Source organism: Amblyomma maculatum, chromosome 9, assembly GCF_055883805.1.
Source record: "Amblyomma maculatum isolate TAMU_Amacu chromosome 9, ASM5588380v1, whole genome shotgun sequence".
Classification (NCBI taxonomy): Eukaryota; Metazoa; Arthropoda; class Arachnida; order Ixodida; family Ixodidae; genus Amblyomma; species Amblyomma maculatum.
This window is the reverse complement of record NC_139352.1, coordinates 126,354,881-126,426,969: the sequence shown is the minus strand read 5'-3', so window position 1 is coordinate 126,426,969 and position 72,089 is coordinate 126,354,881. Positions and strand designations below refer to the sequence as shown.

Genomic DNA, 72,089 nt, shown 5'->3' with positions numbered 1-72,089 from the left:
AACAACTGTCGAGAGCCAACTGGGGCAAATTCTGCGACTCTCTGCAGGGGACGCTCAGCACTTCCAAGACATGGCGAATTCTAAAAGCCATCATGGACCCCACCAAGACCAAGCGAGAGGGGCAGAAGTCGCTGGAGCGGTTGCTACACACATTCACAGGCATGAAGGAAGATGTGATTAAGGCCGTCCACGACAAATGCTACGGAGTAGAGTTAGAGGATCCATATCCATACGCAGAAGATTACAAAGGAGACCCAAATCCGAAAATGGACGAGCCGATCACAGAGGAAGAAGTCCGGACGGCAATAACAAGTGCCACTCGAAACACAGCGGCTGGTGACGACAAGATCACTAATGGCATAATTCGAAACATGAGCAACAGCGATATCAAGGCACTGGCGCATTTCATGAACAAGCATTGGGAAGCAGGAACGGTGCCAGCGCAGTGGAAACACTCGGTGGTCATTATGATCCAGAAACAGGGAAAAAAAATGGCAATAGAGAATTTGCGGCCCATTTCTTCAACTTCGTGCCTGGGAAAGATTTTCGAGAGGGTTGTCAATAATAGACTGAAAAATTACTTAGAGGATAGCGCTCAGATGACGGACACCAGGTTTGGCTTCAGAGAAAAGCTATCAGCCCAGGACGTTCTCCTGCAGATTAAAGAAGAGGTCTTGACCAGTATCCCACGCTCGGCAGAACACGTAGTTTTGGCAGTGGACATTAAAGGTGCATTTGATAATGTTAGTCACAAGGCGATCTTAGATGGTCTGGCAGACACGAATTGTGGAACCAGAGTCTACGAGTACGTTAGGAGCTTTCTAAGTAACCGGACGGCCGAAATCAAGATTGGCAATATAGAAACAGAGACCTTCTCCCCGCCCAACAAAGGGACACCTCAAGGAGCAGTCATTACACCCACGCTGTTCAATGTGGCAATAATTGGCCTGGCCAGGCGCCTCGAGAAGGTGGAGGGCATACAGCACGCTATGTATGCTGATGACGTCACCATCTGGACGACCACAGGATCACTCGGGGAGAAGGAAGCGAAATTGCAAGAAGCAGCATCCGTCATCGAAGAATATCTAAAACAGAGGGGCTTGGAGTGCTCATCAAGAAAATCAGAACTGATCAGATTCTGGCGAGGGAAGGGCAACCGCTCTGCTCCCACAGATCAAGGCCACAAGCTCGAGATCCGGCTGCAAGGGGAGACAGTACCCGAAAAGACAACCGTGAGGATCCTGGGGATGTGGCTCCAATCGAATCAAAGGTGTCAACACACACTTAATCTGCTCGAGACCTCGACCCAGCAGGTCGCCCGAATGATAGCACGGGTGACCAGCAAAAAGATAGGGATGAAAGAGCCCGACACACTCAAACTTGTCCGGAGCCTCGTTATTAGCAGAGTAGCGTATGCTCTACCCTACTTCAATATGACCAAAAGAGAGGAAGACAGAGCGGATGCCATCATCAAAATGGCTGTCAAGACCGCACTCAAGCTCCCCAAGAACACACCGAACCACAAGCTAGCAGCTCTGAGTCTGCACAATACAATACAAGAATTAGCAGAAGCCCAAATCAAGTCACAGCTAAACAGACTTCTACAAACGAGGACGGGAAGACGGGTGTTGGAAAGACTGGGATATAGCACACACCTGCAGGCTTATAACAAGGCAAGAGAGGTATCGCGGGAAGTCATTAATTGGTACCGAGTTCGGCCCATACCAAGAAACATGGACCCCCGCCTACACCCGGGAAGGTGGCAGGCAAGGGCAGAGTATTATGAAAAAAATTTCGGTCAACAAGACACGTCAAGGTTCACCGACGCAGCCTTATACGAAACCAACGCAAAGAGGGCGATAACCACGGTCACAGACTGCGAAGGCCGGGAGGTAGTTAGCGCCTCGATCCAAAACTGTACAGTCACGGAGGCAGAGGAAGTGGCTATCGCACTGGCCATTAGGCAAGGAAGAGAAACGGGAGAGAGTCTGACGATACTGTCAGACTCTCAATCCGCGTGCAGAAATTTTCCGCGGGGTAAATTATCTAAGGTAGTGCACCAAATCCTTTCTTCCACAAGCGAGCCAACAGAACAATACACTCAAACACTAGTGTGGATTCCGGGGCATGCAGGGATCACGGGGAATTCGTACGCAGACAGGGTAGCACGAGGACATGCAACCTACCGTGCGCCCAACAATCTCGCGACAGAGGACCTGATTCCGCTTGACCCTGACTACACCACAATACTACAACACTACAGAAGCTTGCGGAAAGTATATCCGGAGCCGCATAAAAAGCTCAGCAACGAGGAGGCCACAGATTTAAGGCGGCTACAGACTGGCACCTTCATTAATTTACACATATTACACATGATGCATCCCACGACATTCAGAGATGAGTGCCCGTGGTGCGGGAAGACCCCTGCCCTGTACCACATAACATGGAAATGCAGCTCACATCAACTATAAAAAATTGAAAACCCAAATGAAAGACAGTGGGAGGCTTTGCTGGCCAGCTCTGATCCGGAGGCTCAGCTCTACCTGGTCACAAGAGCTCGCAAACTGGCGAAAGCCAGTGGTGCCCTGGACTGGGGGCGCCAACCGCTCGTCAGCCTCGGTTGAAGAGGTGAAGAAAAAGATCCCAGAGCTGTTAATAAAGTTCACTCACTCACTCTGTGGTGTGCGTCTAAGAGTGAACTAGCGTTTACCGCTGTGTTCTTTCCTTAACATTTGGTGGAGGATGGCTGGAAGTACGTATGTCGCCAAACCTGGATCTCCGTAGTTGCTGCCAGACTGGTACAATCACTATGCAATCCGACGCGACACCTTCTTCAGCGGCACCATCAGCTCCCACCGTCGTCATGACGCAGCCTCGCGATCCAGGCACCTTTTGCGGCACCGACCACATCGACGTAGAAGATTGGCTCGCCATGTACGAGCGGGTCAGCAAGCACAACCGTTGGGACGCGACCCTCATGCTCGCCAACGTAATCTTCTATCTTGCAGGTACGGCGCGCGTCTGGTTCGAGACGCATGATGACGATATCACATCGTGGGAGATGTGCAAGGAGAAGCTTCGAGACCTATTTGGCAAGCCGATCGGACGCAAGCTTGGCGCACAAAAAGACCTCGCATCCCGTGCCCAGTCTTCGACGGAATCGTACTTGTCTTATATCCAAGACATTCTAGCACTATGCCGAAAGGTGGACAGCGCCATGTCCGAAATAGACAAGGTGGGCCACATATTAAAGGGAATTGCAGACGATGTTTATAATCTGCTGCTTTGCAAAGATTGTCCAACGGTCGACTCAGTTATCCAAGTTTGCCGCCAGTTTGAACAAGCAAAACACCGCCGTATTACTCACCGCTTCGAACGCTTGCCAAACAAAGCTACCACGTCCTCGTGCGAAGATGGTCCAACCTTACAGCAGCCATCTCATCCCTCCAACTTGACCGGGATTGTTCGTCGAGAGATAGAGGCTATGACACCCGTTGCGTTCGCTCCTCAACCAGCGGATGCTACTATAGCCTTAATCCAATCTGTCGTTCGCCAGGAGTTCGCACATGTGGGCCTCAACGCGAACGTGGGCTTCAACTCCGGCCAACCGTCCGCACAGCCCTTGCTCCAACCTAATGTTCCTGTCGTAGCTGCTGCGGCTCCTACGACTCCCTTTCAGACGCGGTACCGCTACCGCTACCGCAACCCGGACGAATGGCAAACCTCGGATGACCGACCAATCTGCTTCAACTGCTCACGTGTCGGCCACATTTCCCGCCATTGCCGCAGACGTTGGGTTCCGCCACCTCGACCTCGCTACTATTCTGATCGCAGCGCCGAATATGTTCCACACCTAACCTATGTCCGTGATACGCGCACTCGTGACTAACTCGCCAGCCCCGCGCATGCCCAGCCGCTCGCCGTCTCCTCAGACCCGGAGGTCCCGCTCGCCCAATTCTCATCGTTCCACATCTCCCCACTTCTCCGGCTCTCATCCGGAAAACTAACCAATGCAGCTCCCGGAGGTGACGCTGCATTGACGACCCGGCCCAAAAATCCTCTGCTGACCCTCGCTCATCGCTGCAACCTCCTAGACATCTATGTGGATGGTGCCCCTGTTACTGCCCTCATTGACACTGGTGCCCAAATTTCAGTCCTCAGCTCATCCTTTCGCCGCCGTCTCAAAAAGGTTGTCACACCCGCCGCTTCATCCGCCGTTCGTGTTGCCGATGGAAGCGTCGCTGCCGTCGTGGGACTGTGCACTGCGCGCGTGAGTATTTCCGGTCGCACTACCCCTGTCCTCTTCACTGTTATCGACCGCTGCCCTCACGACGTGATCCTCGGCATCGACTTTTTAATGGCCCATTCTGCCCTGATCGATTGTTCAACTGGTCTTCTTCGCTTAGACCTGCCCTACTGCTCCGAAAACACCGATGTCAAGCCCCGCCCCCGATCAGCCGAATTTGTTAGCCTACCACCCGAAGCTGCTATTTATGTCCCGCTGGCCCCGATCCCCGCAGTTCCTGACGGCACATACGTCACTTGCCCAATTACCGATGTTGTTCTCCGTCACAACGTCATACTTCCCCATACCGTCGTGACTGTCACTGCTAACCGCACCTATCTTCCCGTACTGAACTTCAGCCGTTCGACTCAAGTTTTACCCCATGGTATCGCACTCGCTGACCTGTTTCCTTTGGCGGACTGCGAAGTTGCGGCTCTAACCCCTCAGTATCTGTCGGAGCAGCATATATCGCCTTCTTCTCATTCGAACCTCTTTTCAGGCATGATAGCCGCGGATCTGCCAGATGACCAAGCCAAAGCTCTCTCCGACCTTTTGCTGTCGTACAGCGATATATTTGATTTCGGTGACCGACCATTGGGCCAAACATCCGCTGTGACCCATCGAATCAATACGGGTGACGCCAACCCCACCCACAGACGGCCTTATCGTGTTTGCCTTACTCAGCGGCATGTTATACAGAAAGAAGTGGACAAGATGCTGGCGCAAAATATTATTGAGCCTTCCTGCAGTCCCTGGGCGTCTCCTGTCGTATTGGTTAAAAAGAAAGACCAAAGTTCGAGATTTTGTGTGGACTATCGCCACCTTAATCAAATAACAAAGAAGGATGTTTACCCTCTTCCGCGAATTGATGACGCGCTTGACTGCTTGCATGGTGCCAGCTATTTTTCTTCTATCGACATGCGTTCAGGCTACTGGCAAATTGCTGTTGACAAACGTGATCGCGAGAAAACCGCATTTGTCACCCCCGACGGACTCTATCAATTCAAGGTGATGCCATTTGGACTCTGTAACGCTCCTGCGACATTCGAGCGCATGATGGACTCACTCCTCCGTGGCTTTAAATGGACAACATGTTTATGCTACCTGGATGACGTCGTCGTTTTCTCTTCCACGTTCGCAACCCACCTTGATCGCCTTTCTACGGTCCTGGACGTTTTCCGCCGCGCCGGTCTTCAATTGAACGCCAAAAAATGCAGCTTCGGCCGGCGCCAAATCAAAGTCTTGGGTCATTTGGATGACGCAAATGGTGTGCAGCCCGACCCTGACAAAGTCCGAGCCGTGCGCGACTTCCCTACCCCACGTAGCTCAAGTGACGTGCGAAGCTTCCTTGGCCTTTGTTCTTACTTCCGCCGCTTCATTCGGAACTTCGCAGACATCGCTCGCCCACTTACCTCTCTTCTGCAAAAAAACGTACCTTTCACATGGGGTTCTGACCAAGCCTATACCTTCACGACACTTATTTCCGCCCTCACCACCCCACCTGTTCTGGCGCACTTCGATCCTTCTGCACCTACCGAACTGCGCACCGACGCTAGCGGACATGGTATTGGTGCTATCTTTGCCCAGTCCCAGCATGGTTCCTCCCGCGTCATTGCTTATGCTAGCCGCCTGCTTTCGTCCTTTGAGCGCAATTATTTAACCACAGAGCGGGAATGCCTTGCATTTTTTTGGGCGCTGACCAAATTCCGCCCTTATTTGTTTGGGCGGTCCTTCTGTGTAGTGACTGATCATCATGCTTTGTGTTGGCTGTCCACACTTAAGGACCCCACTGGCCGCTTAGGTCGCTGGGCCTTACGAATACAAGAGTATGAATTTACTGTGGTGTACAAGTCCGGCCACTTACACCAAGACTGACTGCTTGTCCCGCCATCCCGTAGATCCTCCCGATTTGTCCGACCATACTGCTGACGACTATGTTTTGTCCATCTCGGACTTTATCAATATCGGCTCCGAACAGCGTCGTGATCCTGCCCTGCAACCAATTATTGACCAGCTGCGCAACATCCCCGACTCTTCCGCCAGCATGTTTCTACTCCATAACGAGATATTATACAGACGCAATATGCGTCCAGATGGCGCGGACCTTTTACTGGTCGTCCCGGCTCATCTGCACTCTAGTGTCCTCGCCCAACTTCACGACGTTCCTACAGCAGGACACTTGGGAGTCACACGCACTTATGACAATGTGCGACGCAGATTTCTCTGGCCTGGTCTCTACCGTTCAGTCCGTCGCTACGTCGCCGCTTGTGAGCTGTGTCAGCGCCGTAAGATACCCTCGCTTCAACCTAGTGGGCCCTTGCAACCAATTCCAGTGCCGACAGAGCCGTTTTCTCGTGTGGGCCTCGATCTTCTTGGGCCTTTTCCGACATCGACTTTTGGAAACAAGTGGATTGCTGCGGCGACTGATCATACCACCCGATATGCTGTAACCAGGGCTATCCCTACCAACTGCGCCTCCGACGTTGCTGACTTTCTTCTGCATGATGTCATCTTGATTCATGGCGCTCCACGCCAACTGCTCACAGATCGGGGCCGCTGTTTCCTCTCTCAAGTGGTTCATGACCTTCTCCGCTCATGCGCTACTCGTCACCAGTTCACTACGGCCTACCATCCGCAAACGAATGGTCTTACTGAGCGCCTCAATCGCACTCTGACCAACATGCTGTCTATGTATGTGTCCGATCACCATCGTGACTGGGATGTCTCCTTACCTTTCGTCACGTTCGCCTATAACTCCTCACGCCATGACACCGCCGGATATTCTCCCTTTTACCTACTCTTCGGCCGTGACCCTTTACTCCCATTCGACACCTTGCTGCCTCTTGACGACTCTTCCTGCAGCTACGCTTCGGATGCCATCGCCCGCGCTGATGCTGCCCGCCACATAGCTCGAGAGCGTCTTGGAGCGTCTCAGCGCTCTCAAAAACGTCGTTACGACCTTCATCACCGAGACGTTCACTACCCTCCTGGTTCCCTCGTACTTCTTTGGCACCCGGCTCGCCGTGTCGGTATGTGTGAAAAACTTTTGCCTCGTTACGTGGGCCCCTACTCCGTCTTGCGGCAAGTCACCGATGTGACCTATGAGATCGCCCCTTTACAGCCCAAGAATCCTTCCACAGCCCCTCATCCAGAACTCGTGCATGTCACCCTTCTAAAACCATATCATTCGAGTTCTCCTGTCTAGGACGCACCGGGACGGTGCTTCTTCGGCGCGGGGAAAACTGTTACGGAGCACAGTATATCGAGACGACGACGACGTGCTGATGTGAAGTAGTGAAGAAGACGACGCTCAAGCCTAGCTAACTTCATTCTGTGGTGTGCGGTGTGTGGTGTGCGTCTAAGAGTGAACTAGCGTTTACCGCTGTGTTCTTTCCTTAACAATATATATATATATATATATATATATATATATATATATATATATATATATATATATATATATATATATATTGTTAAGGAAAGAACACAGCGGTAAACGCTAGTTCACTCTTAGACCTCTTAGTTCACTCTTAGATATATATATATATATATATATATATATATATATATATATATATATGGATCATACTTTTCACTGCGACAGAAAAATAAAAAAAAATCAAAAAACGCCATATAACAGAACATTTCTGCCAATTAAAAGAAAATTATATCAGTTGTAAACAGAGAAAACTAAAATAACAAAAAAAGTAGACACAAAAAACATAGCTGAACAGAACATTTCTGGCAGGACAGCTGCCAGAAAAGGTCTGTATTTTTCAAAACTTTTCGCAGTGTAGGCTAAACCGGCAGATGCTTTATGAAAGAGCAAGAGAGCACGAGTGGAACGTAGACAAAAATGAAAGATGATTCTTGTGCTGACTGCAATAAAGAGAACAAACGGGGATGCGTACCTTCTCAAGTAGCACAAAGTGGGCTATGAAGGGTGAGCCCCGGTGGGCCCGATGTAGGCAATGCAGGATAGCCCCGGTGGGCTCAATGGGGGTGTTGCAAGAGGGGCCGACGTAGGCCCGAAGCGGGCTGTCGACAAAGCCCCAATGGGCCCCACTAGGGGCCGCTGCCGGCAGCCCTTGCGGGGCTGCCCACATTTTTCCGGCATTGTTAAAAGGGCACATCCCGCCAACTCCCCGCGATGGTCCTACTTTGGACCGATTTCGGCAGCCGCTTTGGAGGAACATTTTTTGTTTATTTCAGTTAGCCCCTCAGATAATGACATAGGACCAATGCGGGTTCTATAGCACTAGCCGCACTTGGACTTGCCCACATTATTCTCATAGGGGTCCGACGCAGGAAATTGATGGAAAGCCCTAGTCCAAGTTTTCCCAATCAATATTTATGCACATAATTGGGTAATTATTTTATACATGTCTGCACTTTCTAAACAGCCACAATATTAAATTTTACAATAATTCATAACAATCATCCAGCCAAAATGACTTCATGTATATCTTGTTCAGGCTATGGAGATGTGTGTTCTGAACAGCAATATTGTGCTGGGAGTTGCAGGCTGTCCAAAGCAACCACATAAGAGGCAACAGTTAGCAATCAGTTTGTTTTAGTATTTGTAGCGCAATTTGCATGAGCGCGAGAACTAAAGCTATGTAAATTTCTAATCGACTAAACATGGCAACAACTGTTATACATATCATCTATAATAGTAATTTAGGGTAACATCTAATGCAAATAAAGGTTGGAAACAATGATTACGCAATTGCACGCACGCCTTCTAGCCCCATTACGGCCGATGTGGGACCTACAGCGGTTTTGTGTGGGCAGCCCTAATTGGGCTGGGTGTTGGTTTTGAACCTAAAGCCCACTTGCTGTTGCATGTGCCTTCAAATTCCCCACAAGTGACCAACTTCGGTATCATGCGGGCCCTCCCGCCTTCCTGCCCAATTACGGCCCATGTGGGATATAAAGCAGTTTTATGTGGGCAGCCCCAATTGGGCTGGACGTTGTTTTTGAACCTAGAGCCCACCTGCTGTTGCACGCCCAAGTAGCACACATTACATGGCCCACCGGGGGCCCGTATGGGCACGTTGGGCTTGGGCAATCAAAATAACACCCATGAGGGCCCGCTTTAGGGATCAAGCGGGCAAGCCCAAATTGGGCTTGCCCCTGCTTTTTCCATTTGGGCATTATATAGGCGTGGAAAGGGCTAACTGAGTACATATTCCCACATCTGACCCTCAAGGGTCCCGCTTGTGAAAATTTAGGGCCGATGCAAATGAAATTTGGGCTTTGTGTAGGAAGCGCCTGGGATGATCTAATTGGGGCTGCCCATTCAAAAGCCGAATAGGTCCCGCATGGGCCGCAGGTGGGCTAAATACGGGTATGCCCGCACATTGCCTACATGGGACCCTTGAGGGGTACTTGAGGGAAGGTCAGGCGAAAATGTGGAATTCATGCAGGAAATTCCTGGGCTGCCCCAAATAGGGTTGGCCACCAAAAACCTAGATAATTTCCGCGTGGGCGGTAGCGGGGCAGGCAGTTGCTCCTTCCCATTTGTGCCCGCATCGGTCTCTTGCGGGACAATTTAGGGCAGATGCGATGCAAATGTGGGCCTAAAAAAAATAGAAGACGGGCAAGTACGATTGGGGCTGCCCACGCAAAAATCGAATAGGTCCCGCATGGTTTGCGGCAGGGCTGAAAAGCGACCGCACCGCCACGCTGCCATACGGGTATTTCTTGGAGCACTTGCGGGAAAATGCAACATATATTCGTAGTCCATGCGGTAAAATCAAGATTAGCCCAATTGGGGCGGTCATGAAATGCCGCAGTGGGCCCCAAATTGGCCGTAGGCGGGCTTACCGCTCTGAAACGTCTCCACCCTATCTTTAAGGCACCATTTTATTTATGTAAATCATGTTATACCGGCTAATTGTTTCTTCTGGAGGTTTCACATAATTGTCCTAAGCATATCTCTGCTATGAATAAAGACTATTTATTTTTACTCTAACAACTACGTTAATTATTCAGTGTCGACAGAAAATATGCAACAGTAACTGTTCCGCTTTATGAGTATGCACTGAATGACCTCTAAATGATTTCTGCGGCATTACTATTCTACACGCACCACCAAAATAAATATTCAGACCAACATGTTGGGGTTGATGTGGGCTAGCCCACATTATTGTAGTGTTGGGAATAAATTTCTCTCATGTTGCTGAGTGTCGCATACAAGCAAAAACATAGCGCCTAATGTTTCGCAATTGATGATTATTGGAATTTGGGCAGCCCCGAAAATGCCAGATTCAACCCATCAGGGCAGCACGTGGGTCAGGCCGAAACGGACTGGCCTTCGCAAATCCCGCGCCTATATAATTCAGGTATTGGAGGGATTAATCGACTTAAAAATTAAAACCTTGATCAATGGGATGGCATTGCCTTCACAAATGTGGGACCCAATAATGATTCTGATGTGCTGCCCACATTCATCTACCTGGGCTGAATGCGGGCAGCCCTATTTGGGCTGCCCACACGGATACAGATTGGGACCGATAGCGGCAGAATTGGGCAGCTCACGCGGGGCCCCTCTGGGTACGTGTTGCAAATCCCGCATGGGGCCCGTATGGGCTGCCCTCACGGGACCAACGCGGGCCCCCCCGTCATAGCCCACTTTGTGCTACTTGGGGATCCCCACAAAGGACCGATTTTGGTACCATGCGAACATGCCCGCCTTCCAGCCCCATTACAGCCTATGTGGGACCTCAAGCAGTTTAGCTAAGGCTGCCTCATTTGGGCTTCACGAGGGCTTGCCCAAATTCAGCCCTTATTCATATTTCACCTGCCCTCAAGTAACTTACAAGGGACCGATTGGGGCAGCATGTGGGTATGTCCGTTTTCTTGCCCCACTACGGCCGATGTTGGTCCCACAAAGATTTAATGGGGGCGGCCTCATTTCGGATCTATGAGGGCTTCCCCATAAAAAGCCCACATTTAGGTTGCATTGCCCTCAAATATCCGGCAATGGACCCTTGTGGTCTGGATGCAGGAATGTGCTCTGCATTAGCCCAAGAACCGCCGCTATGGGACCCATGCAGGAGGAGCAGGGGCAAGCCCAAATGGGGCTTGCCCACCTTTGCCCCATCGGGGGCCGATGCAGGTTTCATGATAGTTGCCCCAGCCCCATTTGCCTACATCGAACCTACTGGGGCCCCACATTCTGTGCTAACTAGGTTAATTTGAGAAGACGCAGTTTCTAGCAAGGTCGAAAGACAAATGGGAGCCCCTCGTCGCTGAAACCTTCTACATCGGCTCTAGAAGATTTTGCTTTAGCAAGCATTATATTTCGTTTTGTCGGATGAAGAATTTTAGTTTTTGGAAGGCCATGTATAGTGTTTCCTTTCGCCTTATTTCAGAATGTATCTGCGTTCTTTTTTTTGGTGTTCCTTGAATGTGTCATTTTTGTTTTGTGGGACCCACGCCAGCCACAATTGAAGGGAGCACCGTTCCCGCGGTTACCGATGCGCCGCCCCTTAACCACTGCCCTCTCCTTCTCGTACCAGGATGACCGGTCCTGGCACGGGGGTTCTAAAGGGGGCGCTAGCCGGCGCCTCGCTCTCTCTTCCTCGACAGATCGCCTTCAGTGCTGGTGCACTTGCTGCTGAATCCCGATCACGACACCCTTGATCTCCGGTCATACGAGGAATAAACCCCTGTGTTTACACGACCCGCCTCGAGTCAGTTCCTGTGCCCCTCAGTCAGAGGAATCACCCACAAATGGCACCCAACTGGGGCTTCATTAACACCCAGGCGGACAATTTCTCTGCCGACAAGGGAACGCACGCCCAGGCTAAGGGTGGTCGTCCTGTGTTAGATAGCCGCGAAACAATTTTCAGTTTAGGCTTAACAGCCGGAGTGCAGTGTAATAGTGCCTACAGCGCTTTTTTTATTTTGTTTGGGGTTGTGCTCAGTCCTTTTTTGTTTTGAGAGTTATGTTTTGTTTGTATATTTTTAGACCGAGGTGTAAGTCTGTATTTTTTCTAGTTACATAAACATGCGTGTAATGTTAGTTTTAAAGTGCACGCCGCGATCAGCCTTTGTGATTAGCTTCCTGACGGGGGCTAGGTGGTAGTCGTGTGCGAACAGTTGTTCTGCCTCTTCCGGCCGACTGTAGTTGAGTGGGAATGCCGCCGAGAAGGGATGTGCCAGATAGGGCCACTGCTTACGACACCAGTGCGTCCGGAAGTAAGCTAAGGGACATGGTAGAGCCTGCGCAGGTTACCGATGCGGCCGCCCTGATGAGGCAAGTGACCGAAATGTTTTTGGTGTTAACCAGTCAGCTCGTTTCGGTGGCTGGAGTCAAACAGGTCGTAGCTGCGGCGACAGTCTCGCGCCGCGGATAAATGTAGAGATATCCTTTTTTTCCGGCTACGCGGACGTGAAGTCAGTCCACGAGTTCTCTCAAGAACTCGAGCATTATTCAACGGCACTGGGTACCCCAGACGACGTGATGCTAGGGCAGGTGCTGCACGTAGCACGTGCCGAGAGCGCGGCACGATGGATACGCTGAAAACCGGCTTTCCAGTCGATAACAGACTTTAAAGATTGCTTCCGCGCCCAGTTCTTGCCGCCCGATTACGAACGCCAGATGCCTGAGGAGATTGCCTTGCGCACGCAGTACCCAGAAAAGAGCCACAAAGAGCCTGACCTTTACTGGCACTGTCGACAGGATGGTTCGGCAACTGCAGCACTCCGCAAGCCCAGTCAGTTACTCGAGCCGTCGCTAATTTATTGGCGCTCTCTGAAGTCTGCCGGTCGTACAAGGTGAAAGAGTGGCGCCGTGTGCAAGGCCCCAGGGACCCAAGAGGTGACTGTTAGAGGCAGCGGCGAGAGGAAGTGCCAAGTCCCACCAGTGAGGAGCGACACGGCAAAGAAGAAGCGACCGTTGCTGAGGTGTTGAAATCTCCCGGTCGTTCGGGGCAGGAATTCATCGATGCGTGCAAGGCCCCAGGGACCCCTAGCGGTGACGGTCAGAGGCAGCGACGATTGGAAGTGCCCCACAGCGAGGAGCGACGCGGCGAGGAAGGCGCAACCGTTGCTCAGGTGAGGCGGCATTTCTTGCGTCCCTTGGTGTACGCGGCCCAAGCATTTGGAGCGGGAGGTGCGCGGTGTCGACGAGTAGTTCGAACATGAATCCTAGAAAGTCAGTGTTTCCCGGATGGACCAGCCTGTCCGTAAGAGTTCCCGCAGCAGCACTGAAACGGTAGGATTACGTAGCAAAGAAGTAAAGACCTAGCAAAGCGTCGAGGGAAAGAGGCGCAAAGAGAGACTCAATTAGAAATCAGAACAATGGAAATAGCAGCTCAGTTTAAAAAAAAAAAGCAAAAGATCAAGGCAGAATTGACAAAGCACGAACTGGATACTCAAAAAGCGATAGCTGAGGCAGAAGTCCGAAAGGCTCAAGCTGAAATTAGATTATTAAAAATTAGACAACAGCCCCGCGGACATCAAATCGAAAGAGGTATTCAAGCAGAAGAAACTAAAAAGAACGCTTCGAAAGAGCGGCCCCGAACAGTACTTGTAGGGAGCGTGTCAGGTGACGTGGCGCTGCAGAGAGCATTACGCCATCGGAGATCACCTTCGCCGAAGAGAGCGATTCGGTACGCGTGCGCAGCTCGGCGGCGGCCAAGGAAGTAAACAACGCCAAAACAACTGCGGAAGCTGTAGCCATAGAAGTGCCCGCGTGCGCTCAAATTACCGAGTGTACACTGCCCTAGAAGGGGCAGTGCAGCGACCGCCACTCCCCGCGCGACCCTCGCAGCGTCGCCCGTAGCGGCGGCGCTGCTGTCGACCAATCTTCCAAGCGGGCGCAGCGGGTAAGCGAAGCGCTCGCGTTTCTCGAAGGCGCTCGGATGGTTTTGTCTAGCGCAAATGCTTTGAAATTTATTCCAGAACAAAAAGATGCTGCGAGGAGGACAGGAAAAAGCTGTGTGAACAGCTTGAAAAGCCCTGACCCCCTAGCGCACAGGGTAGGACAGAAGCGTGCGGCAAGAGAACACAGTCGGAATGACAACATTGTTAAAAAAAAATAAGTATAAAACAGGCAAGAAGAACAAGAAAATCATATGACAACATTATACAAAGAATAAACGCAGCTCTTTTGGTGATATATCTGATATGTCAATGTCAGCATCCTTTATCATATAATTCAGAAGTGTAGGCAATTTAATTTTTTCTTTAACATTTTATTTCCATAATTGGTTCTACAATTTGGAACATACCACACCTCAGGATGGCGCACATTATAAAAAGAGATGTTTTTCTCTAGCCGTACAAAACTACCTGCTTTCCTTCAAACTAACTTCCTTCAAACTTCAAAACTACCGTTTGTAACCGTTTCAGTCATAGTTATATCGAATGAATAAATATTGAGGGCTTAAATCAGGTACAAAGCACCCACTGAAACAAACTTGGTGCCCCTCTCTCCGCCTATTAAACGCACTGAAAAGAAACATGAATTCAGAAGTAGCGCTGCGGTTTTGTTTTTATCGAATTAAGTAGTTACACTGCAAGCTTACTGAAGTTTGGTACATCTTTCAAAAGCATACTGGAGAAATAAAAAATCGTGCAAATTATCAACATCAGACAGAACTCGTTGATGGTAGCTCAAAAGCTAATTACGCACATTACATAGAAAATTCTCGCAATAATTGAAGGGAATAGCCATAGCATCCATCCACGGAGTAAACAAGTCTGAGTCTCGCATGCGTGCACACAAGCAATTTATTCACAGGAGCTTAACGACACATTCAACTGCACAAATTGACCAAAACAAACAATGAAGCAGAGGGCAAACAGGGAAATTAAATGGCGAAACCGTTATATCAATTTAAGCGACCATGCTTAGGAAGGGCTTTTAGAAGATTATGTAACAAAAAAAAAATAAAGCACAAGCATGCAGTTCGTGCTTTACAGAGCACAGAACAAAATATACATCAAAGTTTACCACATAACACATTAGCTGCACTAGAAGGGCTTATTGGGTATACAATTACAACATGGATGTTGGGCTGTATGCTTCGACAGGACAGCTGAATAAGGCAACACAATATGTATGTCACGCACCGAGCACATGCATAAAATAGTAGACCAAGACAACGAAAAATGATAGTGTGTGATGCAAAGTTACACTGCACTTAGTTCAACCTGCTGAGTTTGATGTGTTTAGCAGAGTTACGCTTTTTCAGCAGATTTGATTTGATTTGTGTAGTCCTTTCACAAAAAATGTAGCCTCATGTTGATATAAAAGCCAACAATCTTTGGAGTTAGGCTTTTTACGTGCTCTTCGCATGCAACCTGTAGTGGAGCAGCTTTATGAATCATCTGCAGAACATCCATAATGCTTTCACGGTGCAGTTTCCGTGCCCTAAAGCAGTTTGTAAAGATATCTTCTAAGCATGTGATGAACCTGAACATTTCAAGCGAAGGATATAGCAAGCCACCCCGGTCGTTGTGCAGTATATATTCTGCTGCAGCTAAGCGGCACCCTTCCTGTGCTGGAAGCAGAAGACGGTCAGTGCAAGAAGAACAGTTGCTTGGCAATACACACTTCCTTGCTACGTAACCGGCAATGTGGCATATCAGCCTCGAGTCACTCCTCTTCACATGGTATGGATGCTCCATAGCTTCTCCTGAAGCAGATGAGGGTACCGGCTTGTCAGTGTAGGATTTTGCAATGTCCATCAGTTTCTGTTTTGCATTTTCCTCTTTGTCTTCAACGCCGAGCAGAGAACTAATGGTATCTCCCCCGACAATGCCACCTGTAACACTGCGGGCGAGGTTGTAAAATGATAAGCAGTTAACTGTGAGCAGAAGCGGCTGTGGCGTTGCAGCCCGATGACATTCGAACTAGGCCGAAAAAATTCTCAAGCTTGTCCTGGCTGAGCCGGGATGTCAGCACATAACTAAAGCCAACCATTTTATTTAGGTAGGCAAGCAGCTCAAGGGAACTAGTAAGGGTCACCCTTAGCCCCTCTGCAGTAGATGCACTTAGAAAACTGCTGCTTATTGGCATGAGCCTCCCCTCTATTCAGGAAATCAAGCATTTCTTTTATGACCTCGACGTTTGCAGAGTCTGGCCGCAGGGCTTCTGCGGCATATCTGCCAGTCATAACAGATATCAAAGACTTCATTCTCATAAAGAATTTCTCCGTAGCTTGAATGTTGCCGCATCGCCTATCAAGCTGCGTACGGCACAAAAAAATGCGTGCAGTGGACCGTGCCCGAATAGCTGAAAGGCACAGCTCGCTTGCATTTTTTCAAAGTTGTTGGGACCTAAGTGAACAGTGGTGATACCTGGCATTGCCTTCAAAGTTACTGAATCACTGTCCAGTTTGAAGGCTTCTTTCACAAAATCCAATGAAACTTGTCCCTCGGGAGTATTAAACGAGGTTGTCAGAAGTCGGTTGCGGGCGTTTTTCACGAGGTGAGGAAAATCTGAAAAGAAGTAAAGAAAGCGGCTGCTGTCAACAGGGTGCACAGTTTTGCAAACCACTTCTTCGACGAAGCATGTATGTTGAATTTGCGCCACATCGCTCTGTTGCATCCGGCTGCATCACAGGTCAAGTAGTCGACAAATAGACCTGCCTTCTCTGCCAAAACTGTTGCCTCCAGCACGAGTTTGGCTAAGAGGTCACCCTAACGTTCTCATGGCTCGCGAATGTTCCAAGCACCTGTGTCCAGCTGTCCACAAGTGGCACAAACAAGACAAGCCCATGAATGCAGGGCAGTGATTCTTGGTCCTGAGGCGTGTACTGTGCCAGATCTACAAAGCCTTCAACCTTGCTTCGGTATTTACAGTCAGGTGCTCAGAGAGCTTCATTTCGTCACTGACGGTACCTCCATGGCGATGCATGTTGTCAAGTTGAGCTGTTTTTGATTTCAATGTGCTCAGCATCTTTTCATTGAAGCCATATCCAGTCCTGTAGCGAGCTGTGTATTTGCGTATCGTTGTTTCGCTTGGAAGTGCGAGGATGATCTGCTTCTTCATGTACCGGTACAACTTCGGGCTTCTTATTTTAAGCAAAATACACTCGAGCATCCATTCATTGTCATATCGCATTCCACGTGAATTCTTCCGTTTTGCTGCTTCGAAGCACTGCCTGACGGCAAGCTGCTGTTTTGGAGGTAGAGAGTATCTTTGCTGCTAATGCCTCTTCAGTACTTGCACCTGATTCATTTTTCAGTTTTTTAATATCTTTTTGAAGGCTTCCTAGCCTCAACAAGAGCCTCTTGTTTTTGCGCGCGCATACTTTCAGCTTTCGCCCGATACTTCCACGGCTGTTTGGGGATGCTCCCTTACGCTTCTTCAGCCGCGACTGCCGTGTGACAAGGGCCTTTCTTAAATACTTGAAGCTGATACAAGGCGTTCCCTCCTTCTGGGTGCTTCCTAGGCACTTAATGCTGAAGACAGACCCGCACTTCAGCTGCATTTGGCCTTGCAGGTTGGTAGTAAGGTTGCTAAGCAAAGAATCAGAATGAGCAGCTGCGCCTTTGCACAAGTGCAGGGCACTAGTTTGATCCAGTACAGTTTCTGCATCACGCATCGTAACCACAGCCGTCTCTGCTACGAGCTTTCCTAGCACAAACGTTCTCGAGTAGAAAACACCATCGCTGTTTACAGCAAAAAACACCGCCTTTTCTACACTCACGTTACCTGTGCCGGCGTTCATTGTGCAAGATGTAAAACACACGCCCGCAGCATTACGCAGCTCATGATACGACCAGTACATATCGGGCAGCCTTGTTTCTCTCAAAAGAGGCAATTGTCACAACCGCGCTGTCGCTGATCACGGGCTCATCCAAGACGTCGGGCGCATCCGCACTCAGTCGTGGCTTTTTCCTTAGCATGATATCTTCTGCAGGTTTGCTCTTCCTTACATTTCTTTTAGGAGGCAAGCGCTTGCTTAAATATGAAGCAACGTTGGGTAGAATTGTTGGAACAGCACAAGGTGTGAGCGTCGGGGTTCCGCGTGGAATTCGCACCTCCTTGCCGTCAATGTTATGAACATAGTCCCTGGCAATGAAATGCTGCTCAAAATGCAACTCACAAACAGCGCAATCCGGTGTGAGTCTCCTGTCGCCTCTGCGAAAGTTACCTTCCCACACGCTTCTTCTCTCCGGGTCAGCTGGCGCTTTGAATAACGAGAGTTTGGCCGCCAGCTTGATTCAGGAGTACCCTGTGCTGCACCCAGGTGCGAAGCAGTGGTTCAGGCGTTGCTTCTGAGCCATTCGAGCTTTGTAGCGACCAACATTCACACAAAAAATGGCTTAGGCTTAGCTTGGTTAAGCCTGGTCAGATGCGAAGCATATTGATTGCTAAACTCGGTTTTCCATGGTTAAACACTACGCGAATATGCACGCAAAGCAAAAGCTCTTAGAACACCGACGGGCTATAGGAATGAACGATTTTGATTTCTTCGGCAACAACACGGTCGTATGAGAAAGCCTCCCCGTAAACTACCCGTGTCCAGCCGGCTTGACGTGCACCAACGCTCGTTACGTCTTCACCAAGCATGGCTGTGAGGTCACCTCATGTATACCCTTCGAGCCATATCACCGCCATGGTGGTCCTTCAATTACACCGCCGAAGCCGATAAAGCGGTCCCTACGGAAACTGCGCAGCCGACGGCGCGAGCCGGTCCCCCGTCTCTCCTCTGTCGTGACGTCAGCGTATCACGTGGTGTGACGTCACCATACCACGTGGTCCGCACGGCGTGCAACCGCAGCCGACGGCGCGAGCTGGACCCCGTCTCTCCTCTGTCGTGACGTCAGCGTATCACGTGGTGTGACGTAGCATTCCACATTCATTGCACGGGAAAGACGCCCGATCCTCTGAATCGAGCGGACGAGCCTTTCATGGGCTCCGCCAATTTCGGTTACTTTGGGCAATTCATCGGCTTGGCGTTTTTGAATTTTGTGTCGAATCGACGGAACGCATCAAGAGGACCACAGGAATACCAGTTTTTCCGAGGTGGGACTTTCCGATTTTTTCGGACTTTGTTCGGTGGACTGCGTGCTGAAGCTAGGCCTAACGTGGCCTAGCGTCTCGCGGCGCCCTGGGATCGCGGCGGCCCGTCGGGGACCCACCCCTAGCCTCGTGAAGCTGACTAAAGCTTAAAAAATGGAAATTGTCGAAGGAACGCCGGTAGATCCGGAGGAATTTCAAGTGCCTGGCCAACGGTATACCACCAAGAAGAAGAAATATGTGCCGCTCGAGAAGACCGGGCAACAAGTTGAGACGCAGCGAGCTGCTGAGAAGCATGCTGGAAGAAAAATGGCTGCGAAATCAGTGGAAGAGCAGCATGCTCGCCTACCCGATGGCGTCGAGAAAACCATTTTCAGGCCACGTGGCGGCCTCGTGCGTCTGCTCAAGTTTGGCAACGCAATCTTGGCTGACGCAATAATCGTGGCAGTTGGTATCCACCCAGGCGAGGCCGGGGAGGACGTCATCTCGACGAATATTAAGCAGCACTCGATCCTCGTGGCAACTACAAGCGCCGAAAGGAAGAGACGCTACGCGAGCCTAACCCACCTCGTGTTCGAGGGGGAGAAGATCGAATTGACTGCCTACGTGGCGACGCCGGAAGATTGCGGCAAGGGCGTGGTACATGACGTGCCACTTGTTTATACCAACGAGATCATCATGGAGAGGCTGAGAATCCACCGCAACCCGCCAGGTTTGGGTGTGCGGAGACTCGGCAAAAGTTCTAGAACTGTACTAATTCTCTTTGAAGAGAGAGAAGTACCACGATGGGTTCGCCTGACTCCGATGGCGCAGCGGTGTCAACTTTACCGCAAACAATATGAGGTATGCAATGCCTGCGGAAGACTTGGTCACAGGGAGAACGTCTGTCCGGACCCGAGCAACCTCAAGTGCAGAAGCTGCGGAATGGAGAGGCCACCGCAAGGTCACCAGTGCGAGGCAAAATGCCAACTATGCGGCAAGGGCCACCTGCTTGGTGACCGAAAATGTAAGGAAATATTCAGGACTCCGTACGAGGTGAAGAAGAAGCAATGGGAGCGAAAAGTCAAGGAGAAGCCAGCGCACGACGACAACAGAGGGCAACCGAAAGTCAAGCAAGAAGGAGGAGGAGACTTCCGCGTTAGAGAAGACTCCTTCCCAAGTTTGGAATCTACCACCAACGAGACGCCACCGCAGCAGCGAGGGCGTTCCAGTTCTCGCTCCATGGGACGCTCCAGGTCTGGGTCCAGGAGACGCTCGAGTTCGAGGGACGCGGCCAACCCATGGACCAAGCGGAACGCCAGCGGAGACCGGAAAAATGTAAGCTTCAACAGCGGCGCCTCCCAGGCTAAACCTAGGAAAGATAAGAAAGACGAGGAAGTCGAAATTCTTAAAAAAGAAATTGAGGAGCTTAAGGGAGAGATTAAAAAGGTAACGCAAAATCAAAATTCGAAACAGCATATGGAAAATCAAGGGCCTCCCACTCCCGAGAAGCAGCTGCCACCTGCTCAACCAGTCGCCCCGCCACAAGCGTCGCCACCGGCGAAGGGGGATGAGCAAATGGCGACTGAGGCGTCTCGCCCGCCTCCGGTGAAGCGTAAAATTAATGAAACCGACCCGTTCCAAGCACTCGAAAATAGGCTTGACGAAATATTGAATTCATTCATGAGCCAAATGACCCAATTCACGAACCAAATTCAGAGCCAGGTACAGGCACTTGCAGGGGAAGTGCAAAGAGTTCGAACTGAACTCGTAGCCGTCAACACGTGGCAGAAGAATGTCGAGCAAACGCTAACCCAGCTGCAAAATGACCAGGCGCGTAGATGAAAACCAAATTTGGCAGTGGAACTGTCGCGGCTTCCAGCGCAAGAGAGCGCTACTGCAGCAATACCTTCCACTCATAACTGAGACCCCCCCTCGCAATCGCCCTTCAGGAAACAGGGAAGGGAGCCAAACTAATGGGATACCAGGTGTTCAACAGTGATAGAGGCGTGAAGTCGACGGTGGCGACCTTTGTCAAGCGCAATGTAGCGGTGATAGAACACGATTTGAACTCGAGAGATATCGAGAACGTATTCCTCGAGATATTAACGGGACGAAAGAAGGATCCCAGTCTATTCCTTCTTAACATTTATAGCTCATCCAAGCAAATGAAAATTACATTTAGGGCCCTTATGCGCAAAGCCATCAAGGCGGCCGGGAATAATCCCTTGCTGATCGTTGGTGACTAACGCCAGACATCAAGAATGGGGCTATGCTTTACAGGACACCAAAGGTAGGCAGCTATGGGAGGACACGCACGAGCTAGGTCTCACCCTCCATACGGATCCCGATCATCCAACGAGGACGGGTAACAGCGTATGCGCGGACACATCCCCAGACCTGACATTTTCAAAAAACTTACAGGGCTTAGACCGGCAAAATTCTGAGCAAAATTTTGGCAGTGACCATTTCATTATCGTTTCGGTCCTCAAAGAGTGCGTCAAGACGCACAGGGCGTGTCAACCGGCCGTTACAGAATGGGATCAATTTAGAGAAATCAGGGCAACCGCGTAATTAGAACGAATTGAGAACATTGAGGAATGGACGGAGGCACTCAAACGCCACGCTGGTGAGGCGACAAAGACGCTGGTAGGAGACGACGCTCCTGGTATAGCAGATAGCCGACTGCTCCACATGTGGGACGCTAAACAAAGCATGGAACGCAGGCTGAAGAAACAAAAGTGGAACAAGAATCTTAGAAGACGAATCGCGAGGCATAATAAGGAAATTAAAAGCTACGCGATCAAATTGTGCGAACAAAACTGGCTCAGCAGATGCGACGGAATGGAGGGAGGCATGAATCTCTCCAAAACGTGGGGCATGCTCCGGCATCTGCTGGACCCAACAAATTCAAAAACTCAATCGGGAATAAGATTGGCAAAACTCAGGCACGCCTTTGAAGATGACGATGCGGCGTTTATGAATAAGTTAGTAAAAACGTATGTTGCAGACAACCAACGTTCCCCACTCCCGAGCTACGGTGGCACGCCCAATGAGGCGCTTGACGCCCCCATCACGGAGGCAGAGGTAAGGGCGGAAATTGTAATACTAAAAACTAAATCAGCCCCGGGCCCGGTGGGATCACCAATAAAATGCTAAGGAATCTACTACTAATGCTATCACCAATAAAATGCTAAGGAATCTACTACTAATGCTAAGGAGTCTACTAACGGAATTCATTGGAAAAGTTTGGGAAACGAGCCAGTTGCCAGATCAGTGGAAAACGGCAAACATAATACTAGTACCCAAACCGGGAAAACCCCCGCAATTGGAAAATTTGAGACCGATTTCCCTAACCTCATGCGTAGGGAAGTTGCTGGAGCACGTAATACAGACAAGATTAACGTGCTTCATGGAGCAAAACTACCTGTGGCCGCAAGAAATGGTCGGTTTCCGACCACACTTGTGCACGCAGGACGTAATGCTCCGACTAAAGCATGATACCATAGACTCGCGATCGAGAGACGCCAAAGTGATCCTGGGCCTAGACTTCACCAAGGCCTTCGACAATGTCAGGCACGAGGCTATTCTCGAAGGGCTCGAAGTGCTCGGAGTAGGGGAGAGAACGTACAACTACATAAAAGACTCCTTATCGGGCAGAAAAGCCTGCATGATATTTCAAAATTTAGAATCTCCTACGATAGAGTTAGGAAGCAAAGGCACACCGCAGGGCTCAGTGTTATCGCCTTTTCTATTCAACGTGGCAATGAGAGGCCTCCCGGGTAAACTTAACCAAATCAAGGGGCTAAATTTTAGCATGTATGCGAACGATATTAACCTCTGGATTAACCATGGGAGCGATGCGAGTACGGAGGAACGGCTGCAAGCAGCGACCGACACCATTGTCGATTACGCGGCTAAAAGGGGACTTTCGTGCTTTCCGCATAAATCTGAGTTGTTCGTTTATAACCCAAAGTACCTCCGCTGCAAGAATAGCGGGGAGTTTCATATTCAGGTGGAGGGCAAACCGGTGCCAAAAGTAGATCAGATCAGGATTTTGGGGATGGTCATTCAATCTCACGGTCACAACGGAGAGGGCCTGAAAAAATTGGAAAGTTACGCGATGCAGACCCTCGGGCTCTTGAGGAGGGTTGCCACTAGAGGAAGAGGCCTCAAGGAGGCAAATTTACTGAAACTAATCCAGGCATACGTAATAAGCAGAATCAGTTACGCCACGCCTTACCTGGACATCAAGGCCGGCGAAAAAGAGAAGTTAGACTGCCTGATTCGAAGATGCGTTAAGAAGGCGCTAGGACTGCCCATGGGTACCTCGAGCGAACGACTGCTCGAACTCGGGGTGCATAACACGTGGGCAGATTTGGCGGAGGCAGTGCGAGTCTCCCAATTAGAGAGACAAAGCATGACCGAGACAGGCAGGGTAATCCTTGCAAAAGTAGGCCTCAAGCCAGACAGGGGAGTTCAAAAAAAAGTCACAATTAATAGTGACATCAGGAATGCCTTGGTAGTCCCCCCCATCCCTTCCCTAGGAATATGCATCCAGAATTTAATGTCGAAAGAAGGGCCAAACGAGCTGAAGCTCTAGAGCGACGGTTCAAGAACATGGGAGCAACGGAAGTAGTCTATGTTGACGCGGCAAGTGGCAGAACAGGTGCGGCGGCAGTTTCGGTAGTCGATGGCCGAGGGGCACCGGTATCCGCGGCAGCCATCAGAGGCCGCAACATAGAGACTGCGGAGGAAGTTGCGATAGCGCTAGCTTGCGTAGGAACAGAAGCCAAGTTCATAATTAGCGACAGCAAAACTGCCATTGAAAATTTTGGGAAGGGGAGGATATCACCGGAGGCGGCCAAAATCCTCGCCCAAAGAACGATGAATAGGAAAATTCCGTTAATTTGGACACCCGCTCACGCTGCCGTCTCTGGTAACGAGGCGGCTCACGAGCTAGCCCAAGCTCTCTACTTCCGGGTTTGCCGAACACTGGGCATACGACGAGCGTCTCAAAAATTACGGGGAAATCATCGACCATTATAAATTGGGACGTAGACTGGTACCCCCGCCAGATGTTAGACTAAATAATAGAGAAGCTGTCGCGTGGAGGCGGCTACAAACTAATACGTTCATGAACCCGGTCTGGGAGTTTCACGCACTACCAGACTTTAGGGACAATGATCTCTGCAAACACTGTGGGGCGAGAGGGACCCTCGACCACATAATTTGGGAGTGCCCACAATCTCCAGGGATAGGGCAAAATATTACAAGTAGAGAATCCTGGGATACCCTGCTGCGAAGCGCGGACCCTGCGATCCAGCACCGCGCCGTCCATCTGGCGGAAGAGGCCGCAAGAAGCCGAGGGCTACCTGCCAGCCTCTAATCCGCGGGCGCACGACTGCCCGTTTCCGATGGAATTAAAAGTTGTACAACCAACCAACCAATCATTGCACGGCGTGTAACCGTCACGAAGGGCTGTTGTTTACCTCTAGCAATATGCTTCGCAATAAAAAACGCGACACACAGCCCAGCAAGCTCAACGAGCGTCCATTCCCACGTGCACAACCGGCAACAACATTCAAGATTGGCCGACAGCAGCGCCGCCGCTACGTTCGCCACAGCCGGAGTCAATCGCCTCCATGCGTCGCCGCCTCCGCTCGTTGCACTGCCCCTTCTACCGAGGGTGCCAGCGTCCCATCAAGTGCACCGGAAGGCGCGTGGCAGCAGGAGACCGAACTCAAACTCGGCGTAGACGAGATTTTTGAAGATCGTAGAGCTGCTGCGTGCTTACAAATTAATAATGACGCTTTAAGTGCAGCAAATGTGGGTGAAACAGCGCTAAAGGGCGCGAACGCATATCAAAAACAGGGCGCCACAATCCGCCTGATGCGCGAGTGTTCTGCACATGCGCGAAGTTGTAGCCGCGACCGATGGAAACGCATTAGATGGCGTCGGATGGATGGATGGATGGATGGATGGATGGATGGATGGATGGATGGATGGATGGATGGATGGATGGATGGATGGATGGATGGATGGATGGATGGATGGATGGATGGAATATAGGAGCGTCCCCTTTGAAACGGGTAGGTAGCAGTAGCTATCAGGCTCATTTTTCTCCCTATATCTTAATTATTGATTTGGAATGGTTAACTCAATCATCATTCTATTTATTAAATTTTTGTTCCTACATTACTAACATTATGTCACTTCTCTGCTTTTAAGCCACCAATCTTCCAGTCGTTTTTTGCTAGTTTCCACCGCCGGTTTATTCACCCGGCCACTGTTATCTCTAAACCCCAGAGCTTCAGGAACCGTGATTGCGCCTGCATCAACTTCCGGATGGATACCATTACATTCGAGTATAATATGGTCAATTGTTTCAGTGGAGTTACCACATGCAGCACATGCGTCATCTCCATTGTTAAATTTCTTTTTGTAGCTGCGTGTTCTAAAGCACCCTGATCTAGCTTCAAAAAGTAGGGCACTTCCTCTTGAGTTGTCAAAGAAATCTTCCTTCCTGATCTGCATTTTCCACTTTCGCTTAATTCCACACTCTGTTTCTTTTCCATGGAATTTATCCAATTTTTACCTTTTGTGTTTTTCACCTGTTGCTTAATGCTCTATATTTCTCCGTCCTTGTGACTACCATACTTACTAGTTAGTTTCCTAGTTCTTTTCCTCCATTGTGAGTCAACGCGTTTTAAGTACAGGTATTTAAATAGTTTAGCTGCCTATCTGTTACTGTCCAATTTCCTCAGGCGTTCCTCATATAATATTTTACTCTGAGCTTCCCGTACTTCGAAAGATGCCCAGCCCATATCTCCCTGTACCGCCTCAATGTAGTTTTGCCATGGGCACCTAGTGCTAATCGTCCAACGGATCTCTGATTTATTTCTAATGTCGACTGTACCTCTGATTTTAGGCACAAAACCGCATTTCCGAAAGTAACTGCGGGCACCATAATTCCTTTCCAAATACCCCTCAAAACCTCTTACCTATTATATCCCCACAATGCCTTATGCCTCATTATCCCGGCATTCCTTCGCCCTTTGGCCTTAAGTGATTGCTCATGCTTTCTAATGTATGTCAATCCTTCGTTTACCCATACCTCCAGATATTTATATTCTGCTACTCTATAGGTATTTCATGGCCTTGTATTTTAAAACCCTGATCAGTTGAGCCGTTGAAATTCATCAGACCCGACTTAAAGGGGCTGAAACTGAAGCCTAGAGGTCCCCTTCGTCTCCGCAATACTTAACTAGAGTTTGAAATTCTTTCAAACTCTCAGCTAGCAGCACAATATCGTCTGAATGCATCAAACCTGGGAGGCGCTGCTCTACCGCCTTTCCACCTAATCTATATGACAGGTTAAAACCTAGGTTACTGTCTTGTATCCTTCGTTCCAGGTTTATCATATAACAGCACCGGTGATAAAGGTCAGCCTTGTCTTAATCCTTTGCATGCTTTGACTTATTCCGTACTTCTTATCCCTTCCCACGTAATTTCTACTTTTTTAAAATTTGCTCTTGGCGCATGATATCCTCAGTTGCTTATGCGCCAAAAAACTCTAATACAATACAATACAATACAATTTCTACTTTGTTCTCCGGGTATATTTCCTGGGGACGGAGCTGTGTTGTGTAAGTCTCCTCCCATAGCCAGGCCCATGTCTGGCGAGGGCCCGTAAATCCATGCTTTTGGGTGGCTGGAGCGGGACTGCAACACGGGTGAGCAGACACCCGAGAGCCCTCCGCGGAAGCGGAGAGGACTCAGCTGTGACCTGATGAAGAGGGACAGGTCAGCCTGGTGGCATTAATTTGTCATCGAGCAAACTAAGGCAGTTTTTCCGATGATGGGTGGATTGACTTTTGGTTGGTCACTGGGAGGGGCTGCGTCCTCCTGTAACCGAGAGGGGCGCAACAATTGGCAATGAAGCCCTGAGGAATAAGGCTGGGAGCAATGGCACGCTCCTGTAATCGAGAGAGGCCACGCCGGTGAATGCTCAGACGGCCGACTGGAACCTCGGAGCCTTGTGCACCCTGAGGAAGTCTATCCCACTAAAGTGGGGTAGATTCTCGGGCTTAGGAACTGCTACGGTGGGGCCCACCGAAAATGACAGCCTTTACCGATGATGTACCCTATTGATAAACGGGACTAGGGATAAGGCTCAGTTAAGTTCAGTCATTCAGTCGTGTCCGACTCTTCGTGACCCTATGGACCATGTCACGCCACGCTTTCCGGTCTCTCACTATTTTCCTAACATCACATAACTTCATCTGCAGTGCCTCGAGGATGCCATCTAACCATCGCGTTCGCTGCCTACCCCTTCTCCGGCGACCCTCAACCTTTCCCAACATCAAATCTTTCTCCAGCGACTCCTCTCTTCTCATCAGATGACCAAAGTAGCTGAGCTTTAAGTCTGGGGAGCTCCCAACTCCCTGTAATCCAAGGTGGAAGCCGCTGGAGTTGGAGGTGACCACTCCTCGTAGCGGGAAATAAGAGTCTGTTCACCCGCCGGTGCAGTCCAGGGATGGGCTGTGCCGGCTAAGTCTCTATGTAAGGACGCCGCAGGGGAATCCCCGCTGACTAATGTCATCAGCGGTAGGGGCAACCCTGTGTAACCCATCCCGCGAGGAGGCAAGGGGGCGCTGTTAAGACTGTCTTCACGCCCCCTCCGGCGTACACCAGGGACGTCCTGGGAAACACTGAGGCCTGCGGGCGTCTCAGCAGGCTAAGAGAGTGAAGACGAAGCGAAAGCAGAACTGGTGCAAGCACCCTTCGAGAGTCTGTCAGTAGTACCGCTGTGAGACCAGAGGGGTGGTGGATGAAGCCTCCACTCGCGCTTTCGGTACGTAGGCGGTAGGTCCCAAAGAGTTTTGCAACGGGGCCGGCGTCCAATCCAAGACGCTTAACAAAATTTGGTAGAATGGAGCGCTCGCGTGGAGCGCAGCATGAAGAGAGTTACCGAAGTCGGGGGCGCGAAGACGTCTGGCAGGGGTGCACGTCATGGGAGTGCACCACGGGTGTTGCGATCCCGCCTGCCCGAGCACGTGGGTGCGACCCACAACATGACCAACGCGGTGGCAGTAGTTGACAATTCCGCCACGCGCGCTGGGAGAGCTGTAGGATTCGTTTTCAGCTCGACGATGACCAGACGTAAACTGGGACGAGAGCGGTCCCCGGCGTGGGTGTCCGCCATTTTGTGGGACTTAGCTCTTGGGAAGGGGCTCGGCCTGGGCGATCCCATGTAAGCCCGGGGGATACTGTTTGGCGAGCTAAACTCTTCTTGACCGAAGCGGTGGCCTTGTGGTAGAGAATCCGGCTCGCATTCGGGAGGTACCGGGTTCGATCCCTGGTGCCGCCGGTTACCCGCCGGTTTTTAAATGGGTACAAGCTTTCCCCCGGCTTGGTGCTCGGCTATTCTGGGGTGAAATGCTTAGGAAAAGGGGTCACAGCCCAAATAGTTGCGCCGATGTGGCAGTGATTCGTTCCGCCATCGGACAACAATACGTCCGCCTTGCGCGGCAACAGCCCATTATGTGGCCCTTTTTTCTCGCAAAGTCAGACAAGCCAGAAATCCGGACTTGCCGCGGGACTGCAGTGATCTCTGAGAGGTGAACTTCCTCAGTGACAGTGAACCTTTACGTCTTTCGACACGCTGGCTTAAAGCGTTTCGCACTTGAAACGAGGCTTCTGAGTTTTCGCGTGTGCAGGACACGACTCGTTTTCAGTTTTGAACCCCCTGAAACACGGTAGCCCGAACCACCTTTGCAGGCTGAAGTGTTCGAAACTATTTTGCCCCAGAGGGAGCGCAGCGGGGTTTGCGGAGCCTCTTCCGAGCACACACTCCTGTGAGAGCCGGGCGACAGGCCGGGGGACGCTTGTACCCATTTTTACCGGTGGGTGTCCGGCGGCGGGTTTCGAACGAACCACCTCCCGCCGCCGAGACGGACGCCCTAACCACTAGGCCACGACTGCGGTATATTTCCTGTAGGAAATATACCGATACCTTCTTCTTTTAATATGTTCCACAGGAGTTCCCTGCTTACGTTGTCGTACGGGGCGCCCCGTTTATGTCCAGGAAGGCCAAATATAAAGGTCTATTTTCCACTCTAGATATTTTGATGCATTGGGTAAGCACAAACAGGCTATCATCTAAGCGCCTACCATTTCTAAAGCCGTTCTGAAGTTCTCCGGGTATCGCGTTACTTTCTACCAATGCTTGCACCTTTAATTTAACCGCCTGCATGGCTAACCTGTACATAACAGATGTTATGGTAATCGGCCTGTAGGATTTTATGTGCATCCTGTCTCCTTTCCCTTTATAAATCATATTCATTTTACTCTGCCGCCAGCTGTCCGGAATTTGCTTATTCGTTATGACTGTTTCCAGAGCTTATAGCAACGTTTCTTTACTTTTGGACCGAGTCAATTAATCAGCTTGGTCGGAATTCCAGCTATCCCTGTAGATGTGTTTTTAGGAATATTGTTAACTGCCTTTTTCCAGTTTAGATTGGACAGTTCTAAGCTGCTTTGTATTCTGCTACCTTGTGTTGCTTCCTGATTTGCGGAAATTACCTTATCGTCGCTCTTAAATGACTCGGCTATAACTGATATAATGTAGTTCACTGCGTTGTGTCCCTTTAAACAATTTCCCTCGTTATCTTGAATCCGATCCTGCTTCCTTTGATTCTTCTTCCCTAGCCAGATTATATGGCTCCAGAATTTCCTTGCTCCGCCTCTAGAGGCATCGTGTATGTCAGCCATCCAGCGATCGGTGGACTGCCTTATTTTACTTTTGACGAGGGCCTCCACCTCAAGATTCTTTTGTCGATATGATTCCCATTTTGGTCGATTTCCTCCTGAGATACCTGTACTTTCTTTGCCATTCGGTGTTCCCTTGAAGCAGCCCGTCGTTGTTCAATAGCTACCCTGATTTCCTTATTCTACCAGCTCCGTGGCTTCCTCTTTCCATTCCAGCGGTTTGCTACTTTAACCTCCATAATTTTCCTCCTTACGAGTAGTTCTACCTGTTCATAATCCCAGTCTTCCAGGGGGCTTTTCTCTATTGCTTCCTTTATGTCTGCTGCTATCTGCACTATTTGATTGTCGTTTAATTTTCCGTTTACGTTTTGTGTAAGTTCCATTTCTCTATTCATCAAGGGCCCCATCTGCAGACTAATACGTTTATGATCACTTCCCAGACTACACTCCCCTTCTTCGTCCATTTCCATTTTTCTGACCTTGCTATGAATTTCCTGCGACATTAGACAATAGTCAATGGTCGTCTGCCTGTTGCGGAATTCCCACGTGGTTTGGCCTTCACATTTTGTTTCTCTATTTACTATAACTAGATCGTGTCGCTCACAGAAATCTAGCATCAGCTCCCGTTACAATCCGTGTATCCATCCAGATCGTCGATGTGGCCGTTTCTTGTCCCCCAGAAGAATAATATTGGCCCCGTTTCCAAACTGCCTTATATTGGCACTGAGACATTCAACAAGATCCTTGTTTTCTTGCATGCATTGATGTCCTGTTCCTAAATAAACTACCCCTAGCCATGTCTTTATGCCGGCAATTGTTCCTGAAACCCAGATATGTTCTTTACAAGATGATGTATTTATTTACCAATTTGTTCCCTGGTGTATCAACATACCTACCCTTCCACCCTTTTTTTCCGTTCTCGTTCTGTTGCACCCTTCTCAGACGTAGCCTTCTATGAACGGCGGATCTTCTAGATCCCTGAGACGAGTCTGGCATAAAGCGCACACACCTTTTTTGTCATCCTTCAACTGCTGTTCTATCTCTAGCCGTTTCGCTCTTTTTCTACCTGCTTGCATGTTTATGTAGCTGATCCTAGTGTTAAATTTCTTTTTTGTACTTTTTTTTCTCGACCTACTCTTTGCCATTTTTGGGGGCTCAGCCTCCGTTATTACACTTTCGTCTGCTTCCCTTCTAACTACCTCTGTGCAAGAAGTCCTCGCGGACCCCCTAAAAAAGCTACAGTCCTGCCTGCCAGGCGCCAGCCGATCTCTGCTCCCACCCTTGTGTTAAAATGAATGCCATCTCGCTGTAAAGCCTTACCAAAACCTGCTTTATGCCCCTCCCTGTTTACCTCAACCACTTCGAAACGCTTCTCTAGGCTTATCGTTCTTATGTCCAGATTAACTGTCACCACGTCCTTTTCCAGCTTTCCGTTCAATCCTAGCACCTCTGGTACTGTGCATACAACTATCTGCGTTTGCTGTGCTATCTCCCTGATCTCGTCAACTCCCTTAGCTAAACTTTCCACCACTCCTCCAGCATCAACATTTAGGACATCGTTTAGCCCCGCGGCTACTATTACCATAATGCACTCTTCGGAATTCTTCAACAGCCTATTTTTACTCTCTTTCAGCACTGCCCTCATTGTGCTCCCTGGGAAGGCTCCAATTAACTATCTCTTATCATCCTTTACACGTTCTAAGATATCTCTCTCACCGGTTAATGTTAGAATCTCCGGCGATAAGCACCTGGGCCTTCTCTCTCCCTCTCCCAACTGTTGGCTCCTGCTTTCGGTTATCTCTGTCCTTATATCTTGGATTTTCATTCTTCCTTACTTCTTCCTTTTTTTCGGCTTCTTAGTAGCTGCTTCTAAATAACTCAGTCGGTTCGGATCCGCCTGACGTACTTTGCTTATGCCTTCCATGCCAGTGCTGGCCCCAGCCACGTGGCTCGCAATGGAATGTTCGTCCTCGTTGGTTCCAAGGATAAAGTCGGCCCCTTGGTTTTTCAGTTTGAGGAAGCTGTCCAAGCAGTTTCTGATTTTGCGCCTGTAATGTCCGGCCCGTGCCGTTTTTTTTTTTGGTACACTTGGCTGTGAAGGAATGTCTCGGCGGGGTGCCGTAGTGTGAACTGCGCGTTTGGTCTCTTTTCAAACACTTATTTCCTAGAAGGAGACCATTATTTCAAGAGCGCTGGCTCTTCGTTCGGTCCCCGCCACTCGTGTCCCTTAGTTATGGGAGACGGGAGAGACCCTCCGCTTCCATCAAGCCGGACCTCATTAACGCCCCCCCCCCCCCCCCCCCCGCGGTCCCGTTGCCGGAGTGAGAACGGCCAGGGGTCATAAATCCCGCGAGAATGGTCTGGCTTTCGTCCCGCTGCATAACGTATAGCTTGCTAGTACACCAACGTCAGTAAGCGAAACGGTCGACAGGCTGCGACGAGTGGCACACATACGCGGCAAAGAGAAGCTACAGTTACTGTATTTTTATGTTTTTACGCGTGAAAAGGGACGCGCTCTCGGCTCATCTCTGGAGCGCGGGACGGGCCCCGAGTGCTCTTTGGCTAGAGCGACTCCTTGCGTTAGGACGCTCGCGCTGGCGAGCGCTGGGAGTAGTGGTAGTAGTGGTTGCTTTGGAGCTGGGGCAAGAGGCGCCAGCTCGACTGCGGGGACGCGGAGGCCCTTGTCGCTCTGCTTAGCGGTCGGCGCGGCCGACCGCGGCTAGTTTTTCTTTTTTGAATATAACTCTTGTACTACCTCTTGTTCTTTTGTATAAAGTTCTCCGGTTGTTTACCAAGTTGCTCTACCAGCTTACTGGCTTGCTCCACCATCCAGTCACCCACCAACATTAAAAAAAAAAAACTTTACTGGCGCAGTCGCGACAGGATTGGTGTGCTGCAGCTCAACCGAGAGACAAGGTGCGTGAAGCACCGGGCGTCGATACGCCGAAGACAACGAGCAGGTACAAGAGGGTGCGTCAAGCATCGGGCGTCAAGGCGCCGAAAACGAGGACGTCAACGAGCAGCGATACGAGCGACACAGAAGCTTGCAAGCGCAAGCGGACGCGGTCGTCGAAGGATGAGAGCGGAGCCCTCGAGTAGCGGCAACAGCGGACTACTTCAAACGGCACCACTCTGACGATCCACGCTAATCCAGTTCGAAAAGAGGTCCCGGCGGGCAGCAAAGAGTGAGTTCCCTGCTCCTCAAGCAGGACTTTTTGTTGGGCTAGTTGGTGCAGCATTTTTTAACAAAAGGACAAAGCGCTAACGACACATTCAGAAGAAAGAGGACACGGACAAGCGCTCACTGACAACTGATATTTTATTGAAGGAAAACACAATATATAGGCACACCGTGGCGGCGCTAATCAGATGCAGCAAACGTCAAAATGTTCCTCAAACGTATCGCCTTTATGTTCCTTTCACATTTTGACGTTTGCTGCATCTGATTAGCGCCGCCACGGTGTGCCTATATATTGTGTGTTTGCCTTCAATAAAAGATCAGTTGTCAGTGAGCGCTTGTCCGTGTCCTCTTTCTTGTGAATGTGTCGTTAGCGCTTTGTCCTTTTGTTAAAAAATTCCCTGGTCCCTTTAGTTTTTTTGGCGTTCACTGTTTGATGTGGCTGGTGTAGTTAATGCTGACCAGATTTAGGCATCTTAACCCCGACAAGGCACTGACACTGGATAGTGACGGTGACGGGGGCGACGGTGGCGACAAGACCAGCACTGAGGCGCCGATGTGTGGCCGAAACATTGAAAAGAAGCCACAGTTGTATGAAAAAAAGATAAGGGCTTTAGAGCTCCAGATGCAACTCATGCTGGCTAACGGGCAAAGTCGGCGCCTTCGGAAAACGAGCGTCAAGGCAGTACGCTAAGCTACTCGCCTGCGCATTCCCCAAATTACCAGCGGATAGTGAAGTGCCGGTCTGGTTTGAGTCGGTGGAATGCTCGCTCAAGGCTTACAGCGGTCCGAAGGAACACTGGGCGCAGCTCGTGTTCCCGATGCTGGCCGAGCGAGTGACCTACTTGTCAGCTCGGTTCACCGTCGAGCAGCACCGGGACTACGACAAGCTGAAGGCGGTGGTCCTACTGCTAGAGGAACTAAAACTTTCAGCCGCAGAGTACAAAAGGCGGTTTTCTGGGGCCACCAAGCGCCGCGAAGAAACCTGGAAGGCATTTGTCACCCGCCTCCAGAGTAATCTAAATTTTTATTTAAAGTCTCGATGCGTGTCATCCTTCGATGAACTTGTAAAGGCTTTTGGTAGCCGATCAGCTCAAGGCGGGGCTGTCAGAGGAAGCCAACAAATATGTAAAGCTGCGCGAAGGAGAGAAGTGGCTGAATGCGGACGAGATAGCAGCGCTGTTACAAACATATGAGGAAGCCGCTGGAAAGGGCAGCGCTGAGAGGAAAGACGACAGCCTTAAAGCCCCTGACACGCGTCCAAGGGCCAGAACCGATCCCGCACCTTTGCAGAATTCAGGGCCGGAGCAAGCAGAGAGAACTGCAGGCAGGACAGGAGGAGAAAGGAAAAGATCGAGTGGCTGTTTCCTATGCGGGAGGTGGAGACATTCTGTTGCGAACTGCCAATAGATTGGGGAGAACCCAGCTGACAAGCGAGATGATCCGCCATGCAAGGATAAGCTAACGGCACGTGTCTCAACCCACGACGAGCAAACCACGCGTCCTGCGCTCAGGGACACTAAACTCAGCTGTCGGGAAGCTGTTATCAGCGCCATGGTAGACACTGGCGCTGACGTCACCGTCGTGCGTGAGAGCATGGTACCTGAGGAGTTTGTAACCACACATGAGACAATCGATCTCATTTCTGCTTTCGGAGAGAAAGTAGAGGCGAAACTGGCCATCATTCCGTTGAGTTTGTATCGTGGTACTTCGGTAATCGAAGGCAGAGAATATTCGACACCGGTGAAGTACGCGCTAACCGATATGCTCACGCATACAGATTGCCTAATCTCCGTAGACGCCTGGGAACAGCTGCAGGACTCGGGCGAAACTGGCAGCGAGAGTCGCGCGCAGGCAGTGGTAACGGTGCCGACACCGGATGAAAAACCAGATGAATGTGGACTAGACGCTGGCGCGGAGCTCGTCTTGGTGTCAGAGAATGAAATGCTGCCGGATCAGACAGTGGTCATTAATGCGATGGAGGAATCACAAGATGACAACGTGATTACTGAGCGTAGCGGGGTGCGGAGGTTTCGGGAGGAGCAGCACGAGGATGAGACCCTGCGTCAGGCCTGGCAGAATGCTAGGCAAGGGAAGGCTGGAGTGTCAATTGTAGAGGGAGTCTTGTGTCACAGAGACCAGGTGTTAGGTCAGGGGGTGCAGCAGTTAGTACTGCCAAAATAACGACGCGAGGCCGCACTGAGCTTGGCAGTTGAGTCCTATTGGGGCGGACACATTGGCTTTCGGAAAACTTAAGCTCGCCTAAAGTAAAGTTTCTATTGGCCTGGCATGGAGGCGGACATCCACACCCAATGCGACAGCTGCCACAGCTGTAAAGTTCGGTCCGACCGCCGGCAAACCGACAGGGTACCGATAGCGCCTCCCCCACGCAAACAGACCTGGACAGGAGATATCGAGGTACCTGGCGAGCTGGTGGAGGGCCCCACTGACTACTTGAAAAACCTTAAAGTGCAGCTCGAGATCGCGGTCGACATCGCGCAGCTAACGAGCAGCAAACAGCAAGAGGCGTACGCTTATTCCTACGACAAGCCCGCGATGGCGAAAACCTTTCGTGAACGTGAGGCGGTTCTTGTCTTTGATGACAAGAAGCGAGGGAAATTGTACCAGACGTGGCTCGAGCCGGCGGCAATGAAAAAGAGATACCGCGAGCAGTCAAATTATTTAGAGGTGAGTATGATGATGATGCAAATAAGTTACGTCCCTATCGGCAGGGTAGACTCAGTGAGAGTCATATTTCAGGATGACAGCGACTTTGGTGAAGTCGAGTATACTCCGCAGGGGTATGTTCTCAATTTTGCAGATATCGCTCTGCCACTGGCACACCTAACGGGGAAAGGCTCACCGAATAAGATACCGTGGCCAGATGATGCGGAGGAAGCCTTCAGCGCCTTAAAGAGGGCTCTATGCGAGGCTGTTTTGGTGACTACGAAGACAAGTCACCTTTGCTGCCTCTGCGACGTACCGTGCATTTGTTCCAAGCGGTATGAAACTGCTTGCAAGCGCATCACAAAGCTGATAATCTCATTTAAGTCACTCATCACTTTGCGCCGTTACGCGCGTTATTGTTTTGACTTGATGGTTCCGCTCAACGTGCTATACGCGATGCTCAAAACGCCGACAACGCCTCCTGTCGCCAAAGCATCAAAGCGTAGGCGGGCTCGGTCGGGCGCTGTTCGTCTATGTGCTTGCGTCGTGTTTTTTTTGGTCGCGGTTTAACAGGTATAACGCCGCTGTCAACCTATAGCAATGTCCCGGAAGAATAGCTGCTTCGTTGGTTTTTCGAACACACATAAAACCTTACCAGGAATAAGTTTGTACAAGTTTCAGTGATGGTTCACGAGAACGACGGGGCCCGTGAATCGCGGCTGTTCGACGCAGAAAGCAAGCAATCGCCCAAATGATATTTGTTCAGGTTAATGTCGTTTTCTCGACGCACTGCTAACGACCAAAACTTACGCCATTTCCAAATTATGGTAACTGCGATTGATATGCAAATATTGGAGTGCCTTCAATATGTTGCGAAGATGACGGCGCTGTAAACGAAAGCAGCCTTTCTATTGACATTGATGTCTTGCTGTCCTTGTAAACAACCTGTTGATTAGGACTACCAGTTACGAAGTTAATGGCAGTGTCGGCGGCGTTTGTTTACGAGAGGGTACGGAAGGTGCGCATGTCTGCGCTCGATTGCGAAACGCATGCGAGTTTCAACAACGTACACTTTCCGCACTAGAGCAAGTGTTAAGAGCAACACGTAAAATAGGCAGTATCTAGTGTACTGACCGACGGCGATTTTATAGAACCTTCGAGTATCACCCTACGGCGCAGCATACTACAGCCCCGTTGACTCCCGTACGTTTTCGCCTGATCGTTCGCTCGGCGTATAAAGGCCCGTCGAAAAATGCCCGAGCTTGGCCTCATCAAGAAAGCACACGGCAAATTCGTAACGCTTGCCACATCAGATACCGCGAGCTTACCGCAACGACGCGGCCCGCGAAAGCGGCCGACGAAGGCGCTCTGGCCGTGTGCTGAGCCCTATATATAGTCGTCGCCAGGCCTAAACGCCTAAACGGTTTCGCATCAATGCCGTAGCTGGAAGCGCTTGGAAATAGTACATTTCATATTCATAAAACTGCCTTAGTATCAGCTCAATTGTCTCACAAATTGTCTTACAGTGAACGGAAGGTGTAACTTCGGCGACGCCTTAGCAGCGGAGCTAGGGATCGATATGAAATCGAATCAGCTGCATCACACCGGCGGCAGCTGCTAATGTGAGCAGAAATTTGCTTTTATTGCTGTTATCACTTCTTCCAAAATCTCTTTACATAACAGCGATCCTCAGTAAAGATAATTTTTTTTAGATTCCTTCATCAAATTAAGCGAGTATTATTTAAGATCAACAGAGCGTGCTTTTCTGAAGGTGGCGAAAGATATCCGCCGTGTCGGCGACTCGGCGCCGACGGACCGCGACAGCAGGAGCGACCTGCTCCGCCCGCGCTGAGTGCGATGGGTATACGGTTAGCTGGCAGCGATGGGTGCCAGTTTTTTTGTTTTGTTTTATGATGCTATTTGGCACATTTTTCATAGATGACTAGCTGCAAAATTATAGCAGCACAGTAGTATTTAATGCAGGTGGCACTTTTGTATTTTGGGTGTATCTTCTCACCAAGTCTCTGGTGTCGACATAACACATTTTCTCGATCGCATCCGGAGGAGTACCTCAAACTCATTCGATACCTAATGTCGTTTTCATCGAATGTAATTATATTTTCTCGTGTAGCAGCAAACAAATATCATTTTGAACGATTCGATAAAAATAGCATTAAATTTGACTTGTGGCGGGGCTCAGTGATAACTATTTTTCAGTATTTTCAGCTTCGGTGAACACTTTTTGTTTAAACTTGGTCGCCTCCGCTCGCAGGGAAGATACAATACGCATTATAGTTGTGAAAAGCTTAGCCAGACGGTCTTTAGCATGCATTGACATCGCATAGCACACGGTTTCATATTGCGTTGCGCCTCCACCTAAACGCGGGCGGCACGATTGACTTCGGTCCCGATAACTCGATCCTCCTCAGTAGCCTGAGCCACTGCGGCGCGTTATTGAACAGATATTTGCCAATATGCGTTTTGAAACTTACCATGCAATGATTTTGAAGACCCAAGCCAGTGTTCCTATTGTCTGGCAAGATTACGAAAACATAACATGTCAATGCACTTGCTATTTAGACTAATGGCTCTAGAGCTTGCTACAAAGCGCCCTTTAATTCTGCAGTTGGGTGCGAGGGTGACACAAATGAAATGAAGATGATACTACAATAATAAAATAGGATATAAAATTGAAATCTAATATGCTTTTGGCTAACCTGTGATGCAGCTTTTCAGATATCGCCTCTGCTGATATCTCACTACCCCATGAAATTATGTACCCGCTCTGCCTTTTTGAGGACGGAATATGTGAAATCCATGCCGTACAGACAGTGGTAAAGCGCAAGCATGAAATATCTGAACTCTTACTACAGGTGCTTAATATGAGCTATTTTTCAGATGCTCAGAATGCTGGTTTGCAAGCTGGTTGGCTTTGCCTGCGTTCGCACCGGTACGAAACCGCTCACAGTTTCGACGACACTGCCTAGTTTACTGTAGCAATATATTGCATGTAAACGAAACAAGCGTGTACCATTAAGCAAAGAAAGAACATGGATTCATAGGTCAAAGAATGAACGAATTAGCGTGGCGTTGTAATGAAAGCGGGATACTCAAAATGAGCTCCACTTCGTACGCAACCTTGTTGACGCTCGTCGGCAGCAGACACTTGATGCATATGGAAGCGATGTAGTACCGGACGACCGTGATATCGAACACATGTCCACTATTATAAAGTGAGATCCCTTTGCACACTGTCACCGCGGAAGTGCCCGCGAGACGCGCACAAACGGCAGATCACACGCGTGCACCACGGCCACGCTTGCCGCATAAGGCCCGCCTCGGGTTCCGACGGCCGCCGCTACGCGGCTTTCAGTGGCGCCCCTATAGGCGCTGCGCATAGCATATATAATAGTGACTGCTGATGCATACAATGCGCATACAATAGCCGCTTTAATTTCTGAACTAAAGGTCTCGCTTTTCGGCGCTAACGCGTGCAATAAGGGAGATTGTTAATTCATTAATAGGCTTATGTCGCAGGAGCATGCAGAGGACTCTTTCGCAGAGCTTGTCCACAGAGTGTATATATATCCGCACATCAAAATTTTTTCTCTTTATACCCTCGAAATTATACCTCGTCCTATTCTGGCGAAAATTGGTGTCCAAATTAATTTGAATATGGCCAATTTACTGGTTACGTCCAGATTTCGGTGGGCCTCCCTCAGAATGTAGCCCCAGGAACTCCTTAAATTTGACCTCATCCAGAGGTGGCAAAATTGGTGACCAACCTCATTTGCGTAGTGCGAATTCAGGGGTTACCTCCAAACCAAGGTGGGTCATTGACAAAAGTTAGCTCTCTGCACCCCCGAAGTTTGACCTCGTCCAAATGTGACCAAAATTGGTGTTAACCTAATTTGCAAATGGCGGATTTAGTGGTGATCTCCAAACCTAGGGGGCCTATTCCCCAAATATGGCTCTCTGGACCACCGAAATTTGTCTTCGTTCGAATTTGACCAAAATTGATGTCCGACCTATTTGAGTATGGGGAATTCAATGGTAATCTCTACATTTATGAGGGCACCCCCGAAATGTGGCCCTCTGAATCCACAAAATTTGACCTGGTCCGAATCTGACCGGAAATTAGTGTCTATAACCTATTTTGGGTATGACCAACTCAGTCTTGACTTCAAAATTTAGGTGGGCGCTCCTTCATTATTCGCCTAGTTAACGGGCGTCATGTCCATTTTCGTAGCGTAGAGTAGCCGCCGGCCTTGGACCCGAGATGTCTAGTGTGTACAAAGAAAACAACGCTGTTTGGTTTTGAGTTGACAAGGAGTATTTTGTACGTGCGCACCCTGTCGCTGTTATCGACATAAGGCCTGTACTTCTTCCACATTTTGCCCCTAAAAGAGTTGAAAGCGTTGTGGGTCACGTTTCTTTAGTCTAGTCAAAGCAAAAGAAAAATAATATTGTTCATACTAAAATTAGGGTTGACACCAATGTTTATTTATTATTTATTTATTTATTTCAGGAATACTAACAGCCTTCACAGAAGGCCTTAGGCAGGAGTGGGATCACATACATTGTTAAAATACACAGCAGAAAAGAAAAACCAGCTTAACAAGAGGAAAAACCTAAGAAATAAAAAATCATCCAGGTGTCGACCTGCCACCAAAAAATGGATTAAAATACTAACACACCAACACGCTGTTCGAACAGTGAAATTGACAATAAAAAAAAGATACATTAAAAGCAGACATTGAAACCACATGTGCAAGGAAATGGTAGGAGCAATACAGGAGCAAAATACCCGAACAGATAACCAATGGCAAACCACATGTACTAGAAACGCCAACAGTAATAAAGAAGCACTACACGTGAATACATCAAGAACACTTTTTCAATTTTGATAACATAGACTCGACGGTCGGGCATTCTGCAATATCAGCAGGAAGTGCGTTCCACTCACTGACTGTTCTAGGGAAGAAAGAATTTTTAAACACGTTGGTTTTGCAGGTGTACTCTTTCATTTTTTTAGAGTGATGTGCACGCGTATTGCGCCGAATAACAGGTTCGATATATAGCTTCTGGTTTATTCCTAGCTTGGAATAGTAGAGAAGATGCATGTACTTCAGTCGTTCATGAAAGCGACGTAACTGCAGAGGATCTAAATTAGCTTTTTGCACTAGAGCGGTTGCTGAAGTGTGCCAACTGTACGAACTATAAACAAACCTTGCTGATTTTTTTTGGATGTTTTCGAGTTTGTTAATATTCATCTTAGTATAAGGATGCCATACTACTGAAGCGTATTCAAGAAGTGGCCTAATAAATGTTTTGTAAGCTAGAAGTTTTATTTCTTGAGCAGACTGGCGTAGGGTTCTTCGCAAGTAACCGAGTTTTTGCATCGCCTTTTTTTCAATGTAACACACATGTTCAAAGCAAAAGAAAAATAATATTGTTCATACTAAAATTAGGGTTGACACCAATGTTTATTTATTATTTATTTATTTATTTCAGGAATACTAACAGCCTTCACAGAAGGCCTTAGGCAGGAGTGGGATCACATACATTGTTAAAATACACAGCAGAAAAGAAAAACCAGCTTAACAAGAGGAAAAACCCAAGAAATAAAAAATCATCCAGGTGTCGACCTGCCACCAAAAAATGGATTAAAATACTAACACACCAACACGCTGTTCGAACAGTGAAATTGACAATAAAAAAAAGATACATTAAAAGCAGACATTGAAACCACATGTGCAAGGAAATGGTAGGAGCAATACAGGAGCAAAATACCCGAACAGATAACCAATGGCAAACCACATGTACTAGAAACGCCAACAGTAATAAAGAAGCACTACACGTGAATACATCAAGAACACTTTTTCAATTTTGATAACATAGACTCGACGGTCGGGCATTCTGCAATATCAGCAGGAAGTGCGTTCCACTCACTGACTGTTCTAGGGAAGAAAGAATTTTTAAACACGTTGGTTTTGCAGGTGTACTCTTTCATTTTTTTAGAGTGATGTGCACGCGTATTGCGCCGAATAACAGGTTCGATATATAGCTTCTGGTTTATTCCTAGCTTGGAATAGTAGAGAAGATGCATGTACTTCAGTCGTTCATGAAAGCGACGTAACTGCAGAGGATCTAAATTAGCTTTTTGCACTAGAGCGGTTGCTGAAGTGTGCCAACTGTACGAACTATAAACAAACCTTGCTGATTTTTTTTGGATGTTTTCGAGTTTGTTAATATTCATCTTAGTATAAGGATGCCATACTACTGAAGCGTATTCAAGAAGTGGCCTAATAAATGTTTTGTAAGCTAGAAGTTTTATTTCTTGAGCAGACTGGCGTAGGGTTCTTCGCAAGTAACCGAGTTTTTGCATCGCCTTTTTTTCAATGTAACACACATGTTCAAAGCAAAAGAAAAATAATATTGTTCATACTAAAATTAGGGTTGACACCAATGTTTATTTATTATTTATTTATTTATTTCAGGAATACTAACAGCCTTCACAGAAGGCCTTAGGCAGGAGTGGGATCACATACATTGTTAAAATACACAGCAGAAAAGAAAAACCACCTTAACAAGAGGAAAAACCTAAGAAATAAAAAATCATCCAGGTGTCGACCTGCCACCAAAAAATGGATTAAAATACTAACACACCAACACGCTGTTCGAACAGTGAAATTGACAATAAAAAAAAGATACATTAAAAGCAGACATTTAATCAAAAATTGGTTTCGGCCCGACGTCACTTCAAGGCCGCCGACAGCAGGAGCTAGATCCGTTTCATGTTCAACAGAAAAATCTTGATATTCGATCGTTTTCAAGCAGCCGCGAAAATTCTTAACTACGAAAACAACTAAGCAGCTGGATGTGCACTGCGCGGTACCAAACTCAGTCTAAACTTTAATCAAAAATTTTAGGATGACCATCAAAGCATTTGTTCTAGCCTGCTGCTAGCAACCATCGCTTTAATGAAACTCCGCTCGTTAACAACTGCATAAACTTTACTTCCGCTAAAATTAGTTTGAGGTGAATCTACATTTAACTGAGCATCGGTATGCTGAGAATATTCAGGAATGTTGAAATATATAGTAAATATTATGCTTAATATTGTCACCAGCACACGTAGCAAACAGAAGAACAACCGAGCTGCCCTTTTTTAATCAAGCGAAGCTCGAGACAGACGAGAATGATGCTCAGCCACGCGCCAAGACATTCGGCCACTTAGTGGCGCTAGAAGATGGGCAGCGGTGAGGCATTGCCCCCTTATTGGTTCCAGTTTTAATAACAGCTTTTGGTGGGAAACGCAGTCAAACGCTTTCTCAAAGTCTAAAAAGATAATATCTATTTGGCTCTGTCTATCTATAGCTGCTGCAAAATCATGTACTGCCTCAAGTAGCTGTGTGACCGTTGACACCCCCCTGCGGAAACCGTGCTGCCGAGGATCTATGTAATGTATGGATGAACTATGTAATGTATGGATGAGGTTAGAATTACACCTAAATATTTAGAACTTTCAACGGATGCTAGGAGGTGACTATTAATGGAGTAGGAAAAGGTTAGGGGCTTTTTTTTACGCGTGATTGTCATTGCTACTGTTTTCTTCTTATTTATTTTCATTTGCCATGTTGTGCACCAGTTTTCTATTTTAGCTAGCGATAAATTTAACTCAGATTGGTCATTCGGATGTTTAATTTCATTGTAAATAATGCAATCATCTGCAAAAAGTTTTATTTTCACGGACACATTGCTGATGATATCGTTAATAAATACTAAAAAGAAAAGAGGCCCCAGAACAGACCCCTGTGGAACGCCCGACCTGACCGGCCCATAACTGGAACACGCTCCTTCAATCGACACGCACTGGTGCCGCGACGAAAGATACGCCGCTATCCAGGAAAGCAATGTGTCATTTCTAAGTATTGGTTCCAGTTTTAATAACAGCTTTTGGTGGGAAACGCAGTCAAACGCTTTCTCAAAGTCTAAAAAGATAATATCTATTTGGCTCTGTCTATCTATAGCTGCTGCAAAATCATGTACTGCCTCAAGTAGCTGTGTGACCGTTGACACCCCCCTGCGGAAACCGTGCTGCCGAGGATCTATGTAATGTATGGATGAACTTCCGACAAGGTCAAGTATCGGTGGTCGACAGGGCCAGATTTCGGGGTACGGACTACGGGAAATCGGTGCCCTGATCTTGGCTCTTGGTTTCGGCCCGACGTCACTTCAAGGCCGCCGACAGCAGGAGCTAGATCCGTTTCATGTTCAACAGAAAAATCTTGATATTCGATCGTTTTCAAGCAGCCGCGAAAATTCTTAACTACGAAAACAACTAAGCAGCTGGATGTGCACTGCGCGGTACCAAACTCAGTCTAAACTTTAATCAAAAATTTTAGGATGACCATCAAAGCATTTGTTCTAGCCTGCTGCTAGCAACCATCGCTTTAATGAAACTCCGCTCGTTAACAACTGCATAAACTTTACTTCCGCTAAAATTAGTTTGAGGTGAATCTACATTTAACTGAGCATCGGTATGCTGAGAATATTCAGGAATGTTGAAATATATAGTAAATATTATGCTTAATATTGTCACCAGCACACGTAGCAAACAGAAGAACAACCGAGCTGCCCTTTTTTAATCAAGCGAAGCTCGAGACAGACGAGAATGATGCTCAGCCACGCGCCAAGACATTCGGCCACTTAGTGGCGCTAGAAGATGGGCAGCGGTGAGGCATTGCCCCCTTCCAAGAGGCATGGACCCGATGCCGCAAAAGTAGGTGAACAATAGAAAAGCGGGGCAAATTGTACGGGAGTCTCTGGCTCTGGTTTGGACCCTAAAACGGTTTAACGATTGTAATATGGCTTCATTCTGGCGACGTGAACTATTTCAGATTTCGGATGCCGAGAGGAGCGGACAGTGCCTTGTGGTAGCACCTCGTAGGGTCCAAAGTAACGGCGCAGAATCTTTTCAGAGCGCCCTCGCAACCGTATTGGGCTCCAAACCCAGACATGATCGCCGGGTGTGTAAGTAACCTCTCGGTGTCGCAGGTTGTAGCGCTGGGCGTCGTGTACTTGGTGCCGAATTCGCTGTCGGGCAAGTTGGCGTGCGGCTTCTGGGTCACGAATAAATTGGTCAGTCCCCACGACAGTGAAGGGAGCAGAATCCGGACGAAGCATGGCATCCAGCATAGTCAAAGCTTCGCGGCTATGGACCAAATGAAATGTAGTGAAGCGTGTAGTTTCCTGGAGCGGAGTGTTGTATGCGAAGGTTATGTATGGCAGAATTCGGTCCCAGTTCCCATGATCGTCGTCTACATACATAGAAATCATGTCGGCAATTGTCTTGTTAAGCCGCTCAGTTAGTCCAGTAGTTTGAGGATGATAGGCAGTTGTCTTGCGGTGGGTGGTGCCACTGAGTCGAAGGACCTCGCTCGTGAGTGCCGACGTAAACAAGGTTCCCCTGTCAGTTAAGACGACTGTTGGGGGGCCGTGACGGAGCACAATGTTGTGAATGAAGAAATGCGTGACTTCCTCTGCGGTACCACGGGGAATGGCCTTGGGCTCACGGTAGCGACTGAGGTAGTCAGTGGCAACCGCTAATACCTGTTACCCATGGAGAACTTCAGGAATGGGCCCAGTAAATCCATGCCGACCTGTTGAAATGAGAATTTCGGGTGATCGATAGGCTGCAGGAGGCCAGCTGGTTTAAGGGGCGGTGTTTTCCGACGCTGGCACTCACGGCAGGTACGGACGTAGCGGTGCAGAACGGCAGCTAGCCTGGGCCAGTAGTACTTTCGGCGTATCCGTGCCAATTGCGAGAAAAACCGAGATGGCCGGAAGAAAGGTTGTCGTGGCACGCACGAAGAACTTCGGCATAAAGCGTGGTGGGTACTACTAGTAGATACACAGGTTTCTGTTGCACCGTAGGTATTCTTGTAGAGCACACCATAGCGCAAGCAAAGTGACGACAGTCCGCGCCTGAAGAGCTGAGGAGGAGATGACACGGTTCCTTCGAGGTATTCGATGAGGAGCAAAAGTTTAGAATCGGCCCGCTGCTTTCGGGCTAAGGTGGACGTCGTGATAACGCCGAGGAAAGCGGTATCATTGTCGGAGCCGTCTGTGTGGCAGGGAGTAGCGGCGCGGGACAGACAGTCAGCATCACTGTTTCTTGCCGGACTTGTGCACGATAGTGACATTGTTGCTACCGAAGGCTCCATCGAGCAAGCCGACCCGATGGATCTTTCAGGTTTGCCAGCAGGTTGACACGAAAAGGACGACCGTACAAGTACGGACGAAATTTCATGACTGCCCACACAACAGCGAGGTACTCCTTTTCCGTGGTTGAATTGTTAACTTCAGAACGGGACAAAGTGCAACGGGCGTAAGCATTGACGCGTTCTGCACCGTCCTGCCACTGAACAAGGACCGCGCCGAGGCCAACGTTACTGGCATCCGTTTGCAGTTCCGTGCTGGCCTCTTCGTCAAAGTGGCCAAGTATAGGCGTACATTGGAGACGGGATTTGAGTTCCGTGAAGGCGTTTTCCTGGTTGGGGCCCCAAACGAACGGTTCGACGTCTTTTGTCAGGCGGGTCAGACGCTCAGCGATCTTAGAGAAATTGTGAACAAAGCGACGATAGTACGCGCAGAGGCCGAAGAAATCGACGCAAGCTTCGTTTATCTTCAGGTTTGGGGAATGAAGCGACAGCGGCCGTCTTTTCCGGGTCTCGGCTAATTCCTCGAGCGCTGACAATGTGGCCGAGAAATTTCAGCTCATTAAAAGCAAAGTGGCGTTTTTCGGGGTTTAGAGAGAAACAGGCAGATCGAATGGCCTCCAAAATAGCGCGCAAACGTTTCAGGTGCTCGTCGAACATGTCCGAGAAAATTACAACGTTGTCGAGATATACGAGGCATGACTGCCACTTCAGGCCAGAGAGTACGGTGTCCATCATTCGTTGAAATGTGGCAGAGGCCGAACACGGACCAAACGGGAGCACTTTAAACCCATACAAACGGTCCGGCGTAATAAAAGCGGTCTTCTCACGGTCTCGCTCGTCAACCTCTATTTGCCAATATCCACTGCGGAGGTCAAGTGACGAAAAGTGGCATGGCGAAGGCGATCGAGGGAGTCGTCTATGCGCGGCAGAGGGTAGACATCCTTTTTTTGTGACGTTGTTGAAGCGTCTATAATCCCCGCAGAACCTCAAGGTTCCATCCTTCTTCGCGACGAGGACAACAGGCGAAGCCCAGGGGATTGTCGACAGTTGGATAATGTCGTCCTGGAGCATTTCTGTTACTTGGCGGCGGATGGCGTCACGTTCTTTTGAAGACACTCAGTAAGAACGCTGACAAAGTGGACGATGGTCTTCGGCAACTATAATTTGGTGTTTCATTAGTGGCGTCTGTCGGACCTTGGAGGTTGATGCAAAACAATTGCGGAACGAATTCACAAGATTCTCTATGCAGCGTTTCTAACTGGGCGCGAGGTGTGGGTTCACATCGGTCTGAATGGCTGTAGACATCGCATTGTCGAGGTCTGACGTGTTGAATAAAGCATAGTGGCCTGTACTTCTTCAAAATAAGCGACCGTCGTGTTCGCCGTCAAATGTTGTGGTTCACACGTGAAGTTTGTCACTAACACTTCCGCTTGTCCACGGACAAGTTCGACAAGGCCCCGAGCTACACAAAGTTGTCGAGTGAAAAGCAGTGACACGTTAGCTTCGGCAATGCCAAGCGTGTGGGTGCTGTTATCACATTTGACTGTGACGAACTTGCTCGCCCGCGGAGGAATTGTTATGTGGTGATCAGAGACGCGCAACATCGTGTACAAGAGGTCCGTGTTGCTATCAACGGCTCGCTTGGCTGAAAACAATACCATGAGCTGCTCCCGAAGGTCTATAATAGCACCATACTCTTAAAGAAAATCCATGCCTAGAATCAGATCTTTGCAGCAGTCTTGCAATACGGCAAAGGTGCCAGTGAAAGTAAAACTGCAGACCTCTATGCGGCAAGTGCACATGCCAATCGGTGTCATCTCATGGCCACCGGCAGTGCGCATCATTCGCCCAGACCAAGGCGTCAGAACTTTATGGAGTGCCGTGGCTAGCTGGCTGCTCATGACGGAAAAATCGGCGCCGATATCCACAACTGCGGTCACGTCCCAACTTTCGGCGGTTACAAAAATTTCCCCGGAAACAATGCGTTCGCAGCACGTCCGTACAATCGTCGGATCGGGTCGTCGCCGCTCGGGCCGTCGTGTCAAATCGTCGGGTGGAGGCTGTTTAACCTGAGACGTAGCGGCGGCCTCACCCCCGGACGTCGCCGTGTTTAGTTTTCCCGGTGAGGGGACGTGCCTCTGAATTGCCCAGAGGATGAGTATCGCCTGGGTGACGCAAAACGCCTCGGGGATGACGATCGCGACTGCTGTTGCGGTGACGTCGGGTGCATCTCGTTAGCAGCCAGGTATTCCTCAATCTGCTGTGGTCTTTCGCCAAAGCGGGAGTGATGTTTAGCTGTCTTTGGCGGTGAAGGAGCAGTAGACGATGATCTGATGATGGTCAGGAGGAGATATATATTTACAGAAGCAATATAGGCAAAGTTACAGCAACAAGTCACACAGACAACTGTAACCTAAAAGAAAATGAAGACTCTCACACAGAGAAGTCACTTTACAGGCCCTTACTTTCCTACCGAGCGTTTCGGTTAAAGCCTAGGGGGTGTAAATACGTGCTAAGCACGGAACCTCAATCTTGACTATCGAACATTGTCCGAGGACCGCTTTTTGATACCAGACATCTACAAAGACCCAAGGGCGGTCACCTTAGGTGATCCGCCCCGAAAATGAAGCAGCCAATCAAATTATTTAAAACATGCCACATCCCCCGTGGGTTAGGAATAATCTTGGACCCAGGTCCTTAATTACGCCAAAAAATACAACATTCAAAACACACACTCTCTCCACTCGCTGGTCCCCAAACCCTCAAACACGGCGCCTGTCCTTGCCTCCCCTCCTCAGCGTGTTTGCGACGCGACCTTGCAGCTGGCGCCTTTGTAAAAGAAACGCCGCGGGGGATCTGGAGACTAGGCCACCCCGCCGTCCCGTTCAAGGAAAGGGGAAAAGGGGGGGGGGGCAGCACCTTCCCAGAGAACTGTAGCGTCGCCGTTGCTCGCACCTGATGAGCCGCTGCGTGGGGACTATGTGCCGCGACCATTGTCGCCTTCTACAGGGCGTTTAGTGAGCGCTTGGGGCAGTGCAAAACGGCTTCATTATCGGGGTCTCTCTGCCCCGATGTTTCGCGACACAGCGGGAGATCGCTGGGCTGATTGCCTACTTGGGAGGGCCAAGGGCCGCGCCTATTATCGCCTTCTGCAGGACAGTCAGTGAGCGCTTGTGGCAGTGCAAAAAGCTTCATTAACGGCGTCTCGCTGCACCCATGCTTGGCGCCACGGCGGGACATCGCTGGACGAGCCGGCCGTAAAGTGGTTCGCAGAAGCGTGCCGCTGTTGTTCCCGGCTGATAATTGGATGGTGTCTGCCGTTCGCTTCTTGGTGACTCCTCGGGGCGAAGGGACGAAACAAACCAAGCCTCGCGCGCGCCCGCGCCCAAGAAGAGGGGAGAAAAGGAGAAACATAAACGCTGGCTATTTGGCCTCGACGCGCGGGGGTTCGACCGCCAGCTTGACTCCACGCGCGAGTCGCTTTTCAATGCGGCCTTACACGTCCCTCCTAAGAGCGTAAATGAGCTTGGAATCCGGTCATTTCAGCCTAATACAACAAAGGCCGCAACAACCCGCGAAGAAAACGAAACATGTAAGACACTTCGCACGTGAATGGAACGCCAAATGAATCTCGCGACACAAGATGGGTATAACACAAAACAAATCACACATTCGCATCGGCGGACTGGTCAGTGTTCGCAAAAGTCCCGCGCGCGAGCAATTGGATGTCCTCACGCCAAGTTCACGCGCATTCCGCCGTTCACATCACACATTGCACCGGGTACGCGGGAACATTCACGCGTCGCCGAAAGGCCATGGCTCAAGCGCGTGCTTGCTCTAAGCCCCAAGTCACATTGGGGACACGGGTTAACGCGTCGGCGTTACCATTGCTTGACCCTTTCCTGTGGGTCACCGTCACATTGTAGCGCTGTAGGGCCAGTGCCCATCGCGCGAGTTTTGCCCCATGAGGCGTACTAGTAGTGAAATAGGAGAGGGGGTTACAGTCAGACACCACGTTAATTTCTGCCCCGTACATCCAATGATCAAATTTCTTTAGTGCCCAGATAATGGCGAATGCTTCCCGCTCGATCGTAGACCAGCTGGTCTGCGTTGGCGTGAATCGGTGGCTGGCAAACGCTATCGGCCTTTCCCGTCCCTCGTCTCCCATCTGCGCCAAACAAGCCCCCGCTGCAATGTCGGACGCGTCGGTGAACAGCCAATATGGCCTTTTAATGTCGGTCGTGTTCAGCGATGCATCTTCGCACAGAGCTGGCTTGAGCCTGTCGAGCGCGTTTTGCGCTTCCTTTGCTCCACGGAATCGTGTTAGGTACACCTCGCCTCGTCAAAGACGTGAGTGGTGCGGCCACCTCGGCGTATCCTTCCACGAAATCGCGGTAGTAACCACATAAGCCTAGCAGACTCCGTAGCTGTCTCTTTGTTGCGGGGGGCACGAGCCCACGAATGGCCGATATCTTTTCTGGGTCGGGCCCATGGGTTCCTCCTCCCACTATGTGTCCTAGGTACTTAATATGGGCCTTTGCGACCTGACACCCCAGTCGAAAAAGACGACAGAAATTTCTGTAGTACTACAGAAATTTCTATCGCGCTACAGAAATGTTTGATGTTACTACAGATATTTCTGTCGCGACAACAGACCTTTTGTTGTTACGTCGGAACTTTGTGTCGTTACGACAAAGCATTGTGTTGTAACAACAGAACGTTGTGTTGTTACGTCAGAGCGTTTTGTTGTTGCGACAGAACGTTGCGTTGTTACGTCAAAACTTTGTGTTGTCGCAACAGACAACGGAAAGTTTTGACGTAACGACACAACGTTCTGTCTGTTGCGACAACAAAACTTTGTGATGTCGCCGCAGACAACACAGTGTTTTGACGTACCATCACAACGTTCTGTCGCAACAACAAAATGTTCTAACGTAACACAACCTTCTGACGTAATTGTCGCGACAACCCAAGGTATGTAGGTAATAGCGGGGTCAGGTAGCGAGGTTACAAGAAAAATTCTACAATGTGTTCTGCAGTGGCAAGCAATTTTTTTTTCGCGCATTTAGAACCGCCCATATTTTTCTTGTCCCAAATAAAACATTAGGTTTTTCTTTGTTGCGTATCAACATGTTTATTTCAGTTCAAATTAGAAAATTCGTAATAAGACACTGAACAGTGTTACAAACAGTTCCATGTAGAGGCTAATTTTTTACTAGCCGTATTTTTTTTTCTGCGCGACCTCTCTGCCCTCAGCCGCCTTCGAACAACCTTAAAATCAACTCATTGTGCCAAAACAGAGCGCGCCTTGAGTGTCTATCTGCTGCCGTGCATGCATACCGCTAATTGCGCCATTCGCGCGCACATCAAGTAGCATCACGGGCGATTGCCGGCGCAGTCGCGACCGCAACACTCATGTTTCGTTCCATGCAGGGATTAGCTTCTCGATGAGTGCGAATAAGTTTCACAGGAACAATCGCAAAGCTACTTCTGTTTTATCTCAATCCTTAAGACAACCGGATGAATAAATCTTTCTCACCTGTGAAATCTGCTTCCAAATTTGTAGCGATCTCTTCAAATGATCTATCCTTGTTCTCACGTCGATGATAAATTCCATCCTTTATGCACAACAAAAGATTTGACTCTCGTGGAGCAACCTGATATCACACGTTCTTGGCCAAAAACGAGGACGGCATATGCTTGCACAAGTAACTTCCCCGCACGTCTCCAGCACTCGCGCGCAGTCCTTGTTGGCTCGCGCCCAGCTCGGCGGGACCGACGCTACGGACATGGCAGATGCACGGGAAGTCTCAGGGAAAAATGGGGCTTTCTGTATATTTTAGTGCGGTAGAAGGACACGCTAATTTCAGTACGATAATGGTACGGCGTTTGAAGGGAATTGATTTTCCACTGTAGCCTGCCCACCTACACGCATTAGCTCGCTACAAGGCACCCATTCCTCCGCGGTGGACAACGGGACGAAGAGACAAGTTTTGCAAACTACGTTTGGGAGTGCTTGCAGGCAAACCGCTTCTCTGGAGGATCGGATTCGGGAACTGGCCAGCAACCGGTTTCCGCCCCTCTCACGCGCACGCCTCCCCCCACTTCCCCTTCCGACCAGATGGCTGGATAGATCTCTTCGCTGCTAGGAGAGAGGGTGGGTCTTCGCTCCGGCTGAGTGTTCCTTGTATGCGGCAGCCTGTGTGGCGTTTGTGGCGGTGCTGTGCCGCCATTTGATACCTATCCGTATTGGCAAGCTTTGATAAGTTGAGACAATGGGCGGCGGGCATCATGCTATTGTACACTTTCCACGTGACTGACTGATTTTATACCATTATAACCTGCCCTGTCCTTTCTTTCGTATGTCCCTTCTTTTATTTCCGATCCCTGTCTTCTCGTTGTCCTTTCTATTCCTTACCGCAGCTCGGGTGCCGCTGCATTTGATGGCAGATACCGTGGCTGGCAAAAGTCGATTTGTTTTTGTACTATTTAATAGTTAACTACGGCCTCGCGACAGGTAGTGCGTGTGATGGTTACATGCGGGGCTGTGGAAACGTTGAACCGCTTGCTCCTTCACCTTACCGTGTTCGTCGAACCACGCTGATGTTACAATTATGACATTTTCGGTCGAATTTACTGTCTGGACCCTTCTCTGTCTGTTTTGACTTAAAATGATTCGATATTGCATCTTTATATCGGTTCAGAGCCTCAGATTTGATTGGACTTCGCGACTGCGCTGTCAGACACTTTCTTTATGGCCAAATAATAAAACGATGTATTGATACGAAGAAGTCAATTAGGATTAAGGTGTAATGCATGATCGTCGAAGATTTTAGCACTCGGCGAAAGCGAACCGTGATCGATAGGGCAGCAGAAACGGCACTAAATTTGACTAACATCATCATCCGTCACGCAACGAGACGCTGCCGGTTGAGGCAGCAGACCTCGGCATTCTGAATGAAAAAATTAAACTACTCGCTACGAGAAACAACCAGCATGCAAGAGACAAGAAAGCATGCAAGGAAGATAGACCACCCAGAGGCAGCACCTAGCACCACATATCTCGTAACGAAATTACATCCCTAAACAGCACGAAGCACAAACTACACTACGGATTCGTATTAAATTAGCGTTAAGTGCAAGTACGCGATGCATTTCACCCTTGCCCACACGGCGTGAAAATGAAACACTCAATAGAGCAGGGAGGGTGTCTTAATCGCTTTATCTCTATCTGCGAGTCATCCCTAACTCTCATACGCGCTCACGTCCAAAGGCCATTTGCGACATTTGCGAACAATGCTAGGCGAACTCATATAAGCGCGCGTTTAGCCTCTTGTGTCAGAAACCGTTCGGCGGCACAGCTCAATGGATCCACGAACCATCAACTCAAGGACCACAACTGCATGCAGTACACATGACGCGTTGGCTGTGTGCGCACCCATCGCTGTACCCCTCGCGCGTTTACAATATTTGCTTAGAAGAGGCAGCTCAAATAGGAAAAAAAAAAAAAAATAGCCACCGGCATTCCAAGCCACGTTTACTGCTGGCAGGGAGGTACGAGACAGGACTGCAAGACAGCAAGGCGACACGCTCGTCTGCGCGGCACTCTGAAGAAAATAAGGACCTTTTAAGCGGTGCATCAAAGTAAAAAAAGAAAAAAAAGTCAGCTTGTTCAAACGAAGCAATCAGGAGAAGACCCAAAATGCGCTGACTAAAACCTGGTCGCTTAGTCCGCATAGAGCAAAATTTGAAGGATAAAAGCTGGCTGAAAAGAGCAAAAAAGGAGAAAAACTTTAAAAGGAGCCAAATGGCCAAAAGCCTGTACAGACACGGTGATCAATGGCACAAGATACCCGCCGATATGACACTCCGGGCCTGCTCAAAACGAGCGTCGACGGCGGCACTAAGCAAAAGACGCTGCCGGCCGAGTGAAGGCTGGGGAACGTGACAAACGAGGTAGGGACATGGAAGGGGACTGATGGCCCCAGAAAGGAAAGGAAAAGGATAGTTGCGGGGCGGCAGGCAAAGCTGTTTTCTGCTGTGTATTTTCTTTACCTGGGCACCCCCACAAAGGTGAGTGGGGTTAAACGACAAGAAGCGTTACTGGTAAAGTGGGCAGTAGAAAAACTGGCCGGAGCTCGAGCGAACTAGGCTGAAGATAAAAAAAAAAGCGAAATAAAGATGGAAGAAGAGAAAAGGGGAGTTATAACTAAGGCATGGAAGAAATCAAATTTCCAGATATATAAAATCGCTGTGAGCAAGGTTGATGAAATGGTCGCTACACTATGTAGAAGTTCTGCTGTGCCTTCATCATGGTCGCCCTGAGAATGAATCTTTAGATACGCGTAGCCCATGCGAAAATAAATGTTGTTGAACAAACGATCGCCCAACAAGGTCAAGGCAAGGTGTGTTGAAAATTCAGCCTCAGGCAATAACTTGACTTATTGCTTTTCTCGGGTACCCTTAGGCGAAATAGATCGTTCACGTGCCTCCTAATACAGCTCCCCCATTATAAGATTGCCATAGCTTACAGTTATGCTGTTGATCACATTCAGGCCACAGTCAGTCAAAGGGCTCTGATGTGTCGGGGGCAGTGGTCTAGCGGAATTTGATATAAATTTGCCTTCCTGTAAAGACCTTTGTGACAGTCCTGCCCCAGGAAGAGAATTATCACTCCGGTTTGTTGTTTGATTGAGTCATTGGCATAGCCCACAAAAGTAGGAATGGTGCGGCTTCCGAAGTACTGCAGAATCGATTGTTGCAAAAAAGAGGGTTTTAAAGAATATACATGACGGCGGAAAAAACAGACTGTAAAAGAATTATGAACTTCTTAACAAAAAAGTAAATTACAAAATACAGAATACAAACGCTTTCTTGACGCACTTCACTCGAAAGGATCGCAGTTTCACAACACTTCACTGGCGCAGTGCACACTTTCAACTAGTTATTAAGGTCACACTATCGCCACTGCAGACGCTACGCGCGAACGTTCAAAAACACCACACTCTAAAAAAAAAAAGAAAAAAAAAACACCTAAACGGCGCCGGGTACAGAGGGAGGGAGTCCGATTCCTCTGGACGCGCACATGCTCACGGCTGGCGGATGGCCTCAGACGAACGTCGCTATCGAGATCTAATGTCGAGATAACCGATGCGCGTGATAAAAGGATGGCTGCTACTAGGCGGGAACTAGCGCCGAAATTAAATAAGACGGACGCTAACTCATAGTCTTAACGAATTTCTATTCGGTCTCAGTCACTAGAAATAATAACGCGATAGCATTTGTTTTCCACATTCCCAGTCGTCAATTTAAACTTCGGTGGATTTAATTGCAGCATGACCTGCAGGGGGATCTCCTAAGCACAGCAATACTGAGACCCTTTTTGACAATTTAAGAGTTAGCAGAAAGAAAGAAAGAAAGAAAGAAAGAAAGAAAGGAAGAAAGAAAGAAAGAAAGAAAGAAAGAAAGAAAGAAAGAAAGAAAGAAAGAAAGAAAGAAAGAAAGAAAGAAAGAAAGAAAGAAAGGAAGAAAGAAGGAAAGAGAAATAAAAAGCCTCTTCCTTTTTTATTTCAATGAGGTATAAAGCTTATAATATTGCATACTAGCATCTTGTAGGTACTGCGGAGGCAGGATAAAGTAGGCGGTAAAAATTCGATTTTCTTGAATTTACAGATGGAACGATTCGCTTCCTTAAGATTAGCAAGTAAAAATCATTACGCTGGAAATCACTAAGAGTCCTGGCAGGCTGTGGTGGTCAATGACCTCCTGTCGTTAAAGGTCAGCACTAAATCATTGCGGACTTGATCGGTACAGAAGCCGATGCATACGCCTTCTCTTCTATGCACACTCCCCAAGGCTAATTCCCTCACTGTAGACCATAGGTAAATGATGCAAAGATCGATATTTGTAACCGTTGAGGCTGTTTTCATCCCGGCGTTGTGTAGACATAATTTCGTCCATGTTGTTGAATGACCTTCTTGAGCACTGCGATGAGTTTCGGTGAGCAGGGTTTTTCCTTTATTTTTCCCGCATGTTGAATTCTGCTGGGACTCCTTTTGGGAATCGTTCTGAGCTCCCGTGAATGTAGGTTCCAACCACCTTGAATCATAAGCGGGTGTTTTCTACAGTTCATCTTGCTCTCTTGTGAAATTCGTTTGCCTCTACATCACGATGTTGTACGCTGAATTCGAAGTGTTTGATATTGTTAAAAAAGCACACTACGAAGTTTTACCTCAAAATCTTTGTCAAAGAAAACGACCCGGCCTCTTTTACCAAAATGATAAATTGAATAAACTTCTCGCATAACAATATCGATTGAAGCGTCGGTACGTTGGAAGTAAGAGTCCATATAGAATGGTGATTAGCAGCTTTCGGCAGTTATGAGTAGAAAGTGTACATCACGAACAGTGAGAAAAATGTTGAAGACGAGTGTGCGCTAGCACCACAGGCGATAACATAACGTTTGCGTACAAGTGCTGCAAAGGCGTGGCTGATTTTTATTTATATCTGAGCTGTGCACCTGTCATTCCGAAGGTTTAGTGACGCCCCTTCACCGCAATACCAGCGGCAGAATTTACAAGCTCCTGATAGTAGATACGTGCTGCCCAAAAAGTGAAACTGGCCTCATAATCGTGTGACGGAGGCCGCTGCTAAACACGAGAAAAAACGTGACAGTGCAGCATGTAGTTACCTGTGCTGCTTCGCGTACATAAGGACGCCGCATCGAATTTGGTGTTTACAATTGCATTATGCCCCTGCTCTTCAGCGGCTGTGTGTATGTGGATGTTACGCGAACAAAAATGAACCCTCGTCTGGAAAAAGGCAGAATTCCCTGAAATGCACGCGCAGTAAAATTGACAGTAGTTAGAAAAATCAGGTGATTAAATAAAGGTATCGAGCGAGTCAAGCGAAATTACCGCAGGAATTCGTGCTTTATAAAAGGATGGCTGAGCATGCACGGCTCAATGATTTAAGGCAACACAGGTGTATGTTACCGACAAACATCAATTTTTACTTTCTCATTTTGCTTGCCTAACTATTTCCAACTGCCTAAAATATGTTGATTTGTTTACTTGGCGATGCATCATGATTGCAATAGTAAAAAGAAGCACAATTAAGACCTTCCAAATAGAGCTCATTCACGATGTGATATTTAAAGACCCCGATAAAAGTGAATTGCGCATTCAGAAGCGAAGCTTGGCCTTTTTCACAATTCTTTCGTGCTCCTTACGATAATTAAAGTACAACAATTTTAACTCCATTCACTCCGGAAGGAAATATTCTCGAATGTTTCACAGTTCACCAGCGCTAGCTAAGTGTGTATGGGCCGCCAGTAGAGCCGCCGCCGCCGCTCTCGAATCCGACCATGAGAGAGCCTGTTGCGCCCGTGCCCGGCTCCCATTGTCACAAGCCCGGGGGAGGCTTCCCTGTCTTCTTCTGTTGCTGGGAATGCAAGGCGGCCATTTCCCTTCCACCCTTCATAGCTCTCTCTCCCTCTCCACGAAAAACCAGTTGGCCGAGATGGATGCCTGGTTGGCGGCAGCGGGACGCGAGCGACCATCTGCATTCTCTTCTTTCTCCTCCCCTCTTCCTTCTCCCACTATCCGCACGCTTACAGTGTCGGTGTCGTTTCCGCCGGCAGTCCACAGCCCCCCCCCCCCCCCTCCCTTCCTTTTTTGTTTCTTTCTCCACTTCCTCCTCGTCCACTCAAGTTAGCAAGATGCCGCGTTGTTCGTCCCGCGGATCACGTCATTGGTGCCCGTGCAGTCGTCTTTCTCCTTCGGTGACTTTATGCTGATCTGCGACGTTTCTGTTCGTGGTCATTTAACACGAGAACGAGCACAAGTGCTATATCATCTGAGAAGACAAAGTGCGAAAGTCCTCACCGCGGGACATTGGAAACTTCGACAGAACGATGTTGAAGATTTTGGGAAGGCGAAGAAAATCCGCGCGGCGCCCACCACATTGCACATATATTTTGATATTACAGGTAAGCGTCTCTTTGCTGCGATGTGTTTTGAATTGTATTCTGAAGCGTGAAATGAATCGTAACGCTGCACTTAACCGCAGACGAAGAAATGGAGGGATGGAGCAGAGAGCTTAGCAGGCTGAACCGGAAACGCCATGACGAGCGTGATGCGCGGAAGAAGGTACGTAATGTGATGTTTGTCTTTCTTTTCTACTTTTAGTAGCTACGATAACGGATGAAGTTTCTAAACCCTCACTCTTACCCTAAGCAACCAGCTTGATCTTGAGCACTGCCTCTAGCCTCCTAGCATGAAAAGCACAAAGGCGCCAGACTACAGTTCGCGAGCAGCAGCCAAGTACGGGCGTTATTAGTCTTGCCTGGAGAACTCGAGCTGTGCTATGTGTCGCAAAATATTGTCGCCAACCTTTCAGATCTTCAATGATAACGCCTTGTAGAGCACGGATCGATTCTGTATTTTTGTTCATGCTTATCGCGAAACGCGCTTGTTTGGCTGAGCTACATGTACGCGAAAACTCACGCGAACGCGACGACGACACACATCGCGCGAAGCCTTCGCGCGAACAGAAATGCATGTGTCGATTGGCTCGTCACTCCGACCTGCCGAAATAGAAAATTTTGCTCCTTCCTCGCAATCGCATGCACAATCAGCTAACAGCATGAACGCAAAGCATACGTTACTGCCGTTCTATTCGCACGCGCTCTCTCTCTCTCTCTCTCTCATTTTTTTTTTTGCAGTGTTGCATCGTGATTGTGCATTTCCGCGTAAATTTCTCGCTTTGTACGAATAATGGTGAATGGGCAAGGATTCTACGAATGTATAATCGCAACAAAAAAAAATAAATAAAAGGTCAAGTTAGTATACTCTTATAGCGCAAGTGTAAATCCATTTTATGGCATGCTATCGCAAAACACTTCAATTCTTGCAATTGTGACTTGCATATGCTAATAGTTTGCGGTGTACTATACCAGTAACACAGAGCGTCGTCGCCGTTTCGCGTTTCCGTTGATTCACGATTGAAGTATATTCTAAGTAACTTGCACTTGGTTGCTTCAAACTTTATCCAGTCAAGTGCTTTTGTCTTTTCAACAACTATAACAAAATATGTGCTTCTTTTGAATGATGCATAGTCTTATTTATTTAAAGAATCAGCCACATCAATTACATTTACCTTCGTGTTTTTACAGGTCCACCTTGGCCATGGAAATTGTATGAACAAATTCAGTCTCCGATCGGATTCCGACTTCTGCAAGCTGATGTCCGTTTACCTCGGGGGGACTGAAGTAAAAGGAGCGTGACAGGAAGCCTTCGTAGCAGAGCCATCTCAAGAGTGTTCCCTCCACCTTACCCTTTTGGAGTGGCATCAGTTGTCAGGTAAACGAAAACATCTTTCCATGAACTGCAGAAGAGATTTCATTTGGTTTTGTGGTGGCTGTATACAATATAATTGTAATTGTATTGTTTTTGGTATTTCAGAAACTGAAGCTGGTGATGGTTTAACTGTGGCTATCAACAAGCTGCTAACCATGCTGCTTAAGGAGCATGGCTGCTGTTTGAAATACAGTGCAGGGGAAGGCTGATGAGATCACACAAAACGGTTTTATCATTATCAATGGATGACTGGCTCAATGTGCGTGTTGGTTGTTAGGCACCAACAATTACGCTAGCAGTTTTGAGTCACTTTCATAGCTGAACTTGGCTAGCACGAAAAAATAAGCCATATTTGCTGCAAAATTTAACAACACTAAACAACATGTGTTGCTCGTTTGGAAATGTATACAGCAGTTCCTTGACCATGGTCAGAGCAGTAGTTGTATTTCAGCATGCTAACCCTAGCAATGTTCTATTTTATGCTAAACAGTACTTCAGTAGTAAATCAATGCTTCCAGCTGAGCAATAATTTTCTGGAAAATATGTAAAGTTTTCATCCTAATTGTGATTTTGTCGCTTTTGCAAAATCAAATGAATGATTGAATAGAAAATAATTAATGATTTTATTTGTGCAGACACCTGGCTATTGCTGAAGGAGGTGAGCTGCAGCGAAGAAGATGTGGTCAAGCGCTACAAGATGATGCCGCACTACCTGGCACAGAAATGTCTGCGCCTTTTTCTCTAGGGTAAGATTTATAGTGTATTCCTTCCGGTGGGTGACAGAGTAATGTATGCACAGGATTTTTTTTTTTTTTTGCAGCGGAGTTATTCTTGCTTTCAAGGTGTAGCTAATCAGCGGGTGTCACAGGTTGCTCAGTTCTCTAACATAAAAGCTTATAAGCTTATAGTAGGCAATAAAAGCTATTGCAATTTCAGGAGATTTTTCTAGCAGAGAAAGATTTGCATGGGCCGCAGTTATAAGGGCATTACATACTGGCTGTCCTGAGGATATCTGTGTGCAGTAATGGTTAGACTAAACACGTATAATCTTTCAGTCGTTTTCAATGAGCCTTGTTAAACTCTTTAAACATTTATTTATTGCTCGATATGAAGGCTTACTACTTTGGCATTCTACCACTTACGTTAGAGTTGTGGGCTTTATGTAGGAGAGACGGGCTATGATTTGATAAAATGGTAATACAAAAATGGCCTTGTGCTGTCCATTTCCGGTCCACATAATGAGCACAATGAGGTTTAAAATATTCTTGTGCCTGTCACTACAACATTCTCCATTGCCAATGTCTATGGAAAACCACAAAATAATTCTTTCATTTTTCAGTTACCTTCAAAATAACCAGCATCAGTTTTTCTTCATTGAAACCACTTTTTTTGTTTAAAAATGCATTTTAAAATGGTGTTTAATTGAAATCTGCATCTTTTTGTCATGCAGGTGTTCCCGTTCAAGCGCCTTTTGGAAATACAGCTTTATGGATTCCAAATAAAGGCGGCTTCTCACAGGTGTTGTTTCGCATGTCTTCGGCATGCTTGCACACTTTTTTTGTGCAGAGCTGCTAGGCCTGCAAAATAGCCCAATTAATGACTATGATCCCATGAGACTAATTTTTCCCACTTGGCTGTGGTTGCATTTTGCACGTGTGAATATTCTCACAATAGGAGAGAAGAAAGTCACAACAGTATGTGAAATGAACATGCGCCCTCGGACTACAGAACATCAGAGTACGGAATGTCAGATTGCGGGAAATCAGAATGCATGCCGTCACAGTATAGAACAACAGACTACAAAACGTCAAAATACAGAACTACAGACAATGAACGTCACAATATAGAACTACAAACAATGAACGTCACAATATAGAGCTGCAGACAGTGAACGTCACAATACAGAACTACAGACAATGAACGTCACAATACTAAACTACAAACAACGAACGTCAGACAACAGGTCAAAAATACGACAGGACTACAGACCATCAGAAATTTTCTGTTGTTTTTTTCGACTGGGACTTTTCCCGGCTCACTTTAAGCTTGGCGTCGCGCAACAAATCAAAAATTATTTCTGTGCCGCAAGTGTTCAGTCCACGAGGAAGAGAAAATGGCCGTGTCATCGAGGTATGCGGCCGCATAAGCATGATGTTTCGAGAGGAGGGTGTTCATTATCCGCTGAAAGGTGGCCGCGGCGTTCTTTAGCCCGAACGGCATGACGCGCCAAGCATATTGTCCCTCGTGAGTTACGAAGGCGGTCAGATGTTGGCTCTCCGGAGCTACCGGCACCTGCCAGTATACGCGTCGCAACTCGATAAGAGTGATATACCTAGCGCGGCCCACCCTCATGATGAGCTCTTTAGGGGGTGACACTGGAAAGGCATCCGTGCGCGTCGCTGCGTTTAAAGCGCGATAGTCAACACACATGCGCACCGATCCATCCTTCTTACCCACGCATACAACGGGATGGACGCACTCGCTTTCCACCGGATATACCAGCCCGAGGTCTAGCAACTCGTTTACCTGGCGGCTCACCTCACTCCTTAATAACTCCGGCACGCGATATGGGAAAGTGCGTTTGAGCTGGTGGCCTTCGTGCATCTCTATCTTATGTGCCCCAACTCGTGCGACTCCCGGCGTTTCGCTGAATAAATCAGCGTAAGCGGCAAACACCTCCGAGACCTCGAGGCGGTCCTGAGTAGGTAGGTGCGCGAGTTTCTCCGCATCTATCAGACAACCACCACATCTCTCAGGCACAGACCGAGGGGTGTACTCGATTTCACCAAACTCCTCGTCTTCCTCGAAAACTACTCCGACATGGCTGACACGTGCGTAGTAGGGTCGCAGCCTGTTCGCATGCACTATCGCTGTAGCCTTTTTTCCCTTGTCGATTCTGTACGAGTTCTGCCTCTCTTGCGCGGTTACGACGAATGGACCGAGCCATTTGGGGGCCATTTTACTGCCAGGGTCTGTGTCAAAGAGCAATACCTGGTCTCCGACGACAAACGTCTTGCTCCGTGCGCGCCTGTTATACGCCTGCGCGTAACTTCCCTGACTTGCGCTCACCATCAAACCCGCTGCTTCTGCTGCTACTTCTAGCTGCTCGCGTAGCTGTCGCAAATACCTCGCGGGTTCTTCCCTGAGTGTGTTCGGGAGGGGTTGCTGGCCTGCCCATGTTCGCTGCAGAATTGCTAGCGGTCGGATAGGGTTTCTACTGAATAAGAGCCGGAACGGCGCCACGCCTGTAGTGTCATGGGGGACTTCCCTGTACGCCTAGAGAACGAACGGGACCAGTCTATCCCAGTTCCTGGGATCTTTCTCAATAACATGGAACAACATGTTCTTCAAAACGCGGTTCCACCTTCGCACTGTCCCGTTGCTCTCCAGATGCTCAAAAGTCGAAAAACGCGGAGCGCATCCGTCTTGCTAACATCTCACACGTCAGCTGCGCCGTGAAGTTCGTTCCCTGATCTGAACAGACTACCTCAGGTATGCCTGTGCGGCTGAAAATCGTACGCAAGGCGTCGCATGTTGCCCTAGTGGTTAGGGATCGCAAACAGACTACCTCCGTCCACCGCGTGCACAAGTCAACGAGGCAGAGAGCGTACCTATGACCCCTGCTCTACGGAACATCGATCGGCCCGATTATATCGACATTTACGACCTGAAACGGATGGTCGGGTTTGGTGAGAGGTGTGATGGGAACCCTATCTTTAATTCGCCTGTCTGAGCGGACTTGACTGCCGTGACATGTCCTGCAGTGTCGCGTTACGTCCCTTTCTAAGCCTGGCCAGAAAAAGCTGTACTTAATTCTGGTCTTCGTTTTCCGTGGCCCCAAATGGCCTCCACAAAGGGACTCATGCGCAAGGCAGAGTACCTCTTCACGCCTGCTAAGGGGGAGCACAAGCTGCTTCACTTTGCTACCGGCAATCGAGTCCCAGTGATACAACAAGCCGTATGAAACAAACATGCCTGCCTTCCCTGCCTTTGCGTCAGCCCACGCTTTATTTAAGGTTTCGTCTGATACTTGGTCGGATCTGCATACCTGACGCTGTTTTAGGGCTGCGTCCGCGTCATCCTGGATCGAGATTACATCTTCCTTCTCGCTTTCTTCCAGATCTACTTCACAGGGTTGTTCTGTCGCCACACCCTGCTCACCACTCATTAGTTTGTCTGCCTCAGGCCCCGCCGCTTGCTCCTCGTGTGATGTAGAGCTCAGCTTTGCGCTCTGCTCCGCCATGGTGACAGACGCGTTAACTGCTTCAGACAGAGGGCAGGCCTTATTCATAACAAGTGCCTCGTAACGACTGTGTATCTCAGAAAGCAGTTCCCAATCCTCCCTGGAGAGCAAACAATCCACTCCCTCCGCCAGCTTATCAGAAAGCGCGCATACAATGTCTACTGCCTCGGGCTCTGCTATGTGTGCGGTGGGCCGCCTGATTCTTACCGCAAGAGTGACCAGTTTTGCGTTAACCGTCTCCCCAAAAGCCGAAACTAGCTTTATCGAGCCGGATGGCTCCCGACATATACTTGACACGAGGCCTTCCCTAACCACGGTTATCTCGCTACCGGTATCAATTATAGCTGTCGCCGGTATCCCTGCGCACTCAATCTCCACCTGCTGTAGCTTCGATTTGCGTACCTCGTCGAATGACTGGGGCGTTTTCATCTCTGCTACTAGGGTTGTCTGGGAGGTTACTGACGCCGGTGTTTCGCATGAATCTACGTTGGCTACAGCTACTTTTTGAGCTCGAGCGCGCATCTCCTTCTTCTGCACGTTTTGTGAAGCGCGAGGGTATTCCTTGGCTCGGTGGCCAGATGCGCGGCACTCATAACACTGAATTGGCCGTTTGCTCTCATTGTTCGCCGCTTGCGGGGGTCCCTTCGGTTTTTCCGCATACACAAAAATTTGTTAATTTGTTTCGCTGCGCGCCCCTTGCCCTTAGCCTGTTCGAACGTTTGGAGAACGTCGGATATTTTATCCGGTTTTAGCCACCTCTCCTCCTCACGAAGACGCACATACTCTAAGCCCTCAGGGCTCAATCTACCCTTTATGCGATTTGCGATGATCAATGATACCAGGTCGTCTTTGGTTTCTACGTCCCGTGACCGAAGGTAGTACTGAAAGTACGTCTTAGTGCGCGAGGTGAACTGAGCCCAAGTTTCATCGCGGCGTTTCGTCGCGCGCTCAAAGCGTTCGAGGTATTCTGGGGGGTTAAGCTTCAGCTCCTTTAAAACGGCTGTTTTTACCGACTCGTAGCTGCCACACTCATCGTCCCCGAGGTTAGAGAGAAGGTACTTGACACGCTCAGCTAGTGCTGGCATGATCAAGTGAACGCGGCTTTCGTTTGGCATCTTGTACGTCGTGAAAATTCTCTCGACTTCCTCGAATCATAACGGCACTTCCGCGTCACACGGTAGCTTCAGTCCCTTAAGGACTTTAGCGCATTGGGAGACTGGATCGGGCCCCATTCGACGCTGATCGTCAATGTCTGACCTTACAGACGTCTGCCCGCTTCCCGCTATCGCCATTGCAACCGCTAGATCTAGCCCAAGTTTCTGTAACTCAAGGCGTTCCTGTGAAATAATTTTCAATTTTTCCAGCTCAAAATCTAGTTCCATGCGGCGAATTGCAACCGCATCGGATACCGACATCTCCGCTACTTCAAGTAGCGCTCCTGCTACAGGCTGAGTTGTCGCTTGCTGCGACTGCTCGCTGTCATCTGTTATATCTCCCCCTGTCTCTCTCTCTCGCCTACGCTCGCCATCATGCTCCGTGTTAAAACCATACGCCACTTACACTTGAGCCATAGCCACTTCAACAAAGCGCAAGAAATCCCGATTACCCGTGCTGGTGTCGCCAGTTGGGGCCTCCGTCCCTTGGTGCCGCAGCCTCGTCGGAATCCTTCCCCAGAACGCTGCCTCTGGTTCGGGGCCTGGATCACCGTGCTGCTTCCGGCTGGACGTGCGGGCGCTTGTTGCCTAGTGGGTTCTCAGGGCCTATGTGCTCTGGGTGATGCTCGTTGTCGCTAGTTGCCGAACCCTGTCGTGCTGCGCCAGTGATGTTTAGCTGTCTTCGACAGGCAGTGAGGAAACAGTAGACGATGATCAGATGATGGTCAGGAGGAGATATATATTTACAGAAGCAAAATAGTATACATAGGCAAAGTTACAGCAACAAGTCACACAGACAACTGTAACTTAAAAGAAAATGAAGACTCTCACACAGAGAAGTCACTTTACAGGCCCTTACTTTCCTACCGAGCGTTTAGGTTAAAGCCTAGGGGGTGTAAATACGTGCTAAGCACGGAGCCTCAATCTTGACTATCTAACATGGTCCGAGGACCGCTTTTTGATACCAGACATCAGCAAAGACCCAAGGGCGGTCACCATAGGTGATCCGCCCCGAAAATGACGCAGCCAATCAAATTATTTAAAAACATGCCACAACCCCCGTGGGTTGGGAATAATCTTGGACCCGGGTCCTTAATTACGCCAAAAAAATACAACATTCAAAACACACACTCTCTCCACTCGCTGGTCCCCAAACCCTCTCACACGGCGCCTGTCCTTGCCTCCCCTCCTCAGCGTGTTTGCGACGCGACCTTGCAGCTGGCGCCTTCGTGGAAGAAACGCCGCGGAGGATCTGGAGATTAGGCCACCCCGCCGTCCCGTTCGAGGAAAGGGGGAAAAGGGGGGGGGCAGTACCGTCCCAGAGAACTGTAGCGTCGCCGTTGCTCGCACCCGATGAACCGCTGCGTGGGGACCAATTGCCGCGCCCATTGTCGCCTTCTACAGGGCGTTTAGTGAGCGCTTGGGGCAGGGCAAAACGGCTTCATTATCGGGGTCTCTCTGCCCCGATGTTTCGCGACACAGCGGGAGATCGCTGGGCTGATTGCCTACTTGGGAGGGCCAATGGTCGCGCCTATTGTCGCCTTCTGCAGGACATTTAGTGAGCGCTTGTGGCAGTGCAAAAAGCTTCAATAACGGCGTCTCCCTGCACCCATGCTTGGCGCCACGGCGGGACATCGCTGGACGAGCCGGCCGTAAAATGGTTCGCAGAAGCGTGCCGCTGTTGTTCCCGGCTGATAATTGGATGCGTCTGCCGTTCGCTTCTTGGCGACGCCTCGGGGCGAAGGGACAAAACAAACCAAGCCTCGCGCGCGCCCGCGCCCAAGAAGAGGGGAGAAAAGGAGAAAAAAACGCTGGCTCCTTGGCCTCGAAGCGCGGGGGTTCGACCGCCAGCTCGACTCCACGCGCGAGTCGCTTTTCAATGCGGCCTTACAGTGGGGTCGAGGCGCGTTTGGGGGAAATCCTCTTAAGCCTATTCTCCGGTATGGGCAATTGCGAAGAATATGGCCAGGCTCGCCGCAGTGATAACAGAGCGGCCGTCTGTTGTGTGTGCGCCACAAGGGCCCTTGCTGATGGCGGGACGCTGGTCTTGCCGTGGCTCGACGGGGCGCAGATCTTGTTGCTGCTCAACGGGGCGCAGGTAGCGAGGTGGTAGTCCGGCAACGGGGCGGAATGAACGTGGCTCGGGGGCAGGTCGACGTAGGAGATCACTATACGTCATTATGCATGGCTCTGGTTATGGTGCTGGTGGTGGCTGCACCGCTCGCCGGATTTCATAACGAATGACGTAGCCGGTAGGATAATTCACTGCAGGTGGTCCATTGAATGGAGGTTCTGCAGTTCTTCGCGGACAATGCTCCTCACAAGCTCTCGCAATGCCTCGTCCCTAGCTGCTCGTACGGACGCGCAGTAGCGTATGGCCCCTACGCTTGCCTGACGGCCGTACTGGGTACAGCGTTCCTGCAGTGAACGTTCCATGCTCGTAGCTTCTCTCGCGAAATCTGCGACAGTTCTTGGAGGGTCGCGAACAAGGCCAGCGAACAACTGTTCTTTCACCCCGCGCATGAGGTGCCATACTTTTGTTGCCTCGGGCATGGTAGGGTCGGCCCGATTGAAAAGTCGCGTCATGTCCTCTACAAACATGGCCACGTTCTCATTTGACAGCTGAGACTTCGAACGAATGGCAATCTCTGTGTTTTATTTGCGCGCACTCGAGCTGAATGTTGTGAGCAACTCACGGCGAAAGACGGCCCAGTTGACAAAGTACGCCTCGTGGTTCTCAAACCACGTCTTGGCCGAGTCATGCAGCGCGAAGTACACATTGATTAGCTTCCGCTCGTCGTCCCATTGGTTGAATGCGACCACACGGTCAAAACTGGCCAACCAGTCTTCGACATCCTCGAACCGATCACCGTGGAATGGTGGCGGTGATCGAGGTGAAGGAAGGACATACGGTGGGGCGTTGCTGGAATGCTGACTTGTCTGGCTGCCCGTCGTAGATGTCATGGCTCGCAGCGGGGTTGTCACTGGTTCGAACTCAGGTTGTAGGCCTCGGAGGCGACGGCTCGCTTTGTGGACGGGAGTGGCGTCTGAGCGTCGATAGGCAGCGTCACTAACGTCTTCGGGGGCAACGTACATGGGATCTTATCCTGCACAATCCACCAAATGTCACCAACACACGTAGCAAACAGACGAACAACCGAGCTGCCCTTTTTTAATCAAGCGAAGCTCGAGACAGACGAGAACGACGCTCAGCCACGCGCCAAGGCGCTAGAAGATGGGCGGCGGTGTGGCAGTAAAATATGTCGTGTTGAGACACACGGTAAATTAAAGTCAAAAGGAATGTGAAATGTATGCAGAAAGCGGTTTTTGTTCATGCGGCAAGCGCTGGTAATTTGCACTTTCATTGCGCGAAGAGACGCTAGTTTATGTGGCTCGTGGTACAGTAAATCGAGCCGCATGTCTTACTCGTGTCTTTATTCGATAACAGAGCGGGGAAAAAGCGCAAACTTAAGAGCGCGTGCGCGGGCCAGCCCATTTCCCGGACGGTGAAGGAGCGCTGCTCCAAAAAGCGTGTCGTGTGCAGTGCGCGCAGCCGGCGGGCGAGGATATTCCAGGAGGACAGTGCCGGACTGGAGGAGAGTGTCGCTACTTTCAAACTATCGAGGGGCTTTAGGATGAGCTTGCAGGGCGTAGCATAAGTAAAAATCCTAGAGAGTTAGAGTATACGTCCTCCCCTCCCCCCCCCCCCCATCCTGGCTCAAAAGAACAGGGCGAAAAGAAGCCGCCGCCCAATCTTGACCCACGTTGCGTAGGCGGGCTTGAGCGGTCCCGCTCGCCTCTGCAAAGTGTGTGTGCTTGTGCGCTGAATGTGACGAGCAAAGTGCATCAAGACCACTTTCCGGACTTGACCGTCGTGAAATGTGATGCGTGCAGAACTTCGGGAACTAGGACTTTTCGTGAACGTTTTTCATGCCGTGCAATGACTGCGCGAGAAAAGTGCTTGTGGACAGTGTGTACAGTGTACACACTGTACACAAAGTGTACAGTGTACAGTGGACAGTGTACAGTGTACTAGACAAATTTCTATCGCGCTAAGAAATGTTTGATGTTACTACAGATATTTCTGTCGCGACAACTGAACTTTTGTTGTTACGTCAGAACTTTGTGTCGTTACAAAAAAAACATTGCGTTGTAACAACAGAACGTGGTGTTACGTCAGAGCATTTTGTTCTTGCGACAGAACGTTGTGTTGTTACATCAAAACCTTGTGTTGTCGCAAATGACAACGCAAAGTTCTGACGTAACAACACAACGTTCTGTCACAATTTCAAAATGTTCTAACGTAACACAACCTTCTGACGTAATGGTCGCGACAACCCAAGGTATTTAAGTATGTAGCGACGTCAGGTAGCGAGGTCACAAGAAAAATACTATTATGTGTTCTGTAGTGGCCAGAAATTTTCTTTTTCGCGCGTGTAGAACCGCCCTATTTTTCTTGTCCCAAATAAAACAGTAGGTTTTTTTGTTGCGTATAAACATGTTTATTTCAGTTCAAAATACAAACTTCGTAAAAAGACACTGAACAGTGTTAGAGACAGTTCCATGTAGAGGCTAATTTTTACGAGCTGTATTTTTTTTTTCTGCACGACTACCTCTGTGCCCTCAGTCGCCTTTTAACAACCTTAAAATCAACTCATTGTGCCAAAACAAAGTGCGTCTTGAGTGTCTATCTGCTGCCGTGCATGTATACCGCTAATTGCGCCATTCGCGCGAACGTCAAGTAGCATCACGGGCGACTGCCGGCGCAGTCGTGACCGCAACACTCCTGTTACGTTCAATGTAGGGATTAGCTTCTCGATGAGTGCGAATGAGTTTCACAGGAACAGTCACGAAGCTACTTCTGTTTTATATCTCAATCCTTACGACAACCGGACAAATATATCTTTCTCACCTGTGAAATCTGTTTGCAAATTTGTAGCGATCTCTTCAAATGATCTATCCTTGTTCTCACGTCAATGATACATTCCATCCTTTAAGCACTGCAAAAGAGTTGACTCTCGTGGAGCAACCTGATATCACACGTTCTTGGCCAAAAACGAGGACGGCATATGCTTGCACAAGCAACTTCACCGCACGTCTCCAGCACTCGCGCGCAGTCCTTGCTGGCTCGCGCCCAGCTCGGCGGGACCGACGCTACAGACATGGCAGATGCACGGGCAGTGTCAGGGGAAAATGGGGCTTTCTGTAAATTTTAATGCGGTAGAAGGGCACGCTAATTTCAGTACGATAATAGTACGGCGTTTGAAAGGAAATGATTTTCCACTGTAGCCTGCCCACCTACACGCATTAGCTCGCTACAAGGCGTCCATTCCTCCGCGGTGGACAACGGGACGAAGAGACACGTTTTGCAAACTACGTTTGGGTGTGCTTGCAGGCAAACCGCCTCTCTGGAGTATCGGATTCGCGAACTGGACAGCAACTGGTTTCCGCCACTCTTACGCGCACGCCTCCCCCCACTTCCCCTTCCGACCAGATGGCTGGATAGGGCTCTTCGCTGCTAGGAGAGAGGGTGCGTCTTCGCTCCGGCATAGCGTTCCTGCATCCAGCAGCCTGTGTGGCGTTCGTGGCGGTGCTATGCCGCCATTCGATGTCTATCCGTATTGACAAGCTTTGATAAGTTGAGACAATGTGCGGCGGGCATCATGCTATTGTACACTTTCCATGTGACTGACTGATTTTATACCTTTATAACCTGCCGCGTCCTTTCTTTTGGTATGCCCCTTCTTTTCACTTCCAATCCCTCTCCTCTCGCTGTCCTTTCTATTCTATACCGCAGCTCGGGCGCCGCTGTATTCGATGGCAGATACCGCGGCTGGCAAAAGTCATTTTGTTTTTGTACTATTTAATAGTTAACTACGGCCTCGCGACAAGCAGTGCATGTGATGGTTACATGCGGCACTGTGGAAATGTTGAACCGCTTGCTCCTTCACCTTACCGTGTTCGTCGAACCACGCTGATGTTAAAATCTGACATTTTCGCTTGAATTTACTGTCTGCACCCTCCTCTGTGTGGTTTGACTTAAAATGATTCCATATTGCATCTTTATACTGTTCAGAGCCTCAGATTTGATTGGACTTCGCGACTGCGCTGTCAGACACTTTCTTTCTGGCCAAATAATAAAACGATGTATTGATATGAAGAAGTCAATTAGGATTATAGTGTAATGAATGATCGTCGAAGATTCGAGCACTCGGCGAAAGCGCACCATGATCGATAGGGCAGCAGAAACGGTACTAAATTTAACTAAAACCATCATCCGTCATGCAACAAGACGCTGCTGGTTGAGGCAGCAGACCTCGTCATTATAAAAAAAAATTAAACTACTCGCTACAAGAAACGACCAGCATGCAACAGACAAAACAGCATGCAAGGAAGATATACCACTCATAGGCAGCGCCTAGCACCACATACCTCGTAAGGAAATTACATCCCGAAACAGCACGAAGCACAAATTACACTGCATTCGTATTAAATTAGCGGTTAGTGCACGTACGCCGATGCATTTGACCCTTATCTCCGCGGCGTGAAAATGAAACACTCAGCCGAGCAAGGTGGGCGTCTTTGACGCTTTGTCTCTATCTGCGAGTCATCCCTAACTCTCATACGCGCTCACGTCCAAAGGCCATTTGCAACATTTGCGAACAATGCTAGGCGAACTCATAGAAGCGCGCGTTTAGCCTCCGGTGTCAGAAACCGTTCGGCAGCACAGCTCAATGGATCCACGAGCCATCTGCATGCAGTTCACTTGACGCGGTGGCTGTGTGCGCACCCATCGCTGCACCACTCGCGCGTTTAAAATATTTGCTTAGAAGAGGCAGCTCAAATTGGAAAAAAAAAAAAGAATAAGTCACCAGCATTCCAAGTCACGTTTACTGCAGACAGGGAGGTACGAGGCAGGACTGCAAGACAGCAAGGCGACACGGTCGTCTGCGGGGCACTGTGAAGAAAATAAGGACTTTTCGGCGGCGCAAGAAAAAAAGTCAGCTTGTTCAAACGAAGCAATCAGAAAAATACCCAAAGTGCGCTGACTAAAACCTGATCGCTTATTCCGCATAGAGCAAAATTTGAAGGATAAAAGGTGGCTGAAAAGAGAAAAAAGAGAGAAAAACTTAAAAGGAGCCAAATGGCCAAAAGCCTGTACAGACACGGTGATCAATGGCACAAGATGCCCGCCGACCCGACACTCCGGGCCTGCTCAAAACGAGCGTCGACGGCG

At 49.0% G+C, this 72,089-nt stretch overlaps 1 long non-coding RNA gene across 1 annotated transcript; it reads left to right on the top strand.

Annotated features, from left to right (window-relative positions):
• The first annotated feature begins 57,973 nt into the window (after nucleotides 1–57,973).
• LOC146180338 (uncharacterized) lies at nucleotides 57,974–60,974 on the top strand. The gene is made up of 5 exons (XR_014700972.1): nucleotides 57,974–58,086; nucleotides 58,167–58,246; nucleotides 59,272–59,458; nucleotides 60,091–60,201; nucleotides 60,906–60,974. It is a non-coding gene; the product is annotated as an uncharacterized LOC146180338 (long non-coding RNA).
• The last annotated feature ends 11,115 nt before the right edge of the window (nucleotides 60,975–72,089 follow it).